This window comes from Mustela lutreola, chromosome 16, assembly GCF_030435805.1.
Source record: "Mustela lutreola isolate mMusLut2 chromosome 16, mMusLut2.pri, whole genome shotgun sequence".
Taxonomy (NCBI): Eukaryota; Metazoa; Chordata; class Mammalia; order Carnivora; family Mustelidae; genus Mustela; species Mustela lutreola.
Window position 1 is genome coordinate 54,363,162 of NC_081305.1, and position 60,948 is coordinate 54,424,109.

At 49.4% G+C, this 60,948-nt stretch overlaps 4 protein-coding genes and 1 non-coding gene across 8 annotated transcripts in view; 4 read left to right on the forward strand and 1 right to left on the reverse strand.

Annotated features, from left to right (window-relative positions):
- The window catches only part of LOC131817557 (sialic acid-binding Ig-like lectin 8), a 13,517-nt gene extending 3,627 nt beyond the window's left edge, over window positions 1–9,890 (reverse strand). The window contains exons 1-7 of one of the 3 annotated variants that reach the window (XM_059151060.1): window positions 9,400–9,890; window positions 8,920–9,198; window positions 8,645–8,692; window positions 7,546–7,803; window positions 6,813–6,909; window positions 6,390–6,486; window positions 1–296 (exon numbers count right to left, since the gene is read on the reverse strand). The exon at window positions 1–296 is cut by the window's left edge and continues 2,717 nt beyond it. In XM_059151060.1, the coding sequence (XP_059007043.1) occupies window positions 120–296; window positions 6,390–6,486; window positions 6,813–6,909; window positions 7,546–7,803; window positions 8,645–8,692; window positions 8,920–9,198; window positions 9,400–9,853 (1,410 nt within the window). In that variant the 5' untranslated portion in view covers window positions 9,854–9,890 and the 3' untranslated portion in view covers window positions 1–119. Of the gene's footprint in view, window positions 297–6,389; window positions 6,487–6,812; window positions 6,910–7,545; window positions 7,804–8,644; window positions 8,693–8,919; window positions 9,199–9,399 lie in introns of those variants that run through there. The other 2 variants (XM_059151061.1, XM_059151062.1) reach the window with 2 other exon arrangements.
- An 8,561-nt stretch (window positions 9,891–18,451) lies between these two features.
- Window positions 18,452–25,180, forward strand: CTU1 (cytosolic thiouridylase subunit 1). The gene is made up of 4 exons (XM_059151097.1): window positions 18,452–18,512; window positions 21,668–22,217; window positions 23,845–24,479; window positions 24,517–25,180. The coding sequence occupies exons 2-3, from the start codon at window positions 21,710–21,712 to the stop codon at window positions 24,417–24,419; spliced, it is 1,083 nt and encodes a 360-aa protein (XP_059007080.1). The 5' UTR covers window positions 18,452–18,512; window positions 21,668–21,709; the 3' UTR covers window positions 24,420–24,479; window positions 24,517–25,180.
- A 10,714-nt stretch (window positions 25,181–35,894) lies between these two features.
- On the forward strand, window positions 35,895–40,334 carry KLK14 (kallikrein related peptidase 14). Its single transcript, XM_059151161.1, has 5 exons — window positions 35,895–35,937; window positions 36,811–36,982; window positions 38,892–39,145; window positions 39,284–39,420; window positions 40,010–40,334. Exons 1-5 carry the CDS (start codon window positions 35,898–35,900, stop codon window positions 40,160–40,162), a joined length of 756 nt encoding a protein of 251 aa, XP_059007144.1. The 5' UTR covers window positions 35,895–35,897; the 3' UTR covers window positions 40,163–40,334.
- Window positions 40,335–49,757: 9,423 nt separating this feature from the next.
- On the forward strand, window positions 49,758–57,822 carry KLK13 (kallikrein related peptidase 13). Of its 2 annotated transcripts, XM_059151110.1 has the most exons (5): window positions 49,758–49,840; window positions 53,754–53,943; window positions 54,147–54,415; window positions 55,480–55,616; window positions 57,092–57,822. In XM_059151110.1, the coding sequence occupies exons 1-5, from the start codon at window positions 49,789–49,791 to the stop codon at window positions 57,278–57,280; spliced, it is 837 nt and encodes a 278-aa protein (XP_059007093.1). In that variant the 5' UTR covers window positions 49,758–49,788; the 3' UTR covers window positions 57,281–57,822. The 2 variants fall into 2 exon arrangements, with proteins under 2 accessions (XP_059007093.1, XP_059007092.1); XM_059151109.1 differs by lacking the exon at window positions 49,758–49,840 and having other exon boundaries at window positions 53,061–53,943.
- A 770-nt stretch (window positions 57,823–58,592) lies between these two features.
- Window positions 58,593–58,733, forward strand: LOC131819048 (U4 spliceosomal RNA). Its single transcript, XR_009349041.1, has one exon. It is a non-coding gene; the product is annotated as a U4 spliceosomal RNA (small nuclear RNA).
- Window positions 58,734–60,948: the final 2,215 nt, after the last annotated feature.

Below are 60,948 nucleotides of genomic sequence, written 5' to 3' on the forward strand. Positions count from 1 at the left end.
GCTGTGTACTTACAGCTCATCGCCTGCAGGCCTTTTAATTCTACAGAAATCAGACTGACTTTTTCTTTGCCCCTCAGGGGCCAAGATCCCCCAAGCCAGGGCTGGGTCTCAGCAGGCTCTCATTTGTAAATCTTGATCTCGGAGTATTCAATACCAGTTGGCACCTGTTCCTGCCGGCCCCAAGTGTCTGTCCCATGAAAGCTGAGGGATGCATAATGGAGCTCTTCTTCCTCCCCCAAGGAGAGGGTAGCAGCATCTGGGGGAAGGCTGCCTACCCAGGATTCAATCAGGGGACCCTGAGTGGAGGGAGAGAAAAAGGAGTCAGAGCAGAATGGTGAGGACAGGATAAGACAGAGAGTACCCAGGAGGGAGACCCATGAATTCTTTCATCCATTCATTCCATGTACATTCTCGCATTGGTGGTATAGTGGTGAGCATAGCTGCCTTCCATGTACATTCTCGTGGAATCTCCTCCAGGCATACTTTCCTCAAATATTTAATACATAGCACTTTATTTGGTGCTTGTGAATCTCATTAACTTCCCATAACAACCCCATATAGAAGGTATTATTGTCCTTATTTTATCACTATGAAAATAGAGGGTAAACCAAGGAAGTAGCTTGTTCAAAATCCCTGGTGAAGCCAGGATCCAGTCCAAGATCTTCCTGACCCCAAAGCCTGGTGTCCTACTGAGGCCCCCCTGTGCATGCAGCCCTGAGCTGGACACTTTAATGCATATACCAGACATAGGCCCTGACCTCTTGCAACTTACTCTTTTTTTCCCCTTGCAGCTTACTTTTTAACCTAGGGAGGAGGCAAGAAGCGAGATAAATAAATAAATATATAACTGTGAACAGGAACTGGGTAAGGGAGAGAGAGTTACAAAGCCTTGATTTGGGTATAGCACCTGTCCTTAGGAAGCTCACAGTTTGGTGGAATGTCAGTCAGTGAAAGAAATCATGTCCCTGTGAAATAGGCAGAAAAACAGCCCCTCCAAAATGCCCACATCTTAATCCCTTGGAATCTATGAATATGTTATCTTATATGGCAAAAGGGACTTTGGGGATGGAATTAAATTAAGCATATTGAGACGGAGAGATTGCCCTGGATTATCTGGATGTGGTCAGTGTAATCACAAGGGTCTTTCTCTTTACAAGTGAAAGAAGGCAGAGGCAGATTTGAAGATGCTTCTGGCCTTGAAGACGAGACCAGGGCCATCCAGTCACCTCCAGAAGCTGGAAAAGGCAAGAAAATGCATTCTCCCCTGGAGCTTCCAGAAGGAACTCAGGCCTTCTTGCCAACACCTTGACTTTAACCCAGTGAAACCCATTTTGGACTTGGGACCTCTGGAATGGTAAGATGATAAAATTATGCTGTTGGAGGCCACTAAATGTATAGCCGTTCATTACTGCAGAGTGACAGGTGCTGACCGGGGTTGGGAGGCACCCATCTCTGCTGCCCCCTCTAGATGAGAACGCTTTAGGGGCACCTGAGTGGCTCAGTGGGTTAAAGCCTCTGCCTTCAGCTCAGGTCATGGTCCCAAGGTCCTGGGATGGAGCCCTGTGATCCCAGGATCCTGGGATCAAGCTCTGCAACAGGCTCTCTGGTCAGGAGGGAGCCTGCTTCCTCCCTCTCTCTCTGCCTGCCTCTCTGCCTGCTTGTGATCTCTGTCTGTCAAATAAATAGATAAAATCTTTTTAAAAAAATCTTGTTATTCAAATTAACACACACACACACTTCCTGACACTCCTGTTATCAAGACCTCTGCTTAGTGAAATCTAAATGTTCCCTTTTCAGTTCCTGCCTCTCTGGACTTTGCAACAGCAGGTGACCCCATTGCATGTCTTCCTTAAATAAAAGCCTTTCTTTTCTTAATCACAAGGTATTCATCAACTGACCTGCCAGACACTTTGCTGGTTGCCCTCCATTTCCCTGAACTCTAAGTAGGAGAGGGGCCCCAGACTCTTTCCTTCTTCAGCTTCACCTTGTAACCTCATCTACTCAGTTGTCTTCATGTAGTAGTCTTTTTTTTTTTTTAAGATTTTATTTATTTATTTGACAGAGAGAGATCACAAGTAGGCAGAGAGGCAGGCAGAAAGGAAGGGAAGCAGGCCCCCTGCTGAGCAGAGAGCCCGATGCAGGACTCGATCCCAGGACTCTGAGATCATGACCTGAGCTGAAGGCAAGCGGCTTAACCCACTGAGCCACCCAGGCGCCCTTCATGTAGTAGTCTTATTTCTTATAGGCTAATGGCTCCCAAAGCCTTACCACCAGTCCATTCCCTCTCTTGAACTGTGGCCTTTGATCTGATGTGTAGTTAAAATCCCATTTCCCTTGTCCAAAACACATATATTCCAACTGAACTCTTTCTCCCCCAAATCTCTTCCTCCTACAATTTTCTCAAGCACAATGATTGATGCCTCCACTCTTCTAGCTACTCAGTGAAAAAATCTAGGAGTCATCCTGGACCCCTTTCAGTCAGTCATATCCCACCCCTAATCCATTAGCAATTCTCATTGGTTTTAATTTCAGACTTCATCAGGATGCAATCATCCCATCTCTCGTGCCATCCTGGTTCTGGTCATCATAATCATCTCATACCTGAATGCTTCTCCAGCCTCCTTTCTAACTCCCCTGCTACGACAGTCTCTTACACATGGTAAGCAGGGGGATCTGTGAAAATGAAAGTCATGTCCTTCTTTTTTTTTTTTTTTTTCAAACATCTCCAGATGCCCACAGCAGACTAGGTGTGCAGACATGATTTACACATACCCTGACTTCTCCAAATTCATTTCCTGCCTGTTGGTACTTGCCTCCCTCTGTCTAATTGCACAGACTTCCTGCTGGTCCTCCACTCACTGGTCTGTATCTTGTTTCTGAGCATTTGCACCTGCTATTTCTTCTGCCCAGAGTGCTCTTTGTGCACAATAGATTGCAAAGTCTTAAGGGTCCTTCATGTCTTTGCTTAATCATCACTAACGAAAACCACAAAACAACCTACATAATGGCACAGAATGTTTGCAAATCATGTATCTGAAAAGATGTTAATATCCAGAATACATGAAGAACTTCCATGACTCAACAACAACAACAAAAAAACAACCCAGTTATTTAAATGGGTAAAAAAAAAACCTTGAATTAGACATTTTGCCAAAGAAGACATAGAAATGGCTAATAAGCCTACGCAAGACATTCACGAGTAATCATTAGAAAAATGCAAATCAAAACTACAAGAGATATCCTCTCACACCCATGAGGATGCCCACTATAAAAAGACAAAAATAGGGACACCTGGGTAGCTCAGTTAGTTAAGCATCTGTCTTTGGCTCAGGTCATGATCTCAGAGTCTTGGGATCAAGCCCCAAGTCAGGCTCAGCTCTCAACAAGGAGTCTACTTCTCTCTCTCTTTCCCTCTGCCCCTCCCCTTCCATTTGTGCTTTCTCTTACTCTCTCTCTCTAATAAATAAATAAAATATTTTTTAAGAGGCAAAAAATAAAAAACAATAAGTGTTGGTAAGGATGTGGAAAAAATGAACTCTGTGTACTGTTGGTGGGAAAGGAAAATGGTGCAGCCAAGAGGCAAGGGAGTATGGTGGTTTCTCAAAAAAGTTAAAATAAAAACTCCCATGATCCAGCAATTCCACTTATGAGTATTTATCCAAAAAAAAAAAAAAAGGAAAGCAGAATCTCAAAAAGATATTTACATTGCCTTGTTCATTGCACATTATTTACAGTAGCTAGAGGTGGAATGATCCTAGTATCCATCAGCAGATGATGGATAAAGAAAATGATAAAGAAAAATGTGATATGTGATATGTGAAATGTGATAAAGAAAATGTGCTATATATATACAACAGGATATTATTCAGTCTTTAGAAAGAAGGACACCTTGCGGCACTTGGGTGGCTCAGTCGGTTGAGTGTCCGACTCTTGATTTCAGCTCAGGTCATGATTTCAGGGTTGTGGGGCTGAACCCCACATTGGGCTCCTTGCTCAGTGGGGAGTCTGCTTAAGATTCTCTTTCTTTCCCTCTCTGTCCCTCCCCCTCACCTCACACTTCTCTCACTCTCTCTCTCTCTCAAATAAAAAATAAATAAACCTTTAGAAAAAGGACATCTTGTCACAGGCTACAGCATGGGTAGACTTAGAGGATAATATGCTAAGTGAAATAAGCCAGTTGCAAAAAGACAAAAGCTGCATGGTTCCACTTACGTGAGGTATGTAAAGTCATCAAACTTGCAGAAACAGAAAATAGAATGGTGGTTTCAGGGCTGGAGCGGCAGGGGAAGTGGGTTGTTGTTGTTCAATGGGTACAACATTTTGTAAGTTTGTTTTGCAAGATGAAAATGTTCTGGAAATCGGTTGCACAACTGTACATTTAAAGATGGCTAGGTGGTAAGTTTATCAAAATAAAATAAAGAATAACAACAACAATAAAACATAAGCCATCTCCCCATCATTCCCAGTTTCTGTGCCCTGCATTGTCCCCAAAGTACAGGTCTGTCCTTTCCATTGTAGTCACTTATTTGTGGTTTGGTTGTTTGATTGATTGGTTATATCCCTATGTCTAGACTAAAACTTACTGAGCCTGAGATGGAATTTTTTTCTTTTCTTTTAAAAAAAAAAATACTTTATTTATTTGACAGAGAGATAGAGCCAGAGCACAAGTGGGGGGAATGGCAAAGGGAGAGGGAGAGGGAGAAGCAGGGAGCCTGATGTGGGACTCGATCCCTACCCTGGAATCATGACCTGAGCCAATACTTAACTGTCTGAGTCACCCAGGTGCCCCCCGCCCCAGATTTTTTTCATAGATGAATCTTTGGCAGATGAAATGCCTGTCAGTTGGCACATGCTCAGTAACATTTCCTGAATGAATTAATGAATGGATGCCTACATGGCACTTTGCTCAAAATCCTGCAAAGGCTTCCAGTCAGGCTCTGAATATAAATGGATGAAAAGTATGATATTTACATTGGAGCCTGAAGGCTGAGCAGGAATGAAGAAGTGGAAATGAGAGGGTAAAGCATCTGAGGAGAAAGGAACAGCCCATGCAAAGATCCAGGGGCACAAATAAATCTTGTTCAGAGAAGTCGATGGAGTAGAAAGTAAGAGTGACTTTCTGAACCATTTGGAGCTTGAGACCAAAGAAGACATGTGTGCCCCTGAAAAATGTTTTTGTATATTTTTAATGGTTATTTTTTCACATTAAAATAATTGAAATATTATTGCAAACTTGAAGATTGTGTGTAATAAAACATTACTTTCGGTTTAAAGATTTTATTTATAACCAAATCAGCATTTTTGATAATTTTGCTTTTCTGGTTTTGCTGAAAGCAAATGTAGAGAGGACATTTTTAAAATCAACTTCTCCCTTCTCTAGTTTTCATTTGAGAATGCTGCCATGTTTGACAATTTCTCTAAACTCAATTATGATCTTATGTAATTTTTAACTAACTTTAGTCTACTGATCCTTTCATTCTTTAGAGTTTTTTGGTATTTTCCTTATTGTGGTTTTTTTGCCTTAATTTTGCTTTTTTAAAAAATAGTAAATTAAGACATTATTCTGGATTACTGATATTTTTCAGCACTACGTTAAGTTTTGCATCTGCAGCAAGTTCTTCCCTCACTTCACCCTAATCCTAGTCCTTCTGGAGACGTGTTTGAGAGGTCGGAATATCCCGGGCTGCAGGGTAAGGATTTTGGACTCTATTCTCTGGGTGAGGGGTCCACAAACTATAGCCAGCCCATAGATCAAATACAGCCCACTGCCTGTGTCTGTAAATAAAGTTATATTGGAACACATCTGTGCTCATTCATTTACATATGGTCTATGGCTGCTTTTACTTGACAACAGCAGAGTTGAATGCTTACAATTGAAGGCAAAGTCTGCAAACCCCAAAATACCTATATGGCCCTAGATTAGGAAAAAGTTGCCAGCCTCTGGTCTAGACAGTGGAGACAAGCAGTTCAAACGCAGAGGAACTGAGTAGTGATGGTTTTTAGATGACTGCTTGGTGTAGAACAAGGATGGTGAGAGGCAAGGAGGTGAGGGGGTCCAGGGAAAAGATTCTGAAGCCTTGGCAATGAAGGGAGTCAAGATAGGAGGTGCTGATGTTAGCTGTCCTTAAGAGGAAAAATAGACAAGACATGGTGAATTTAGGGTTTTAGGAGAAGAAAGGGAGGACAAAGAGAAGGTGACTCCTCCATGCCTGGCCTGAAAGAAAGAGGAGGGGGTGGTTGTGCTGTCACAAAGAAGGGGAATCCTTAAGGAGAAAGAGGAGGAGATAAGGAGAGCAACTTTGGACCATGCTGCGCAACAATCCTGGGGGCCATCCTAGGGGGAGGTGTCCAGGATGGATGCTCAATGGCAAGTCGCCCAGGTCACTCACCTGAGAGACTGACCTTGTGACAGTGTTTACACCTTCCATGCCCATGTTCCTGATGCTCATTGCTGACCTTGTGGCTTTCTTCCTGCAGAACCTCACTCTGAGAGAAGAGACCGGAGAGCCTTTCAGTCTGGTCAGTTCAGCATGCTATAAGCAGACTGACTCCCTCCTCTGTTCTCTCTCAAGGGCTGGAGGGTAATGGAGGTAGGAGAGTGGTGGTCCCTTTCTGGAGACCCCAGTGTTGAGAATGTAGGCTTCCCCATCCGCGACAGTGGGGCCAGAGTTCTGTGACAGACTCACTCAGGTGCCATCGACCTCCTTCCTGCCCTTGCTTCAGGGTCTTGAGCCATCCAAGTCCCTCTATTCTGGGCCCACCTGCCCTTTCCACCCCGGGGCTATCCCTCCACCCCCAGGGTCAATGCTCACGCTATGACGATGATGCAGAGACACAGGAAGAATAAAGCCATAACACCTGCTCCCCCAGCAGCCCCCAGCAGCCTCTCAGAAAAAGGCCATGCTTTTCCTGCAGACAGATTGGATTATTGGTGATTCCTCTCCAAGAACTCGGTACAATCTCCCACTCCCTGTAGGACCCCAGATTCCCATTTTCTAGCCCCTCTGCCAGACTCCAAACAGGGGCACCCGGATCTTGGGGAGGGGATTAGGGCCAGGTGAGAGAAGCAAACAGATGCTGGAGTGCAGTCTGTCTGTATTTAAAATGTGGATATTGGGTTCATGGTAATATTTATTTTGCATTCATTTATATTTTTAAAAACACTGCAATGCAGTATTACTTCTCATTACTGAGATTTCGGAGGCTTCTCCTTGAATTTTGTGCTCTGGTGAGTGCTTCACTTGCCTCACCTTCCTCCCTGTCCCACAAATCAAGGATCTGTGTCCCTGGACACACCTGTGCAGGCCCCAGCCCCTCTCTTTCAAGACCCACTTCCTTCCCCTCCCAGGCTTCACCCTAGCCTACAGCCCTGGTCTGGCAGGAAGAGGACAATGAAACTATAGGTGGCAGGGAAAATCTTGGCCTCACAGGGGAGCACAGACCAGAGTTGAGCTTCCCTGTAAGGCTCAGAGGCTGCTGGAGGTCCTGGGGGCAGTGCGATTGTTCTCCCCCAGCACCCCCTTACACACACACAGGTGCACTCACTCTGCAGGGAGAGCCTCAGGAAGACATGCTGAGAGCCCAGCAGGTTTTGAGCTCGGCAGGTGAATTCCCCTTCATCTTTCTCCTGCACTCGAGGCAGCTCCAGCACCCCAGGGTTCAAGGGATTTGAAGAACACAGGGTCAGGTTCCCCCGGGCCCAGTATAGCCTGGCAGGGGGGTTGCTATTGACAACACAGACCAGGTGCAGGGACTGGTCCTCCAGGACTGAAAAAGACGAGCCGTTTTCCAGGGCTGTGGGTGCTGGAGAAAAAGAGACAGAGAGTCAGAGAGACAAAAAGAGAGAGCGAAAGCAGGATTTGAAAACAGACTGGATGAGGGGACAGAGAAACAGAAGTAGGTTGAGGTGCAGGAAAAGGCATGTTTTTTTCCCCTTGTTGGTGGGAATGCACCCTTGTCAATCCTCCATTCAGGACAACTGGCCACATACCTCAACGTGGAAAGAACATAAAAGCTACATTTTGCTTTTAGGGACTTATCCCCCAGACATACATATACAGAGTTGTGAAAGGAGATTACTCATTGCAGATTACTCATTGCAGCCTTTCAGCTAATAGAATAAAATGGATGCCATGATCTCCCATCGGAAGACTCAGACAGAATCAGAATCCATCCACGGGAAGGAATACCGCACAGTCTCGGAGGAGATCGAGGACAGTCTGTACTACTGATATCAGAGGACCCCTTAGATCGTCCAGGCAAACACAGCAAGACTCAGAGCAGCCTATGGACACTGGTCACTTCCCAGGAGGAGACTGGGCATCTGAGGACAGACTCTGTTGTGCATTTTGAATATTTGTCTGTGTGACTGCTTTACCTGTTCAGAAGTACTTAAATAAACAGTTGCTAGGGAGGATAAAAGATGAAGCAGGAGTCAGGAGATGCATGATAAAGGGCAGATGTGCTGTGTGCACGTTGCCCTGTTCTCCTCTTCTGATAACAGAGCTGGGGTGGGGGGCGGTGCAGAAGTGGGGGAGGAGGCAGCTGAAGGGGACAGTTGCTCACAGCAACACGGAGGCTAGGAAAGGGGATGACCCTGGCCCTGCCCTTGCTCCCCACACCCCAAGAGGAAGCTCTATCCTACCTGTGCCATTTCCCTGGGAGACAGTTACTGTCAAGTTCTGCGGGGAGTCTGGGACAGAAAGACATGGAGGATTCATGTCAATGGGGAGGACTGGTAGACATTGGCCCTCTGTCCCCAACAGCTGCATAAGTGGAGAAAGAATGGAGACAGGTGTCCTCCTGACCCTCTTCCAGTCCAGATTTTGGGAACAGCACCCAACGCCCCAGGCCCTGACCCCCCACCCGCTGCCCTCATGACCCCATCAGGGACCCAGGGATTCCTGGCCTGGCTCTCACAGGACACATTGAGGTGGATGGTCTTCACTGTGGTCACTCTGGCCCCAGGCAAGGTCACCTGACAGGTGAGGGGCATGCCATGGTCCTGGGGCCGTGGGGTGAGAGTGAGCACGGAGGAGAGGAGAGTCCTGGGGCCCAGGGAGGTGAGGGCAGCTGACGTCCAGGAGAAGATGGGCGGCGTGCTCCTCTCACAGGCCCAGGGCACAGAGCAGGTCAGGTTCCTGGGGTGTCCAGACTCCAGGGTCCCCGGGATGAGGATGTCAGGTGTGTGGCTCAGAGCTGTGAGGAGATGGGGAGACATGGGAATCAGGAGGGTCCGAGTGAGACCCTGAGAGAAGCCTCAGGCTTTGGTCCAGCTCCTGCTTCTGAACCTTGACATGTGTTACCTCTAACCCCTCCCAGGAAGGGGGAGTCCCATCCCAGCTCTGACCGAGGAACCCCGTCCTTCCCGGGTGGCCTTTCCTGGGGTCTCCTTCTTACCTGTCACTTGCACGGAAAGCAGTTTCTGTTTATAACTGCAGCTCGCAGAAGACTGTCTCTCCATCCTGAAGAAGTATGTCCCCGAGTCCCTTCTCTGTGCATCTCTGATGTCCAGGGAGCAGTTGTAGGCCCGGGGGTCCCCAAGGAGGCGAAATCGGCCCTGGGTGTCCTCCCGCACTTTACGATCTGGGTTGTTTGTCGCCACTGGAGCATCGTGGTGTACAACAGCCCCTTCCTGGAACCAGTAGCCGAGAGCTGAGGTTAAGTCAGACCTGCAGTTCTCAGGGTTCCAGAAGTTGCAGGGCACAAACACACACAGGCCCTCTTGCACAGTCACCAAGCCATTCACTTGCAGACTGTAAATTTTCTGGACCCCCTTCTCAGGCCACCTCTGGCCATCAGCCCCCTCCCTCCTCCAGAGCAGGGCCAATAGCAGCAGAAGCATGTCCGGCATTGGCAGTGCCAGGGTCCCCAGAGTGTCTGTTTCTCGGGGTTGGTCTCTCAGGAACTAAAAGTTGCAAGAATCAGAGGAAGCCCCAGGAGGAAGATGCAGGTGATGTCAGAACAGTGACCCTCCTCAGAGGAGGAACTTCACACCTAGACACTGTCAGGTCCAGGACAACCGTTGGGAATCAGTCATCCGCCACCACATGTCCACTCCTGGGGACCCTGGGCCAGGAGGCCAAAGAGGGTGAGAGCCCTCAGGGAGCCAAATTCACCCCCTGTGCAGGGCTCGAACCCCATCTCCCGTCTCCCTGCTGATACCCTCTGGGGTTGTTTTCCACAAAGTGAAAATGGGTCCCTTCTGGCCAGATCCCCTGAATCTCAGGCTGTACATATCTGTGGAAGTCAGCCCTGCTGGGGGCAGGACACAGGGACTCAACAGGTGGGGGAGACCAGGCCTGGGGGCGTGAGGAAGCCAACTGTCCTCCCGCCCTTGGCATCCACGCAGGGGGCATCCCCTCCCTGCTCATGAAGTCACAGACTAGCCCCAGCCGCTGCTCTGAGAGTCACTGTCCAATGGGGAGATGATAAGTGTCCGGCACCTGGAGCCCCCTGTCACAGGGGCCAGAGGCAGAGTGAGGGGCTACTGTCCCCCCACATGGGAGGTTGTGTCACAGGAAGCTTGGGCAGAAGGGACACTCGGGCAGTGGAGGTGAAGACTCCAAGAATGTTGAGGGGCGCCTGACTCAGAGGAGGAAGGGGAAGCTGAGGCTGTGGTTGTAAGCAGGGTTGCTGTGGGGAGAAGTGCAGAAGAGAAGGGGAGGATTTTGAAAGGGATAGAAAGTTCCCCTTTCCCCCTTCCTCGTGGCTGTCTGGTGTGAGGACAATTTCTTCACCACTGGTACTTCACGGGGCCATGCTCCTCTTCATTGCTCCACAGCCTACAGGTTCTTCTCCCAGGAGTCGGAAGTGCAAGGGACACGGGGGCGGGGAGGATGCCAGCTAGGTGCCATCCACCCTCAAGATGGTGAGGACTGCGTGAGAGAAGAGATGTGCACTTGAATTCACAGACGGTTAGCTTTGTGTGGCTGGGGACTGGGAGAAGGTGCTGGGAGCCCTAGTAAGTGGCACTCCCTCCCACTGATGTTGGTTTTCTTGATACATTTGGTGGGGAGGGGGGGAATATAAGATACACACAAAGAAGGATGCCCACCGGGCGCCTGGGTGGCTCAGTGGGTTAATGCCTCTGCCTTTGGCTCAGGTCATGATCCCAGGGTCCTGGGATCAAGCCCCACATCGGGCTCTCTGCTCAGCGGGGAGCCTGCTTCCCTTCCTCTCTCTCTGTCTACTTGTGATCTCTGTCTGTCAAATAAATAAATAAAATCTTTAAAAAAAAAAAAAAAAGGAAGGATGCCCACAAAAACAACTCAGTGATTCATCACAAGATAGAAATAGAGCATTGCAGGCACCTTGGACCATTCCCTTGGGTCCCCATCCCTATCGCACACCCCCCTCCCACTTTTTTAAAAAAAGATGTATTTATTTATTTGACTGACAGAGATCGCAAGTAGGCAGAGAGGCAGGTAGAGAAAGAGGAGGAAGCAGGCTCCCCGCTGAGTGGAGAGCCCAACGTGGGGCTCGATCCCAGGATCCCAGGACCCCAGGACCATGACCCGAGCCGAAGGCAGAGGCTTTAACCCACTGAGCCACCCAGGCGCCCTGCTGAGAGTCACTTTAATGCTAATTGTTCCCTGGTTTTCCTTCACAGCTTTATCACCCAAGCATGCTGCCTTTAATACTATGGCCTTACACATGTTTTTCTTAAGACTTTGTATGCAAAGAAAAAATTACAGTCTCTTTTCTTCCATTTAACCTTATGAATCTGCCCATCCCATGTTACACCTTCCCAGAACCAATACCCATAACTAGGGGTATAGTCAGTGCTGGCGTCACTGAGAAGGGAAGGGGCAGGATTTGAGCATGCATATATACTCCCACACCACCAACAATTCCTGCATTTGTAGCTGTGTCTCCCACTGTTGCCCCATCCCTCCACCCTGGCTCCCTGCCCTGGACAACCCATTCTCTCCCAGCAGGGCCAATTGGAGCATCTCTGGGGTCAGAAGGGCTGGGCCATCCCCAGTCTGTTTCCATGGTCCCCAGTTCGCAAAGAAAAACAGAAGGCTGAGGAGGAGAGATACAGGGGAACCACAGAGAATCTAGCTGTATTCAAAAGAGAAACTTAAAAGCCACAGGCCATCAGAGCTGGGAGGCCTTCAAGCCCCACTTCTCTGACTTTCAGAAGACACTGAGGTCCAGAGTGGGCAAATGAATTGCCCAGATCATACCAGTGCCCTGTCTTATGCACCACTGTCTACACAGGGACGCCCCCCCCCCAACCCCGACTTCATCAATCATTGTCAGCCCAGGACCCAGTGACCTGGGAGATGGTTAGCTTATGTTAATCTGATAGGGAAGAATGATCAACTCTTCCCATGAGATGAGAGAGGAAATTTCATTCATTCGTTCAACAACCATCTACATTGTGTCTTCGGGTTTCCAGTAAGGGGGTGAGTATGAGAGATCTAGCCCTTGTCTTTGAGAGGAGCAACATCCCACTGAGAGAACTGATCTGACAATTCCAGTGCCATAGGGTAGATGACTGGGAGGAGAGAGGCACAGACTGGGGATGCATGGGACTCCTGCTTTTCTGAATTCTGCAAGGTGAGTTCTCAGGGACAAGTAGACATGGTAGGAAGTTTGAGGCAATCTCAAGGGATTTGAATTCCACAGATAATCTTAGAACCCTGAGAATTTCTGGACTCCCAGGTATTGTGTTCTCAATCCACTCCAGTTTTTCACTGTGCTGGAAATCCTCCAGCTACCAAGTTTGTGCTGTTTGTGACCAACATCACCTCTGCTCCAATAGAGAGGTGGGGCCACCACTCATAGAGCACGCTTTCTCAGCATAGGACTCATCCGGTTCCCCGGGGGAGGGAGGGGCGGCGCTCTGAATTTGGGGGGTGGTGCTGTCCGTGGTGCTGATTTAGAGGGCTGTGCTGATGTCGGGCATATCCACAGCTCTGTGGAGGGGCCCGATCACACAGAACAGGGATCCTAGGTCTGGAGTCAAGACAGTTAGCATGTTTGATGTGCTGGAGAGGGCTCAGGTCCTCCTGGGAGGAAAAAGTCAAGGGAAGGGAAGACCTGAGTCTCTTCTATGTGTCCTCCTCCACCGGTTCAAGTGCAAGGAAAATGAAGGTTCTGTGTTGTCCTTTTACATACCTGGTTCCATTTCATCCCTGACAGACAGGGGTAATCCCCCTAGAGCAGACATCCAGCACTCAAGACAGATGAGTAGTTGTAGGAACTAGCATCCAAGAGCAGCCCCAAACAACCTCACCCCTCCTTTATACAAACATAGAGCTCCTCTCATTATGAGATAAAAATTGTTATTATCTCCTCTTCTTGAATCAAGGTTGGGCCCACAACCCAACAGATCGAAGGCTTTGATCGACAGAATGTGGAGGACAAGGTGCTCCAAGATTTGTACATTAAGAAAGCCTGGTAGTTTCCACTCCTGCCTTGCAGATTCCTGGACATCTGTGTAAGCAATCTGGGAACACTGATAGAGAGAGAGGCTACATAGAGGAACCTTGGGGGTCAGACACCCAGCCCCAAATCCCAGCCACCATCTCAACCTCAATATGACTGCCTAAAGAGCTAAAAGAAAGCTAGGAGTGCAACTGCCCAGGTGGGCTCTGGCCGATTTATAGCACTGGCACCATGAAACAGAAAGTTCAGGCTACCAGGTTGTAGAGTGGTTTGATATGCAGCAATAGATAACCAAAATAGTAGCCCGCACAACTCATTGCTAATAGGGAAAAGGTAACGGGCCTTATGAGTTTTTCTACATACTGCATTTCAAGGATGGCTCTTAAATGTTTATCTGAGGCCTTCATTTGATCTGAAGAGACATTTCCAAGAAATCCCCTTCCCTGTTTAGTTCCAGGTTTTTTCTTTTTTTTTTTTTTCTAGTTTGACAATGATTTTGTTGCTTGAGTACAGAGTCCAATTTCTGCAACCAGGCCAGGGGCTGTGGGTAATTCAGATTTCCAACTGGGAAGGGAGGACTTGTTTGGTCTCATAATATCAAGCCAACCAGTAAATACAGCTTTCAATCAGAATCATCTCTGATTCTGAAAGGATGATTCTCATCCTCTCTGTTCCTCTCAAGATGCTTTTGAACAGTAACAGCTTTCCTAATCAAATGGTAGAGATCCTTGAGAAGATCAGGAGCAAGTCCTATGGACTTGAGAATTCTCAAGATTGTATTGCCCATGGCAAAGCATACTTGTGCAAACCATGGGCATCACTCAGGATGACACTGATTCATAAGGGAGTCAGGCCCTTCTCAGCAAGTTTGTAGGCTTGCTCCTTCATGTCGTCAGACGTCAACTTCAGCCAGGCAAAGATGCTGCAGAGGGTGGCAAGACAGAGCCAACTGTCCCAGGTCCTTCCTGGGAGCCTGCGTGTGACCCAGGATGGTGGTGGTCAGGCAATGAAAAACAGAGTGAGGGTAGTTACCTCCAGGTGAAATCTGGCCAGAAGAGAAGGGTAAAATGGAAGCAGCAGGCAGGAGGCTCCAGAGGTCAGTGGAGAGGCAGGTCTTGTTGCAGCTCTCACAACCTCTGGCTGCTCTGATGGCTCACCTTGTCAGCAAGACATAACAGTGCACAATTGCTAGGAGGCAAAGAGGATATTGGGGAAACCTGGCTGAATTTCTGGGGGCAAGGACCATTGAGCCCTGGTCCATGAATGAGTGACCCAGGTGGACACAGGTGGTCCAAAGAGAAGTTTACAGTGACATGCAAAGGATCCAGGAAAACAGTGTCTCTAGCATTTCTTGCCTACTAAGATGTTGTCCCAGGATCTCTTTGACCTGACAATTAGGGCCATTTGCCTATTTGCAGGACTCTGTCTTCCCTGAGCAAAGGAGAGGATGTGGCCCACCATCTCAGTTCTCAGAATGACCAATGCCCCGCTGTGTGTGTGTCTGTCTGTCATTCTGTCTGCATGTATATTCTAAACATTGGTTCCTAGGCCAGTGTGGTGATTAATTTTGTGTCATATTTACTGGGCCATGGGATGCCCAGATTAAACATTACCTCTGGGTGTGTCTGTGAGAGTATTTCCACTTGAGATTAGCATTTGGATCAGTGGACTCAGTAAAATAGATAACCCTCCCAAGGCAACGGGCATCATCTAATCCATTGAAGGCCTGAAAAGAGCAAAAGGCAGAGGAAGAGCAAACTCATTCCCTTCCTGCCTGCCCGTGAGCTGCGACATTGGTCTCCTGCCCTTGGACTGGGAAATACAGCATCAGCTCCCCTGATTTTCAGGCCTTGGGACTCAGACTGGAGTCATACCCCTGGCTTTCCTAGTCCCCAGCTTTCAGGTGGCAGATTGTGGGACCTCTCAGCCTCCATAATTGAGCTAGTTCTTCATAGTAAATCTCTGTTTGGTTCTGTTTCTCTGGAGAACTCACCTAATACAGTCAAAAGGGGGACAGACAGACTACGTCAGATCTAATGGGCCATATTTCCTACTTTCTCATTACTTTCATGAGAAATCGAAGCCACTAACGGTGTAAAGCTAGAGTCAGGGAGTGAAATAGAGAGATTTGGGTTCCCAGATGTTCTCTCTGGCTACCCTGGGGAGGGTAGGTTGGAGGGGCAGCTGGAGTGGAGCTGACAGTTTGAGGCCACTGATCATCTACTCCCGCTGTTGATATGAATTCCTTTCACAAAATGCAGGCCCTCAATCACAGGGGCCTTTGCCTGTGGGTGGCTTTGCCCACAGTGGGTGATAAATAAATGCTTGTGGAATGCAGACCATTAAAAGTACAAATTTGGGGGGGGGGGGAAGGCAACAAGTCTGGTATAATATAGGAAGCATATTTTTAGTTTAAAACTGTATAGTGTATAGGGAACTCTTGAATGGTGGGAAGACAAAGCCCCAAAGGCTAGCCCCTCCATCAGAGGACTGACACTGGGACATGAAAAGGATAGTAATTGTATGCATTAGTGCAACTTCAGACCCACAGTTGCCAGAGATGGAGAGCTTCTTGGAGACCAGCCTACTTTCCTGCTCTGCAGGACTCGATGAAGCCTGGAGAAAGCAAAAGACTTCTAAAAGCCATACTGGCTGATGTGTCTTTCCTATTGGAAAGATTTATGAAAAACTGCTATTATTTCTGCCTTGCACATTCAGAACCTGCCAGTGAATTTCTCCCCCCTGGAAAAAGATGTTTCCTACTGAATCAATTCCTTTATGGATACATGGCTATTCGGGGTTTTCATTTCTTCTTGAGACCATTTCAGTAAATTATATTTTTCTTATAATTTTTATATGTCATCTGAATTTTTAAATTAATTTGCATATATTTGAGTGAAATATCCACTTACATTGTTACTAAAAATAACAAAAAATAAAAATTTTTATTAAAAAATATTGATTTATTTTTAGAGAGAGGATGAGAATCTTTCAAGAAGACTCCCTGCTGAGCACAGAGGCCAACATGGTGGGCCTCCATCCCACAGACCCATGGGATCATGACCTGAGCTGAAACCAAGAGTCCCATGCTTAACCCACTGAGCCGTCCAGGCACCCCTTCCCTTATGTTGTTCTTTTTTTTTTTTTTAATATAAGGATTTTATTTATTTATTTGACATACAGAGATCACAAGTAGGCAGAGAGGCAGAGAAAGAGATGGGGGAAGCAGGCTCCCTGCTGAGCAAAGAGCCCGATTCGGGGCTCGATCCCAGGACCCCGAGATCATGACCTGAGCCAAAGGCAGAGGCTTTAACCCACTGATCCACCCAGACACCCCTTCCCTTATGTTGTTCTTGAAGCAAAAGACATTGAAGAGAAACATACATAGAGAAAACCATTCAGATTATAAAGATAAGGTTGATCAATTTTCATATGATGATTACATTCTTGGAACAACCACCTAGATAAAGAAGCCCCACCAACACCCATTCCTAGACACTGCCCCCACCCTAGAAAAGTAACCACTATAATGACTATCATTACTGATTAGTTTTCTCTGTTTTTTATTTTTATGCAGTTGGGCTCTTCCAGTGTCTGGCTTCTGTGCTTAGCATTTATTGTAAGAGTCACTCACACACACAACAGCAATTCATTTATTTTCACTGGTGAAAGAATTTCATTGTGTGCATATGCCATACACTACAGGAACCTCCTACATTAGACGGTATTTGGGTTATTTCCAGTCTGGAAATATTATAAAGAGTGCGGCTACAAACATGTCTTTGATATGAATATGCACTTTTGTTGGGTATAATCTTTAGTGGAATTTCTCAATAGTCACAGTCTAGAGGGTCTGGGTCTCCAGGCCCCTGCGTTAATAGAACTCTTGAGTCTCCATGACTGGCCCTAGGTACTACTGGGTTTCTGGGGTCTGAGCCTTTGAATCCCTCAGTCTCGGAAGTCAGAGTCTCTTGGGTCTCCTGGTCTGGCCAAGTTCTTTCTTATCTGCTCTCCACCCTCAGCTCCACCTCCTCGTGAAAAGAAGTGTGTACTACCCGGTCCACTGGGGGGAATCTGCTCTGTGGATCTCAATTTCACCCACTTTCCAAAGACAGGAACCAAGTCCAGAGACAACCCTCCCCGCCCCAGACACACACATGCACCAATACCACCACCAAATCACTAACACGTTAAGCATGCACACAGACCTCGGCTCACACACACTGCTCCCTCTCCCCATTCGACATGCTTATGCGCACCATTACCACCTGCACAGGGCAAGCAGAGACCCACTGCGAGCCCCCAACCTCGGACTCTGCTCTGCGCATGCGCTACCTCCTCCTTTCACTCTGGTGAGCAGCTACTGAGCTCCCACCTTCAATTCCCTCCTGCAATGCCACCTCAGAGGGTAGAAATCAATGCTCTACAATACCTTTTAAAGCCTATGATTGATTAAATAAATAAACCCCATAGTAAGGGGCGCCTGGGTGGTTCATGCTGTTAAACATCTGCCTTTGGCTCAAGTCATGATCCCCGGGGTCCTGCGATCCACTCGAGCTCTGACTCCTTGCTCAGCAGGGAGCCTGTTTCTCCCTCTCCCTCTTCCTCTCCCTGCCACTGCTCCTGCTTGTGGTCTCTCTCCCTGACAAATAAATCTTTCTAAAAATTTTAATAGAGCCTATAATAATCCCACAAAAGCAGGTAATCCGCAAACCGCTGCTTCGTATTGCGAGTGCCCTGCACGGTGTCAGTAACAGCGCGCTGCTACAGGAAAAAAAAAAAAAAAAAAAAATCCCACAACCAACAGCAACCAGAAAAACCCAAAACCAAAAAACCTCTCAGCGTTGCGGAGTCCCAAGCCCTACGCACGAACATAAAGGAAACCGGGCGGTACTCGCTAGCAAGCGGTAGAAGAGGCCGCAAGAGTTGCTGGGAGTGGTTGGCCCAGCAAGCCCAGTAGCCTCAGGTACGTAGGAGTTGCCGCATGGGGTTCTGGGAGCAGTAGGCAAGACAGCCCCCAAAGCCTTCTGGGAGTCGTAGTCTCCGGAGCCACTTCCGTGAGAGACTTCCGCGTGTGGGGCCGTTTGGACGTCCTGGTACCGCGTTGAGTCCAGGTAAGTTGTTCCTCCTGCAGCGGATGGGCCCATGGGCCCCTGCTCTAAACTGCGATGGCATGTGAAGTTGTGAGGCTCGGGGAGTGGTGACAGTAGCCCCCGTGATTCCCTAACTCCTGTGTCCGTCCCAGAGGCCTTCTGGCCAGGATCCCCATGTTGGACATGGTGGTCCATCCGGTCTCTTATCCACACATCCCTTCCCGCAGGTGGGGTTTCCACCATCTCCCTGCCCATCTCCACAGCATCGGGTACAACCAGGAGGCCCCTAGTGTGTCCTCGAACGTCTGTTCTGGTAGAAAGATGCCACACACTATGATCCGTCTGACAAAGCTGCAGTCCAGAAGCATCCCTGGGGTCCGCGTGTCTTCTTCTGGGGGCATTTATACTCCCATATTCTACATTTATTTATCGAGCGCGGCACTGTGCCAAGCCCAATGTGAGCGAGGGGTTGGGGGAGGACCGAGACGGTGGTGGATGAGGCAGACCTAATCCCTCCCTTCAGTGCCCCAAAGGGTCAGGTCTGCCACAGACAGGTAGAGTCGCGGTCGGGAGGGGATGGAGGCATACTAGGGGCTCTCTGAGCCTGGAGGGGGCGCCTGACCCAGGCTGGATCCATAAAATCTTCCACAGGAAGATGCTTAATGGGCATTTCAAACCTGATACTGCCCGGTTGGAATTCCTGGTGGCCCTCCTGACAAAATGGCCCCATCATCCTCCTGAGGGTTCTGACCAAAACCTCCACATCGTCTCCATTCATCTTTTCTCATCAGCTGAGCCTCCACCATAATCCAGGTCTTGAGCAAGTCCTATGGACTCTACCTTCAAAACAGGTCTGGAGTCCCACCCTTCCTTCCCACTCCCACTGCCACCATGCCCACCGGGCCACCTGTGACTCGCATTGGCTATTACCATAGCCTCCTCCCTGGCCTCCCTGCCTCTGCTCTCGCCCCCTCAAGTATGTTCCCCACACAGCAGTCAATGGCATTCTTCAAAAACTTAGGTCAGATCATATCCCTTTTCTGCTCAAAACCCTCTGTGAATAAAATTCAGATTCCATATCATGGCCTATGAGGCTCTGACAAGCTCCACAGACTCAACACCTGCCATGAGACAGACTCCCAGAACTGGGTAACTGTAGATTTAGTGCAAGAGGAGGGATGAATCCAAGGTGATGTGATGTTCTGTCCTGTGGAGGAGCTGGGTGGGAGGTGATGGTGCTGTCAGGAGCCGGGCAACGGCTGGGCAAGAACAGATTTCTGCCTTGGGGTGGGGGGTATTGGAGTCTGGCCAATGTGGGTACTTGGGATCTGAGAGATAGCCTAACCGGGATCCTCAGTGGGGCATTTGGAGGACCAGACAGATGGACATCAGAAGTCAGAGTCACCTACAGGGAGACTGGGCTGGGAAGGACCTGAGGACCGTGAAGGGGATTCTCCAAAAGAGACTGGAGACTCTGCAGAGAGCAGAGGGAGGATCCAGTCAAAAGTCAAAAGGGAAAAAAAATTGCAAGGGGGCTGTTGCTCAGCTGGGACAGATGCACCTGATGGGCACGGCTGATGGCTCCTGAGGGCTACTTGCTGGCCCAGAGACAGGGAAAAGTACTCCGAGCAGAGGGAAGAGCCAGTGCGAAGACCTTGTGGGAGGTTGTTTCCTGGAGCATTTGAGAATACAGACCAGCGTGAGCGAGGAGGGGGAGATGAGGTCCGAGAAGAAGAGAGCCAGATCCCAGAGAGCCTCAGAGGCCACTGGCTTTTCCCAAAGTGAGAAGAGACAGTGGCTCAGGCTAGGGTGGCCACCACACAGATGACAAGAAGTGTTGGCTTCTGGATCTGTGCGGAAGCTATAGTCAGACGGGACTTACTTGTCTTCCATGTGGGCATTTGGGGTTTGGGGTCTGAGGATGTCTCTGGGGCATCGGTGGGACGTGTGGAGGAACAGCTGTGACTCAACATTGCAATTTGGAGTCACCCACGGGGAAAGTGAGAAGAGTAGTGGAAGAAGAGCAGGCCGGGGTCCCGGATCCGGAGGCTTCTGGCCTGAGGAGGTGAAAGGCTCGGCTGCTCTTTACTGCAGGAGAAGCAAGTGTGGGAGGAAGAATCAGGAATCTGGGTTTTGAGATGCCTATTAGACATCTGAATGGCATGGGCCCTGCCTCAGGAAGTCACAGACAGTAAACAAAGTGTCACATAAGGTCACTCCACATATTGTGGCAAATCCTTGAAGCAGGGGGACCTGCTCGGAGGCTCCTGTACCAGGCCAGGCTGAAGGCAGTGGTGGCTTGGGGAGGGCGTACTGAGCCTGGTGGATATTTATGGGTTTACCAGGCGTGTGGCACCAAGGAGGGTGTGGCTGGAGGATCGGAGTTTCTGCTGGGGAGGGATGAGGTAGGAGGAGGGGGACAGAAGGGGGCCAAGGATGGGCCAGTTCCTGTTTGTAAGTCCACAGAAACTTGTGGGAGATTCTGACACTGGAGCAAAATTGAGTCCAATCCTGGAGGCCCATTCACCCTGCCTAGGAAACAGAATCAGCCCCAGTTGGTGCCCGTGGAGATGTGATCGATGCTGCCTCTGTGTCTCCCTGGAGTTGGTGATCACCCTGCCCTGCATAGGATGCTATGGGGGCTCACTCCTGGAGACAGTATCCCCCCGCCCAAAGTGAAATCCACTTGGTCTTTCCCATTTCTCCCTTGTCCCCCAAAACAGAGCTGCAATCCCCCAACCCTCCTGTATCCTCAGAGTTGCTGACCTCTTCCAGGCTCTCTAAAAAGACCTGGGGGTCCAGGTCAAAGGTCTCCACCCTGTCCCTCTGATTCCTGCTCTAACAGGGATGGCCTCCCTGGAGACTGACACTGCTGCTTAATATACAGACCCCATCCGCCCCAACAGGTCACAACCTAATTCTGAGTGTAACTTGCTTGTCTTCCCCTATCCATCAACCCCACCACCACCACCATTGCCGACCCCATACCAGCTCTTTAAGGCTCCTTCTCCACTTGGTGCACAATGGGGTGCATTAGAAGCCTCCTGAAGCCAGACCCGCACATACCTGGCCCTGGATCAATTTGGGCAGGAGAGCTAGCTGGCAGCCTCCCTGGAGGCAACGACGCTGCAAGCCAGCATCCACATGTAACCCACCTCCCCTGTCTCCCTGACCAGGAGAAGCCAGCTCCTCCCCGCCCACCCGGAACCCGCCCCGCGATGCCCGCCCCGCAGTGCTTCTCTTGCCACGCGGCCCGCGCAGCCCTCCGCCGCCCGCGCTCCGGCCAAGCGCTGTGCGGGCCCTGCTTCTGCACCGCCTTCGAGGCCGAGGTGCTGCACACGGTGCTGGCGGGCAGCCTGCTGCCACCTGGCGCCGTGGTGGCCGTGGGCGCCTCCGGCGGCAAGGACTCCACGGTGCTAGCGCACGTGCTGCGCGAACTAGCGCCGCGCCTGGGCGTCTCGCTGCGCCTGGTGGCGGTGGATGAGGGCATCGGCGGCTACCGGGACGCGGCGCTGGCTGCGGTGCGGCGCCAGGCCGCGCGCTGGGACCTCCCGCTCACCGTCGTGGCCTATGCAGACCTCTTCGAGGGCTGGACGATGGACGCTGTGGCCCGCAGCATGGCCGGAACCGGCCGCAGCCGCGCCTGCTGCACCTTCTGCGGGGTGCTGCGGCGCCGCGCGCTGGAGGAAGGGGCGCGCCTCGTGGGAGCCACACACATCGTCACAGGTGAGCGCAGGCACGGCAGCGGAGGGGCGAGGGCCGGCACCTAAAGGGGGCTGCGCACGGGCCCGAGATCTGGTGGGGAGATGCTGTGGGTGCCCCCGGGTGGAGGATGTCCACAAGGAGAAGCGGATATGCGTGCTCGCTGAAGGCACACGGGCATAGCTCGCGGGCCGGGATAATGTCACGGCAAGCTTTTGAGTTACTGCCGTCACACTGGCAGCTAGAGGGGCGGAGGGGTACTCCCGTGGGCTGTGGTACCCTGCCTTTTAAAAAATGACACTCTTTGTGTCCCCTTTCACAAAAGGAGGCCAGTGAAGTGGTACCGCCCATCAGAAGCCAACTGTATTCTGAAGCGCCCCAGTCCTTGAACTGCTTTTCTCTGTCGGCCTCTCCTCTTTGATAACACTTACCCTCTCCCCGTCATTACTTCCACATGTGATTCTTGACCATTTATTGTGTACCAGGTACACAATAGGCTACAAAGCCAGGTAGCCCAGAGCAATACCTAGCCTCAGTTACCTCCTCTGTAAAATGGGGTTATTAATAATATCCAGGTCCCAGGGTTGTTGGGCATTAGATGACTTACGTGTGAGGCGCTTAGACCAGAGACTGGAAAATAGTAGACCTTACGCAAATGTCACACAAGACAGTCTCTGTGCCTGCTCTTCTCTCACATGCATATTTAAAACCTGAGAAGCTCTACTAAGGAAAATCGCACAGACTTTGCCAGTTTATAGCAGGAACACCCTGTGGAAGGAGAAAAGTAGGGGTTAGAAAGCATTTCCAGAGTGAGGCAAGACCTGAAGGCCATTCAAGTAAGCAGTGGAGGGTGGACAGAGGGGTTGGGTTCTGAGCAGAGGAAACAGCTTATGCAAAGGCCCTGAGGAGGGTTAGTATGGCCTATTGGAAAAGCCCTGAGAAGACCAGTGTTTTACTATCTGTGTTATACAGACTCACATTTAAGATAACAAGATGCAAATTAGTAGAGATTTAGCTTGTGTTTTTTATGGCGATTGTTGTGTAAATCTTCCCTTACCTCCTTCCTGGTCTTTCTAAATGCAGTAATCTGCATTCCCAGAGGCTCAAGACTCACTTGAGAATCTCTGCTGTTTAATGTCATTTTGACTTCTGTGCAATGGGAAACACACTTCTGAGACTGAAATAATATTTGTAGCACAAAGCACTTTTACTACCTTCGTGAAAAGGCAACTAGCACAGGGCCTGGTTGGTAATAAGTGGGTGGCTAATGGCACCCCAAGTTGCCCCCTGGGAGTCCGTGTGTGTTCCCCTCTTGTTTCTCACAGTGACCACCTCCAGCCTCCACCTGGCTGGCCCATGGAGCCCAGGGGCCTCCGTGGTCCTGTCTGGCCCTTCCCTGCTGCTCCCCACACCCCTTCTGCATCTCTCTGAGTCCTGGCTGCCGCATAGTGTCTTGGGTGTGAGGTCTCCATGGCCCGGTCACCCACTCTGCCACTTTCCACATCACCGTCTCTCTCTGGGTCCTTGGGATGGGGTCTCCATGGCCCGATCGCACACGCCGCGCAGCTCTCCAGGCCCCTCCCCGTCTGGCTGGGTCACCGCTGCCCCACGGTGGCGCCTCCGCCTCACCTGCTCCCCCTCTCTCCCCCAGGCCACAACGCCGACGACATGGCCGAGACCGTGCTCATGAACTTCCTGCGGGGCGACGCGGGGCGGCTGGCCCGGGGCGGGGGCCTGGGCTCGCGCGGCGAGGGGGGCGCCCTGCCGCGCTGCCGCCCCCTGCAGCTGGCCTCGCAGAAGGAGGTGGTGCTGTACGCGCACTTCCGCCGCCTCGACTACTTCTCCGAGGAGTGCGTCTACGCGCCCGAGGCCTTCCGCGGCCACGCGCGCGACCTGCTGAAGCTCCTGGAGGCGGCGCGGCCGTCGGTGGCGCTGGACCTGGTGCACTCGGCGGAGCGCCTGGCCCTGGCCCCGGCCGCGCGGCCCCCGCCGCCCGGCGCCTGCTCCCGCTGCGGGGCGCTGGCCAGCCGCTCGCTCTGCCAGGCCTGCGCCCTCCTGGACGGCCTGCAGCGCGGCCGGCCCCGCCTGGCCATCGGCAAGGGCCGCGGGGGGCGCGACGAGGAGGGACCGCCAGGGCCGCCGCCCCCGCCGCCCAGCGACCCCCGGTCTGCGCCGTGCCCCGCCGCCGGGGAGTGCGGGGCAGCCTGTAAGGAGCGCTGCGAATAAACCCTCTCCGCCTGGGCCCTGCCACCGGTGACCCTGCAGAAGGGAGGAGAGGCTAGAGGCCTGGACTCCTGGGTCTGAGGGAGGAGGATTTCGGGGCCTGGACTCCTGGGTCTGAGGGAGGAGGGCCTGGGGGGCTGGGGGCCAGGACTCGGAGGTCTGAGGGAGGAGCGCTGGGGGTGGGGGGTGCTGGAGAAGGTGGAACTGAGGCAAGAACTCTAGGGTCTGAGGGAGGAGGGGCTGGAGACCAGGAGAGAATTCAACAACTTTCCTTTCTGGAGCCAATAGGAATAGGGGGATTGCTTGCCTAGTACTCTGCCCGGTTCTGGGCATGCTCAGGAGAGTCCTAACCCTTCTTCAGAACCTACTATGTGACATATTTGCCGGTATCGGGATAAGCAAAACCGCTTCTCTCCATGGGCTCTCTCCTGCCTGGAAATCAGGATGCTTCTCTGAGCGCTCTACACACTGCGGGCGCTGCCCCGTCTGATTTCATCCACACCACAGTCTCGGGGACTGCAGCCTGGGGCTGGGTGACTGGCCTGAGGTCGCCGCGCTGGAGTTTGTCCCTCCACACCAGGTGGTCGGTGGGTGTTTAGATTTTGCCTGTGGTTCAGCACTACGCTACAGAAATATAATGTGCGTCAAATGTTAACTTTAAGTTTTCTAAGAGCCATATTTTTTAAAGGGCAGGGGAACAGGTGATCTTTTAATAATATATTTTACTTGACCCAAATAAACATATTTGACCTAAATATCCCAGATATTAGTTTTATCTTGTTATTTTAAAACTGTGATATTTTACAGTATTTTTTTTTTGTACTAAGCCTTTGAAATACAGTGTGTGTGTTACACTTAAGCCGGTCTCCATTCAGATTCAACCACTGTTCAGACCTCACTTGAGACCTGGGGCCCCACATAGGAGCTGGGAAGATACTATCCTAGGCTTTGGCCACAAGAGGTCACTGTACCCACACCTGTACATCAGGTGGCCATTGTTGGCAAAGGTCTCTCTCCGCTGTCCAGGTGGGAGCTCTGCTCTCCGCCGCCACCGACTCCCTGGTCTGAACCAGGGGCCAAGGGCGAGAGGTACGATCTAGCAGAAATATTAAGGCCCCACTGGAAACCTTCCTTGACCTCAAGACCTATGCGTTCATGCATTTCTTCACTCCGGAAATATTTATTGAGCACTTTAGCCGTGACCGCAGTGAACAATCACCTGCCCAAATGGGAGAGGCCAAAAAAGCGAGGAGAAAAATAAGTTGAATACACAGTATGTCAGATGGTAATAAATCAGGGGATGGAAACAGGCCAACCTTTAAGTAGGTGTAGTGTAAGCCCTGACGGTTGGGTTTTCTCTTTTTTGTAATGCAAGTGCTTGACATAGGCTTTGCTTGCCAAGGCATCCACTTCAAAGATGGCTATCTCAGCAAACAGACTGCCAGCCACACGACTAGATTAAAGAGCCAGGCCGCCTTCCCCGTCCCCCAGGCTTCTTTGTTTTAGAGATCTTAGTTGATTCCTATAAATCAAAATCACCCTGCAGCTTGTTTTTACTCTTCCCACGCTTTAAATTCCCCACTCATGTTTTAAATTTATGAAGAGTAATCCTGTGAAACCCTAGGTAACCCCCCAGACCCTAATAAAAGCAGAACCCCAGAGACTCGTGCACCCACCCTCCATTGTGACGTTGCTGTATGGCCTCCAGTTTAAAAAAAAAGAAAAAAACTTTTTTTTTTTTTTTCAAGTTTCCTGATGGTTATTGTTGAGGGCATCTTGCAAACCTGAGAACTGCAAGGGCTGGTCCAGACACAGCATCGGTAATCGATAGGCTGAGAGGCACAAAGCTGAGGGCTGGATAGGAAGGCCTTGAGGAGAAGGTGATAACTGAGCAAAGACCTATTCAAGGTTAGGCAGCGAGCTCTGCAGATTTGTGGGAAGAGCCTTGCTCGCTGAGGAATGGGAGAGTGGTGGAGGGGGAATGGAGGAGAGAGCTAAAAGGGACCAGACGGTTTAGGCTCAGCTTCGGTTTTGAGACAGAAGCCAGAGTTTTGAGCAGAGGAGTGATAATGATCATCCCTTTATTCACACAGCAAACATTTTGCAGGTGCCTCCCAGAGGCCAGGCCCTGCGTGGAGCAGTGGGGAAACAGCTGAGTCAGCTCCAGTCCCTGCCCTCAATGGGCTCCCCATCTGGTGGGGAAGGCAAGCATGGACACAGAGGGATACATGCCACACTAGGGAGTTAGCAAGGACACAGGGAAGCCCAGAGGTGGGGTGCCCAGCTCAGCATGGGGCGTCATAGAATGCCTTCTGAAGGACATAGTGTTTCAACCGGGCCCCAGAAGGTGAGTAAGAATGAGCACAAGGTGGGGCACCTGGATGGCTCAGTGGGTTAAGTGTCTGCCTTTGACTCAAGTCATGATCCCAGAGTCTCGGGATCAACTGAGGTCATGATCCCGGAGTCCTGGGATGGAGCCCCACACTGGGCTCCCTGCTCAGCAGGGAGTCTGCTCCTCCCTCTGCTCTTTCTCTTTCTTACTCTCTCAAATAAATAAAATCTTAAGGGGGGGGGGGGGAGAGCACCAGAAAGCAATGAGAGGGAGACAAGGCTGAGAGAACAGCAGGTACAGAGGTCTGCAGGTAAGGAAGCACCTAGAACCTGTGTGGAATGGCTGCTCCCAGGGTAAGATGGCTGGTGGGGAGCTAGCCCAGGAGTCTGGGCTCCTGAGAAGAGTGAAAAGCTGCTGCACACTGAGGGCTGTCTGCTGGGGCTAACACCAGCCCTAGGAAGGGTTCGGAGCAGACAGGACTAGCTCCGAGTACCAGAAAACTCTTTCTGGGGCCATGTCCAGGAAGACTGCAGGGAGAAGCCAAAACAGAGCAGCAGCAAGGGAGTGGGATGGTGGGAATGGATATGAGGGCTATTTAGGAAGCACTCACCAAGGGCTGGGAATCCTACTAAACTCTAGGCTGTGTTTTGTAAGCGTAAGAGCTCCCACATGAACCCCAGTACAAGAGAAGTCCGTCCTAAACAGACTGAACAGAAATAAAGATGTTTGCCACTCAGGCAGATGGCCATAGTAAACACGGGACAGTCTTTTGCTGAGGGAGAAAGCCATAGTAAGCACGGAGGGTGGAGTAGGGATGTTGCTGAGACGGGAGCCCTAGTCATCATCATGGAGTGGGACTTTCGCTGTGGTCTTCGGCCTTGCAAACTGCAGCCCCCACATAAACACAAGGGATCCTTCAGTCTTGTTGCATATGGCTGTGGATCTGGTGAAAGGATCAAGGCTGATGATGCGGAAACCTCATCCCCCAGAGTTGGAAGCTTTCTTTCCCTTAGGGATTCAAAGCCCAGTCTCAGAAAGATGGGCTTTCCCATTTCCCCCTGTGTGTGCTCTCCCAAGCCTGGGTAATTGGAGTCTAGGGTCAGGTCTGAAGAGGTAGAAGCATTGGGTACAGAGATTCTGGAAGGAAGCAGATATCTGGAGGGAGTCGGGAATTCTGGAGGCAAGTGGATTTTTTGGTAGAAGCAGAGATCCTGGAGAAGAGGAGGCTTTGAGATAATCTCACTCCTTGGGCCTGTTTATAGAGCACCTCACTGCATGTCAGGTAGCAGACTCGTCTCAGGGGATTCAGCAGTGAACCTGCAAGACAAGGTTCCAGCCCTCATGAAGCCTCAGTTTCAAGTGAGAGAGATGTTACTTCATTCCACAAATGTTTACTGTGTACCTGCTTTGTGCCAGGGCACAGATCAGATAAGGAAGCCAAAACCCCCTGCCCTGTCAGAGATGACACTCAAGTTATGGAAGACAGAATCCAAAAGAAAGCAAGTAAATAAGATGTGAGGGACATCTGATGGTAATAAATGCCATAGAGAGAGAAAACAAAAAAGACAATAAACAAGGAAGCAAACACATAAAGCAATTATAGATTGAAATAAAGCATACAAAGGAAACCAAGAAGGGGCTGAGGTAGAAACTAAAGGGTAATGTCTGTTCCAGACAAGGTGATCATAGGCACAGTGGCAGGAAGGGTGTCTCAGGCAAAGGAAACAGCAAAGACAAAGACCCTATTTTGGGAAAACGACTACCATGCGGAGAAAATCAAGGACGTCCAAGGGAGCTGAGGCATGGTGCATGATGGAGTGATGAGCTTGGAGAGATGGACAAGCCAGACAGAATGCCTTGGAGGCATTTGGATTTTATTCCATTTGCAGTAGGGAATCATAGATGGGTTTTAAGCAAGTTGTAACATGATGCTGTTTTATACTTTAGGAACATGTTGGCTGCTTGGACTTGGACTTGGCAGGGTGGGGGGAAAGTGGGAACAGGGGTCAAATGTGGAAGCAGTGAGACTAGTTAGGCTGCTGTACTTGTCCGGGTGAGAGATCAATGTGGCTTGGTAAGACAGGAGGGAAGAGGGTGGATTCCACGACTATTTTGGCGCTAAGGTGACAGGAATTGCCAAAGTGGGAGGTGGGAGTGAGGGAGGGATCCAGGACCACTCCCGGCTTTTGACCTGAGCAACAGGGAAAAGGATAGTGTCATCTACCAACAAGGGGAAGACCAGGGGGATGGTGGGGGTGGACCCATCTTCTCCCACTTTTTAAACAGAAATAAGTGGGAGATAATAAAGATGGAGGGAGGTGGGGCAGAAATGTTTGCTGCCTGTTGACCTGGCATCAAGGGTGCCCAGGTGTGCATACAGAGGCTGCCTGGCACGTAGCAGATACAGGTGCTGAGTCAGAGACATCTGAGAGATTACCCAGAAAGTTTGGGTAATCAGACATGTGAGATCAGCAGCAGAGGGGCATCGAGTCAGACTGGCTGAGGTTTGAATCCCAGCTGCGCCCCTTGCTCACCATGCAAAGTTGGGCAACTAACCTCATTTCTCTGGGTTTTCTCCATCTATAGAATGGGAGCGATTATGTGTGCACTACACAAGGCCAATGGGGGGATGAAGAGAGATGTGGCACATGGAGGTACTAGAAAAATTGCCAAGAGCTGGTCAGGGGCCCAACAAGGCGGAGGTGAGGGTCTGTGTGCTCATTCCACAAGCATTCATTGTATGCTGGGCTGTCCCAGGGGCTGGGGATCCAGCAGAGGACTTCCTGCCCTCAATGGCACACAACCAGATCTGAAGGCAGAGCAGCATGGCGTTTAACAGTTGGATGAGCCAGGTCCCAAGCCTCGCTATGCCATTGCACGAGTGACTTTTGTCTGAGATCCCACTTCCTCCCCTGTAACACGGTGCTAGTAAGAGTATCTAAGCTTCATAAAGCTGCTGTGGGGATTAAACATGATGATGTTTACGTGGTCTTTGGCAACCTGCCTGATGTTTATTTTTAGTGAAGACGGAGACGGGCATTCCCTGACAACAAGGTCAGGAGTGTTGAAGAGAGAGAACCCCCTGGTTTTGCAGCAACCGCACCCCACCCCCAGCCTAAATGTGGTCTGGGACAACTTCCCCCGTCACCCATTCCCAGGGCAGCACCCTGGCCTCTATCTCCATCCAGAAAGTCTCCACCTCTGAAGCCACAAAACCCACATCCCACTCCCTGACCACAGCCTCCCGTGCTCCCAGAGCTGTGGGTGGCTCTGCTGTACCTGTTCTTCCGGCTCAAAGGCACCCTGACCCCCTCATGCAGCCTCTGCCAAGCCCCTCTGTCTGCACTTCCTACACCCCACAGTCCACCCCTTCCCCAACCTAGAGTCCTCAACTCCCTTGTCTTAGCATTCCTCCCACCATCACTCAGTCCTACACGTGCCTCTTTGCTGGAGAAAAACAACAAAATCGTCCAACTGCTCAAATGATGCCCCTTTAAATTCTTGACCGCCAGCTTCACCCGGGCACCTTCTCCGCCGCCCTCACCACCCCAACCCCACCTGCCCAGATGCCCCTTGAGGTGAGCTGGCATCAATCTTCCCGGAGGAAACAGAAGCCAACCCAAGGGCCCTCCCTCCTCTTCCTGCCACAGGACCCACACCCCACCTGAAACCTCACCCGCCCTTTCCTCCTTCCTTCCTGGAACAATGGAAGAGGCGTCTTTCCTCCTGTCTGGAGCTAATCCCACCACTCTGGCAGTTGCACCATCTGCCCCTTTGTTCTTGGGCATCTCATTCCCTGTGGTTTTTAAGAGCTCTCCGCCTGGGTTCAAATCATAGAATCACGGGGCCACCACTCAGCGTTGTGTAAACTTGGGCGGGCAACTTCTCTTCCTCATCTGTACATTGATGATAATAAGAGCGTCCTTCTCACGAAACCATGGGAAGGGTTTGGTGAGTTAATTTATGAAAAATGTGCTAAAACTATGTTGGATACCCAAATCCGTGTATAAATGGAATTGACTCTCAAATCACCTTGGAAGACAATAGAAGATTCTGGTAGTGGATTGGAGATTCCTATAGTCCTGGAGTTTGCATACTTCCTCTTACACTGACCAGCTGGCTGACCCTGGACCAGCCACCTCCTCTCAGCCTCAGTTTCTCCATCTGTAAAATGGGGACAAGATAGCACCTATCCCATAGGGTCCACAATTTCCATGACTCACTCTGCTCCAGCCATGCTGGCCTCCTCACTGGTCCCCAGACACACCTCAGGACCTTTGCACTGTTGCTCCTTCTGTCTGGAATAGTCTTCCCCTGGAGATCCCCAAGTACCTTTTTATCTTTGCCCAAAGTTCACCTCAGTTGGGCCTTCCTTGACCCTACTCCACTCCCTACTTTCTTACTATTTTTCATAGCACTGATAAATTGAAATATTATGTGTCGTACTTATTTAACTTTCTCTTGGTTGCCCCCACTTCCAGGATGTAAGCTTCAGCAGGGCAGGGATTTCTGTCTGGTTCAAGGTTATATCCTCAGGGCTCGGAACTGTGACTCCTGCACAGTAGGTACTCTGTGTTGTTGAATGGAAGAAAGGAGAGTTAAGGAAGGCAGGAGGGAGAGGGAGACAGGGAGGGAGGAAGAAGGAAAGACGTGAACCCCCACGAGAGCATTCTTGGTAAAACAAAATGTTCAATGAAAGATGATTCCATCTTAGAAAGGAAGGAAATTCTAACACACGCGACAACATGAACTTTGAGGACGTTGTGCTCAGGGAAATAAACCAGTCACAGAGTGATTCCACTTCCGTAAGGGAATGCCAGTGGTCACATCCATGGAGGTGGAAAGCAGATGGAGGTGGGGGCGTGGAGGGCAGGGCTGGGTGAGGGGATGGGGCTGGGGTGAGGGGATGGGGAGGAAGTGCTGAACAGGGACAGAGCTCTGGCTGGGGAAGACAGAAGCTTTCAGAGATGGATGCGGTCTCAGGCCACTGAACTGTCCACTTAGAAATTATTTAAGTGGTGAATTTTATGTTCTGTAAATTTTACCACAATAAAAAAGAAAATCAAATTTTTAAAAATTTTTGTATTTCTTTTAAAAGTGTATTTATTTGAGAGAGAGAGCGAGCAGGGGAGGCACAGAGGGAGAGGGAGAGACAGAATCCTCAAGCAGACTCCCTGCTGAGCACAGAGCCGGGTCCGTGGGGCTCATCCCAGGACCCTGAGATCATGACCTGAGCTGAAATCAAGAGCCAGCTGCTTAACGGACTGAGCCACCCAGGCAGCCCTCAATTTTTTTTTATTTTTAAAGATTTTATTTTTAATTAATCTCTACACCCAACATGGGGCTCAAAACTCACTACCCAGAGATCAAGAGTCGCATACTCCACCAACCGAGCTAGACAGGCATCCCGCAAATCAATTTTTTAAAAGCTCTGAGCATTAAAGGACAAAAACAAAAGAACATAGCACAGCGCTTGGCTGTGCCAAGTCCTCAGTAAATGGGAGCTATTTATGTCCTTCCCCTCTCCTCACCAACCTGGGATGGTTACACACCTCTTGCACCTGCCCCATCTAAGGGCTGTCTTCACTCACCACCTCCTCCCCAACCCCCCAACCCCCCTTCCAGTCCCACCAGCCATGAAAACCTTCCAGTCTCCCCAATGACCAACTGGGTCCCACTCCCAAGTCTCTTCCTTCCTGGAAAACTATCTCAACGTTCCCAACACCACCCTTTCCTGGCCTTCTTTCTAGCTCTCCCCTTGCTCCTTCTCAGCACCCTGCCCCCTAAACCGGGGTCTTCCTTAGGGTCCTGGGCAGATGTCCCTGGTCCTCTCGCTCGATACAGTCTCCCTACATGGGCTGCAGGCACTCTGGCTTCCATTGCCACTTGAGCTAATAACGCCCCGCCGCTGTCTCTAACCAAACAGCCTTCCTGAGCTCCAGAAATAGGTCTCCACCAAGGATCCTAAGGGTTCTTCTCTCCCCTGCTCAGAATCGCCCTTGAGCTTCTGCTTCTCCTGGCCACTTTTCCCTCCAACCCTCTGAGCTCTGTCACCATCCTCCTGCCGGGAGGTCTTTACTCAAGCCCTTCCCCTCTCCCCCACCCCACCACTACCCTACACTCCCTCCAACCCCCTGGCGAACTCCTACTCATCCACCACAGGCCCCAGCTGAGACAGCCCGCCCTTCGGGAACCCTTCCCCACTCCTGGGGTTTCATCAGGCCCTTCCATATTCCTTTTCACGGGCACATCACCCTGGACCAAGTTTCCTATTGCTCCATTGGCCTTTCCCACCAGACCATGAGCAACTTGAAGGCAAGGACTCCGGACATCTGTTTGTTCATTCGTTCATTCACTCATTGAATATCTTTTGCACACCCATGTCAGAGCCAACAACACTGCTAAGGTGGTGGGTGGAGTGGTGAGCAGGCGGCCCAGGTTTTGGATTCTGGCAGGAGGGTGCTGAGTAACCTGGTGGAGCATGCAAGGACGGGGGCTGGGCTGGGGAGTGAGAAGGAGGGGAGCATACTTGGGGTGCATGGGCCAGCCTTTCACTAGGGCTCTCTTGGGTTCACTAAAGGCTTCTGCTTAAGCAGAGCCTTCTTTTTATTCTACTTAAAAATTTTTAAAGATTTTATTTATTATTTGAGAGAGAGAGAGATCCTGAACAGGCAGAGGGGCAAAGGGAGTGTCAAGAGACACCTGGGGTGTCAGTAGATGGAGAGCACAAACAGGAGAGGGTTTGCAAACTGCAGACCACACCGAGAACGGAGCCCGACCCAGGGCTCCATCCCAGGACCCCCAGGATCATGACCTGAGCTGAAGACAGGTGCGCAGCCTACCGAGCCACCCAGGTGCCCCTCAGAGCCTTCTTTTTAGGCAGAGGGAGACCTCATGCTTACCAGAGCCTCTCAATTCAGCAGAGGATCCCCCTGAGTCCATCAAATCAAAGTTTATGCTCAGATGGAGGGGGTGAGCTCCCTTTACCCAGAAATTCTGTTTTGTTGATGTTTATTTTGAAATAAATTATGGAGAGAAAAATAAAAAGAAATACTTACAGACTGTAAGAAATTGTTCAAATGATAGAATCCCATGGACTCCTCTCAGCTTCCCCCAGTGGCGATGTTGTCATAGATAAATTCCTGCAGGCTGTATCAGTCCCAGGAAATCCCCGAGGGCCAGTAGCCAGACTCTTAAGGTCTAGTTCCAGGTCTCTGTGCATAAGTTTGCCTATGTGCATGTGTGCATGGGTCTTTCTTTCTTTCTTTCTTTCTTTCTTTCTTTCTTTCTTTCTTTCTTTCTTTTTTAAGGATTTTTATTTATTTATTTGATGGAGAGAGAGAGTACAAGCAGGGCAAGCAGCAGGCAGAGGGAGAGGGAGAAGCAGGCTCCCTGTGGTCCTGGGGTCATGATCTGAGCCCTGAGCCAAAGGCAGTTGAACCGAGCCACCCAGGTGCCCCTGCATGGTGTTTCCATGGAAGATTATGTCATGCGTACATCCGTGTCACCATGAGGGTCCCCAGGTGCAGACAGCCCCTCCCAGGCCCCCTGTGCCCTAGGGGGTGTCTTCCCTTCTGTTTAGCATCCTACCCTTCTGGTTTGCCAGAGCCAGAACTGACACCTTCAGTTCCTCAGACCAGATCACAGGAAACAATAAAATGCACACAGGGAGGTGAGCGTGTGGGTTCAAATGCTCGGAGTGAGTCCCCAGGGACAGAGACAGGGGCTAAGCAGCAGACCAGGCAGAGAGGAAGGAAAGTGGTTTGGGAGCCAGTCTGGGTGGGGGATGGGGGGGGTGGTGCTGGGGTGTCAGGAGAGGGAGAGTGCAGAGGTTGCCTCCTGAGTCACCGTGCCCTGCTCAGGCCCAGGGACAAACTGCAGTCATTAAGGAATTTAAGAGGCTGGGAGGTGCTGAGGGGAGTGGGCCTTGCCCCAAGTTAGGAGGGGTCCCTGGAACTCAGAGCCCCTCCTTGGCCACCTGGAGCCCCTTCCACCTCACCATTGTCTCTCTTCCTCTCTCTGGGTCTCCTTCTCTGTCTCTGTCCCCCAATCTGCCCCTGCCCCTCTGCAGAGCTTCAGCTGGAGGACCCCAGTTCTGTACTGAACCCCTCCTCCCTGCTGGGTCCCCTGCTCCCCAAACTCCCAAGACTGTGAGAACCACAAAAGCCTAGGGGAACAAGGCAGTCCCAGGTGCCTCCTGCCCGTCCTGTCTCCTGCCAGTTCCCAGCCCCACCTCTCCCTCCCTCCTCATGGCAACTGTCACCTTCCATGTTTGCCTGTCTCCTCTGTCTGTGTCCCCATCACCTGTGTTACCTTTCATTCCCTGTCTCCCCCTCCTCTGCCTTGTCCTTCATCTTCCTCTTCCTCCTCTACAGTGTATCAGCACTTGTCTGCACCATTCCTGTCATCCTCCCGCCCCCCACCCCCCAGCCTCTTTCCTCTGTTCCCCCCCCACCCCAACCACCCTCTGCTTTCCCACTCTGCCCTCTCCATGAATCTGTTTCTGGGCTTCCCCTGTTCCCTTGTCTTTCCCCGAATCTGCCTCCTCTGTCCCTGTTTCTACATTCATCTTCCTTCCCCTTCCCCATCTTTCCCTAGTCTCTCTCCCTCTGACTCCTCTCTCTGGCCTGTGTTTCTCTGACCCTATCTCTGGGTCATATGTGACTTCTCTTTCATTTCCCAGACTTCTCTGTGTCTCTGTCCCCCACCCCACCCCTCCCAGCACCTTCCCGTGAGACCCCCATCCTGTCCACCTTGCCCTGGGGTCCCCCCTCCTGAGGTTCCTCCCAGATTAAACACCATCACTGGGCGGGTTCTCATTAATGTTGTGGCTGCTTCTCTGGCCAGAGAGGGGAGGGAGGAGATAGGACAGGGAGCCCTGGAATAGGAACCGGGCTATAAAAAAAAATGTCAGGAGAAGGGCAGGAGGCAGGGCCAGTTGCCCAGACCAGGATAAAAGGCCTCCACGGAGTGACAGGGAGGCAAGACACCACCGCCACGTCCTCCACACACAGAGGTACATCCATGTCTCCAAAGGTCTTGGTCTCTGTGTAAGGTCCTCTCTGTCCCTCAAACTCTGGCTTTCTTGCAGCCTGCTTCTTTCTCACTTCTTCTCTGCATTTGCCAGAACCCAACCCCCAGCCCCCAGAATGTTCTTCCTGCTGACAGCATTCCAGATCGTGGCTCTAGGTAAGACAGCGGTGGGGTCTGAGGTAAGGACAGTCTCCTGGAGATGTTGAGAAGAGATGGGGAGGGTTCTCAGGGACCCAGTGTACTCAGGGGTGACCTGGTGAGAAGGTATGGGTGTGGTTTTGGGGGTCTTGACTGAGGAGCCTTTAGGAGGGGGTCTGGGTTCTGAGTTGTGGAGATATCAGGAGATATGAGGGTACCGGAGTTGAAGGAGATGGGAAGAAATAAATGAGGACTGCTGGAGAACTGTTCAGTCCTGTCTGGGTTTTATTTAAAAGGAGGCTGCAATAAATAAATAAATAAATAAATAAATAAATAAATAAATATAAAAGGAGGCTGCAAAACTAACGGAAAGATGGCATGTTGTTGGTGGTGATGGGAGTAAGGGTGATGGTAGGGGGTTGGAGGGTGGGGCGGGGTGAGGATTGGCAGATGGAGTGGGTGTGGGGCAAGACAGTGGGAAGACGGTGGGTCCTGGGGAGGGCCATATAGAGTGTGAAGGCTGGAAAAAGGACAGGGAGCTCCTTGAGTGTGTTCAAGAAAGGTTAATGGGGGGAACTGTGACACGTTATGAGAAGTGATGATATAAACTACTTATGGGAGAATAAAATCATAGTAGATATGTCAGAGCCCTGGATGAGGTGGCCATGGGATCAAGGGCTGTACTGTGGAGATGAAGGGGGGAGGTGTTGGCCGATAACGGCCGACATTTGGCATATCTCACAGATCTCATACTGCGTGGGCAGATAGAGATGGGTGGTTTAGGGTGTAGGTTGTAAAAAGGGATTTGTGGGTCCCAGACGTCCTAGAGAGTTGGGAGGTGAAGAGCATTTGGTCATCTGCTTTCCCCACCCCACCCCTGCCTGTTCCTAGCCATGGCACAGAGCCAAAGGGATGAGAACAAGATAATTGGTGGTTACACATGCGTCCAGAACTCCCAGCCATGGCAGGCAGCACTACTGGCAGGTCCCTTTCGTCGTTTCCTCTGTGGAGGGGCCCTCCTGTCAGGCAAGTGGGCCATCACTGCTGCTCACTGTGCACGCCCGTGAGTAATCCCCTCCCCCACTCTTGTGCCAAGTGAATTCCAGAGTCTAGAGCCCCAGAGCCCAGCTAAGAAACCCAAGCATTGTGTTGCACCTAATGTAGTAGCTGGGGCCTGGTTTGGGTCTGGATAAGAGCCTAGAATTACCAACACAGCTCAGAATATGGAATCCAGCCATAAATCTTGAACTCGGTTTAGATTCTTTTTTTCTTTTTTAAGATTTTATTTGTTTATTTATTTATTTAGAGAGAGAGAGAGAGCAAGCAGGGGGAAAGGCAGAGGGAGAGACAGAATCTCTAGCAGACTCTAAACTGAGAGCAGGACTGAAGGCGGAGCTCAATCCCACCACCCTGAGGTCACAATCCCAGCCAAACCACAAGTCTGACACTCAACTGAATGAGACACCCAGGTGCCCCTCGGTTTAGATTCTGAAAGCAGATTGACAGTTTAGAACCCAAAGGCCAGTGTAGAGTCCCACACAGAAAGTAGTACTTAATATAATCTGGAGATCTATCTAGAGGCCAAGCTCTACGTAGAGACTAAGATTAGGAGCCCATTCCAGATTGGTGGTTCAGTCTAGGGCATGGTCTACATTTAGTAACTCAGGACACCTCTCAAAACTTAGAATTCAAAGTCTAGTCCAGACCTGCAGTCTAGCCATAAATCTAGAACCTTGTTTACAGCTAGAACATTAGCTCAGAATGTAGAACACACAGACCCAGAACCTATTCTAAAGGCAATTTTTAATTCAGAATCTAGTCTACAGCTTCTTTTTTAGCAGCTGGAACCCAAACTTCAACCTAGTGTCCAACTGAAGACCATAATCTGAAGCCCCATACAGAACTCAGAGCCCTTCCAAGAGTCTAGACCTAAACATAGAACCCAGATCCAAGAAAGAGCCCACCCAGTGCCTATAAACCAGATCTAATGCCATAAACTAAAGTCTGATGTAGAACCCAGAGCCCCAAACCTAGTGCAGAATCTAGAATGCAAAGCTCAGAATGCAAGGCAACATCTAGAAACTTGGATCCAAAGTTTCTGGAGCTCCATCTAGAAGCCAGAGCTCAACCTGAGGTCAAGGGCTCGGACTAGAGTCTAGAAGCGAGAGTCCAGACCATAACTGTAATTCCATCTGAAACAAAGCCTAGCCAAGAATCAAGAACTCAGACTGATGTTTAGGACCCTAAGCTCAAACACAGAGCTCAAGCCATTGCCTAAAACCCAGGTCAAAAACCAAAACTTAAGCAGGAACCCAGAACTCAACCTAGCAACTTAGAAACTGAAGCTTGTATCCATGTCCAGAATCCATTGCTAAATCTAGAATTGAGACTACCTAAGACTAAGAGCTCAAATCAACATTCTAGAATCCAGACTCAAACCATAATGCAGAGCTCAAAATAGAACCCACAGCCTATCCTAACACCAGAAGCTCACACCCATATCTAGGAAGTATGCCATGATCCATTAGCAATCTAGAAAGCCCAGATTCTAGCTTAGACTCAAACGTTCAAAATATCTAGAACCCAGGGGCCAGGCTGGGACCAGGATGGAGCCTCCCTGGAGCCTAGTCCAGCATTTCAATCCTGATTTAGAGCCTAGAGCCATAGCCCAGACTCTCACTTGGAATTCAGAGCCTAGAACCCAACACTGAGCCAAGAACTCACAATTATCACCTTATACCCAAGCCAGAAAGCAGAGCATAGCTCAAAAGAGGAAAAGGTGTATGGTAGGATTGGCCCAAGAGAGAATGCACAGTTTGTGGGAAAGAAGAGCACAGCAGTCCATCAAATGCTCCATAAGCAGTTGAGACTTGTGGAAAATTCATCACCAGGGAAGAGTATGGGGCCAGAGGATGGGGAGGGGTCTCCAGGTCAGATCCTGAGCAGTGCAACTTTTGGGGTTTATGGACTAGGATCCTTCACGTAGCCCTGGGCAAGCATAACCTGAAGAACTGGGAGGCCACCCAGCAGGTGCTACGTGTGGTTCGTCAGGTGCCACACCCCCAATACAACTCCCGGACTCACAATAACGACCTGATGCTGCTGCAGCTGGAGCGGCCCGTTCGGCTGGGGAGGGCAGTGAGGCCCATCACCATAACCAGCTCCTGCGCAAGCCCAGGAACCCCCTGCCATGTGTCAGGCTGGGGCACCACATCTAGCCCCATTGGTGAGTACTCCCACATCCTGGGAAGGAAGGACTGGGGGGCCTGGACTCCTTGGTCTGAGGGAGGAGGAGGTCAGTCCCCAGACTCCTGGTCCTGCTGGAAGGTAGAACCCTCACTTGTAACCTTTCTGTGCCCCCCAGTCAGTTACCCCAACTCCCTGCAGTGTGTGAACATCAACATCTCCTCGGATCAGGAGTGTCGGCGGGCTTATTCCCAAGCCATCACTGCTGGCATGGTCTGTGCAGGTGTCCCCCAAGGTGGGAAGGACTCCTGTCAGGTGAGGCCCAGGAGGAGAGCTGGGGGAGGGGGATTGTTTGGGGCTGGGACTTGGGTTTCAAAGGATCTCAGGAGCATGAAAATCAGCAGGGGCCTCCCATAGACTGAGAGAGATAGTAACAGCTGGGCTGCCTGATAGTTTTACACCCTTGGATAATAGACCTAATCCCCTGTGCCTGAGTTTACTAATCTGTCAGGTGGGGGTAGCACCTCTTAGGGGAGATGGTGGAATGAGGTGGTAGTGCATGGAAAGCAGTGGTGCTCTCATTGTTGTTATTTCATGTGGGCACTGGGAAATCTGTGCTCAGGGACTCTAGAGACCTTAGCCCATCCCTGAGAGGTGGCTCCAGAGACGGGGAGATAAAGAAGCATACGGTTTTCTAGAGCAGCATAGTGAGCCCCAAGAGGCAGAGGCAGCAGGAACCAGGGAAGAGGGAAGGCAGTGACCCCAACGCTTCCGGCTGATATCTCCTGAGCCCTGCCAGGGCTCTCAGCCCACCTCCTTCCTCACCTTTGCCTCTTGGGTTTTCCACACCCATGCCTCTGACCATCTGTCCATGGGTGTCTCCATTTCGGCCTCTCCCCTTTAGGGTGATTCGGGGGGACCCCTGGTGTGCAAAGGACAGCTCCAGGGCCTTGTGTCCTGGGGGATGGAACGTTGCGCCCTTCCCGGCTATCCTGGAGTCTACACCAACCTGTGCAAGTACCAAACTTGGATCCGGAAAACCATATGGGGCAAATGATTGCTGGTGTAACTGAACACCAGCGCATCTGCTTCCCCAGATATTGCTCTCTCTACGCCAAGACACCGGGGTCCCAGCCCCCAGCCCCCTCCTCCCTCAGACCCAGAGTCCTAGCCCCCTTCTCTCAGACCCAGGGTCCTAGTCCCCAGCCCCTCCTCCCTCAGACCCAAGAGTCCTGACCCCCAGTCCCCTCCTCCCTCAGACCCAGGAGTCCTGGCCTCCAGCCTCTTGATCTGGACTCCTGACCCAGAACTCTCCTTTCCAGAGACGTTCCTTCAGGATTTCTCTCCACACCCCCACAATATCATCATTCAAGGACCCTTAGGTACAGATATAGGAACATGAAAGCACAAAACTTGCACCATACCCCAAAGAACACATTTTTCAAAACTCTTAGTGTATCTAAAAACCAGATAAACAGGGGCGCCTGGGTGGCTCAGTTGGTTAGGCATCTGCCTTTGGCTCAGGTCACATCCCAGGGTCCTGGGACAGGGCCCCACATCAGGCTCGCTGCTCAACAGGTCTACTTCTCCCTCCCTCTGCCACTCCCCCTGCTTGTCCTCTCTCTCTCACTCTCTCTCTGTCAATAGATAAATAAAATCTATAAAAAGAAATAAATAAATTAAATAAAAATAAAACCAGATAACTAATAATAAAAACTGAAGAATCCTAAATTTCATTCATTGGTTCATTTACTTCATCCTATGAATATGCCTACAGTGGCTTCATGGTGCCCAGCCAGGAACTGTGTTCCTGACGAAGGCTGAGTGGGGTGCGTGTTGCTCTCTGAGGGCATTCCCCAGCCACAGTGTCTGGTGTGGTAGAAGGAAACACCCAGTCTTACAGCCTGACCCTGAGCAAGACTGCCCTCCCTGAGCCTCAGCTCTGGGTCCTGTGAGCAGGGACTGCTGATGTCCATGGTAGGGAGGGCAAAGATTCACTCCATTTCTTGGAAAACCCTATGCATATAAAAAGGTTCTCTTTTTTCCAATCAGATCTCAGGTGAAGAGAGTTGAGTTAATCACCCTCTGGAGTTCAAGTCCTGGCAGAGACCTGCTCTCATTTTATTTCTTTATTTCATCTGTCATCCCTGACTCCAGTACCCTCCCTCCCCACAGGCACCAACACATATGGCCCTGAATACCATGCATCATTGCAAAACATGCCTCATCACAAGCTATTGCTTCTAATTTACATGAAGCCATTGTGTTAGGGATCTCATTCTCTTTCTTATATTCACCAAAGACGATTTTTTGGGCCCCTACAGTACACCAGCCATTGTTCTAAGTTCTGGAATTTGAGCTCTGAACAAGCCAGATGAATATAAATGCTTCCCCTCACTGAGCTTAGACTCCAGCAGGAGGTGACAGACAAGAAACAACAAACATAATTTAAGAGTAAAGTACAGGGGCACCTGGCTGGCTCAGTCTATGGAGCATACAACTCTTGATCTGGGGGTTGTAGGTTCAAGCCCCCATGCTGGGTGTAGAGATTACTTAAAAAAAATAAAACCTTTAAAAAATAAAATAAAAGTAAAGTAAAGAAGAGAGTGCCAGGACCAGCTCATACCAGCCCCCATAAGAGCCAATTGGCCAATCTTTAGGAATTTTGAGAGCCAGGTGGTAAACACAACCATTATTAAAAATTAAATTGGGACGCCTGGGTGGCTCAGTTGGTTAAGCAGCTGCCTTCGGCTCAGGTCATGATCCCAGCGTCCTGGGATCGAGTCCCACATCGGGCTCCTTGCTCCGCAGGGAGCCTGCTTCTCCCTCTGACTCTTCCTTCCACTCTGTCTGCCTGTGCTCACTCTCACTCACTCTCTCTGACAAATAAATAAATAAAATCTTTAAAAAAAAAATTAAAATTAAAATTAAATTATATGAACTTACAGTTAAATATGAATATTAAAAAGAAGGTCCATAAATACTCAACATTCATCAATTCCTAATTATTTTCACTAATATTTATTCTTTGAAGTTATATTTGTCTATTGTATTACATCTGTAACAGTGAGCTCTCCACATCTCTTTCCAATGCTGTGCCTAGTGACATTGCACTGGTAGGTTGGTATCAGCCCAAGGATGAGTATTTACACCACATAAAATGGTAAAAACTTTTTTGGTTAAATCCTTACCAGCACAGCACAGGACAGGTCTGCCTAGGAATGACCCAATGATCCTAGCATCTGTTTCCTCATGGTTCTGCGCTGGGATACTGCAGAGCTCAGCTGGAGTAGAAGCCAGTGTGGTCTTACCAGTGTTCACTTGTTCTCTTGTGGGGGGCAGCACAGGACCCGAGAGTTCTCAGGTGATGGATCTGGGACCCACGTGGTTACAGCAGCTCCAACAATTGTTGGGACATGGAGGCTGTACCTTCTGTCCCAGGGATGCAGACACACCTTGGCTCTCATATGTAGCAGGCATACAAGCTCTGTGGTGGAAACGGGACAAGAGCAGCTGTGTCCTGGGATAGATGTGGGCCCTAGTGAGGTGAAGACACAGCCTATGCTGTGATTCTTAGCTTACATCCAAAAAGCTAAATAAGAATAGTTTCAATCAAAGATTACTTTAACCTGATTTCCCAACTGTCCCCCCCAATGTGATGGTTGAGTACCACACTTTATTGCTTCTCATATGCATGCTGCTTCACATTTTTCACAGTTCTGAAATCAGGAGGCATCTTAGTATCTTAGCTTTATATCATAATTTAATTGACAGCTTCTTTCTCTGTCTCAGAGGTATGCAAAATAATAGTGCAAATACAATCACCAATGTCTTAAGTTTGATTATATGGGGTACATGGAAGGCAGGTGTCAGTGAGGAGTCAGGTTGAGGTATTTCTTTTTAAGTTGTCTCTATGCCCAACATGGGGCTCAAACTCACAACCTTGAGATCAAGAGTCACATGCTCTACTGACTAAGCCAGCCAGGTGCCCCAAGGTTGAGGTATAAAATATAAGATCTTATTCCACCAAACACTGTGTTAACAACCTCTCCATGTTGCCATTTGCTCATTTAATTTATTGCTTTTCATTGCTAGAGTGTTCTCCATCTGCACTGCCCAATATGGTAGCCACTGGCCACATACGCTCCTTTAATTTTTAAATTAAAATTGGCTAAATTTAATATATGTTAAGATTCCATTCCTTAGCTGTTCTTGCCACATTCCCAGTGCTCAGTAACTGTATGTGGCTAGTGGCTGCCATTTTGGACAGTACCGATAAATGGAGCATTTCCACCATCACACAAACTTCCATTGGTGAGCACTACTCTAGTTTATACCATTGCTTTTCAAAGTAGGGTCTAGGGAACATCAGCACCAGAATTACCTGGAGCATGTAGAGGTCAGAGTCTTGGGCCCCACCCCAGTCCAAATGAACCAGAACCTGCATTTTAATAGGATCCTCAGGGACACAAAGCATATTAAAGTTTGAGAAGGACCAACTCACTATAGACGTCCACCACATTTAACTACCCAGTTCTTTAAGGATGGACACTTGGGTTCCCTTCACTACCCAAGCCATAGTGCAATGACTATTTGGGGATATGCCCCTTACGTCCCTATTGAAGACTTCTCTGGAATATACACAGAAGTGGGATCATTGGACCAGAAGGCCCACTCTTGATTAATTGCACCAAAAACTGGCAGGTTTTTGTCTAGATTAGAAGGATTCTTGTCTGCCCACACCCTCAGCAATGCTTTCAATTCATTCTGCAAATGTAAGTCACATCCGCATGTAACATACATGAATATTCATTGAATTTTATTGACTATTTGGCTTTGTTCAATATTTTTTGAATATTCACCCAGCAAATAGTCATTGCATTTTATGACAGATAAGCAAAACAGATAAGCACTTCTGCCCCAAGGAAACTCACTTTGAAAGGAGAGGCGCACAGGAAATACATAAATGAATAAGTAAAAAACGAAGTATTATAGATGGGAGTGCCTTGGATAAAAGTCAAGCAGAATAAGGGGGATAGAGAATGTCAGAGGAGGAATTTTAAGTAGGTGGTTGTGAGTTAACTCGGCAGGCCTGGGTTGTCCAAAAGCTGTACAGAAAGAAAGGTTTGGCCCTTGCCAGTTCTTCTGCCCGTAACAGTGTCTTTGTTGACCCGCCTTCCTCATGCCTGATTGTCTCTCCTAATAAAAATGACATGGTAGAAGCCTTGGGGCATGTTGTATCTGTTTGGCCTCTGGAGGCGCTAGAGAATAACGTCAGCCATGCAAGGGGACAGCCATGTGCCTGACCCCCAGTGAAAACCCCGAACACAAAGGCTCAGGGGATCTTCCCCCGTTGGCGGTACCCTGCATGTGTTAGCACACATCGCTGCTGGGAAAAGAAGCAATGCGGGAGTGAGTTATTCTGAATCTCATGGCTGGGCTCTCCCACACTCTGCCCTGTGCACCATTTTCCTCTGCTTCTTTGATGCTGTATTTGTACGTGTAATAAACTGAAACCACCAGTATAGCAGCTTCTCTGGGTTCTGTGAGTCCTTCTAGTGATCCGCTGAACCTGTCTAGGGAATTCCCAGCTACAGTGGTCATGAAACTCTTCAGAGAGAGGAGGACAAGAAGGGAAGAAACTATGCAGACATGTGGCTTGGACGAGGCTCTGAGAGGGTGCTTGGCATGAGAAGGGCTGGCAGGAAGAGACGGTGGATGATGTCTAGAGACTTGTAGCCACCATCAGGAAATGGGACATTCACTTCGAGCAATGTGGGAGGTAGGATTTTGAGAAGAGGACTGACCTGCCCTGACACACATTCTCTTAAAAGGTCACTCTGGCTGCTGTGTCAAAAATAGGGTGTAGGTGGACAGGCCAGAAACATGGAGCCCAGATAGGAAATTTGCAAAAATCCAGGTGGGAGATGACGGTGGCTGGGAGGGCGCAGGTGGCAAAGGTGGAGGGTGAGTTGAAAAATGGTTTGATTTGGGATCTATTTTGAAGGCAGAGCTGACGAGGTTCAATAATAAGATGGATGTGTGAGAAAAGGAATCCAAAGGAGAGACGAAGGTTTTCACTTCTGAGGACTGGAACAATGGAGAGACCACCGATGGAGAAGATCAAGACTGCTAGAGGAGCCTGCTTGGGTTTGGACCTGCAGATGTGAAGCAGACAGTTGTATGTCAAGTTGAGAGTTCAGGAGCAAGGTCTGGCTGGAGACTTAAATTTGGGAGTCGTCAGCATGTAGATGGTATTTAAAACCACCAGGCCTGATGAGATCACCGAGGGAGTGAGTGTAGACAGAGGAGAGAAGAGGACCAAGTGCCGTGCCCTGCGATACTCCGCCATGTAGAGACAGGACAGGAGAAAGCAGCACCAGACGCGGGTGAGGAACAGCCACTGAGCTATGAGGAAGACCAGGAGGAGGGTGAAGTGTCCCAGAAGCCGAGGAAAAATCTCTCTGAAGGAACAGGGAGTGATCCACTTGTTAAACGCTGCTGATAACTCAAGTAAGATGGGTTCAGCAACACCAAAGTTACTGGCACCCTTGACATGGGTCTGGCTGGTGGAGTCGTGGGGGAGAAAGCCTGCATGGAGTGGGCTCAAGAGAGAGCAGGAGGACAGGAGTTGCAGACAGTGAGTGTAGCCAACTTTTTAGAAAAGAATTGTATTCATGGGGAAAACAAAATGCAGCCAAAAAAAAAAAAAATGCTGAAGGAGAGCCTGAAGGTTGAGAGGTTTCCTTTCTTGTTCTTAATTCCTTTCATGAAACATGGGAGCAATTGCAGCATGTTCCTATGTTAATGAGACTGCTGGCTGGGGAAGAACAAAAGGGATGCAGACAAGGGAGCTCAGAAGAGCTGGCTGGAACAGTGTTCCCAGGAAGGTGAGGGGGAAGGGAGATCAGGCACAAGTGGACAAGTAGAGGGCTCGGTCTATAGGAGAGGAGGCAGAGGATGTGGGCACAGACACAGGTAGGTGGCAAGACTGACCTTTCTAGTTTTTGCTATTCTGATGGGTGAAAAGTGGTTTGCTGTTGCTACACAGGAAAGATGGTGACTAGGGTGACATCCTTCCCAGCATGGACCCAGCTCTAGAGAAGAATTCATAGGTTTCCACTCCGTGTGCACCTTTCGCTCCAAGAGCGCAACTCCAGTTTCTCGCTAGACTTCTCCATCTTCATGCCTCTCTCTCCCTCTGCATTCCCTCTGCCCTCTCCCACCCACCCTTTCTTTCTGTCTCTCTGTTTTTATCCCTTAGTGTCTTTCTCTGTCTCCCCCTCCCTTCAGGTTTGCATCGGGGCCTCTCCTCTGAGCCTGGGTGTGGGACCAACTTTCTCATCCCAGCCAGCACTTCCAACCAGAACTTCCAGTCCTTGCTTGACAAAGAACCCCATTTTGAAGCCAAGCAAGGGTGGGGCCTCCAGAAACCTCAGGCTACCTCCATTTCCAGCTTTACTTAACAAGCACATTTGTGGCCCTTGGTCTGTGTCAGGCTCTCATCTAAGCACCTTCAAATATTAACTCATTTAACCCTCCTCATGAGGCATGGAGATCCTATACTGTTGATAGCGCCATTTTGCAAATGGGGACACTGAGGCACAGAGTGGCCATGTCACTTTAATTCATGCCACTTAAACAGTCTTGCTCCAGTCTCAGTTCTGAACCACTAGGGACACTGCCTCTTTTTCTAGTCCTTTCTCCAGCTCTGCCCTCTGTTGGGGGAAAGACCCTGATCTATGAGCCAGTACACCTGCATTTGGTCTAGTTGTGTGATTTGGGCAGCTCATTGCCCTCCGTGGACTCCAGCTGCCTTACTGATCCAGTGAGGGGGTGGAATGCAGCCAACTCTTGGTGGACCAATGACTTCACTTCAATGTGAGTCAGCCAACCTAAGTCCAGGCCTAATGTCATCACTGACCTCATACTCATCCCAAAGCAAACGCCAAAGCCAGCCACCCCCACTCCAGGTTTCCAGCCCTTCCCAGCACGAAAGGCTTTTCTGAAGTGTGGACACAGGCCACAAGAGGGCCTAAGTACCCTAACTTCCCACACAAGCTTGTCAGTCACCTCACTTAACCCACATCCTCTCCTCCTGCATCTTCCCTCCACCCAACCTGAACTCAACACTACTCAAAAAGAGTGAATTCAGTGCCCACTCTGGGGCCAACCTTGTGAGGTGGGGGGAATTTCAAGGTGGGGAAAGACAATGCTCTTTCTGTCACCTTGAAAGGAACTCATAGCTATGAACCAGCCCACTCCCACCAAAACCCACAGACACTCAACCTCACATCTAGTCCTCATTATTACCATCTCCCCCCTCCACAGTTCAGTCATATTTCAACACTTCCCTTCCAAATCCTCATTCTTGGCTCCATCTCTAACCCCAACCCAATAGGACTTCATCAACATTTTTATCCTCAGATCCTTCCCATCCAGAACTCCTATCCTCAAAACCAACTCCTTACCCCATCCTCTCCCTGTGCCTCTTCTCCCCAAGCCCATCTGCATTCCAAATGCTACCATCAGACCCATCCTAAACCTGTCCATAAACTTTTGTTCCTAATGTAGGGAAAAACATGAAAGACTTTGAGATGGACCCAACAGATGTCTGTGATGGAAAATTAAATGGGTTATCTGATTTTATGGGGTCTCTGCTTCTATTATTGTCTTTGAGCTACTTTACAACTCCATAAATCATAGACAGCTGATAGCAATGCAAATCATGCTTGTCCATACTGTGCAAATGAGTTTTGGCAGGTGGAAGTATAATCAATTTCCCTCCCCCCACCAATGTAGAATAAACGAGTTTTGTATCTATTTATAAATTCATTTCGGCATTCCTTATTGCCTCTACCTATGTGGTTCTTTGTAATATCTTAACAGCTCCATTGTTTATTAATAAATCAAAATATTTGATGTTTATCATATATATATATGCATATGAGAATCATGGTTAGATGCTTTTTAAAAGTTTATCTTTAAAAAAAACAAAACAAAACAAAAACAAAAACTTACTTTTGACACTAGATTTGGTCCCTAAATCCAAACTTAAATTCCTCCAGTATGGACTATACCAATTTTGATATGAACCCTCTCTCTGCCCATCTTAATCCCTTATCCTTATGACACCACAGCTCTCTCTCCAAACTTCATCTGATCCCCATCCCTGGCTTTCTTCCAAATTCTGACCCCACCTCTGCCCTCCTTAATCTTTAATCCTGCCCCCTCCACCCCCTAGGATTAATTCATGGCCCCACCCAGTCACAGTTCCAGGAGGCACCTACTCATTCCCAAAGCGCCACCTCTTCCTCCTTCCTCTTTCCCATCATCCTGACCCCTACAGCTTTCCGATTCCTGCTTCCTGTCCACCTACATCCCCATGGACTCCCTTACCCCAACTGGCCTGTTCCTAAAAGACCATTCACCCAAAATATTGCTTTCCCCAGGCCCCATCTAGGTCCAAGTACAGTTGACGTTCTAACCACATATCTGAAAGATTCCCTTCTTGCCCCTGATGGTGGTAGGGGTGGGGTAGGGGAAGGGGAATAGTGGGAGTAAATTGAGGCATCCCTGAGTTTTTTCAGAAGGGCTGCAACATGGCTTTGGTGCTGGAGATGAATCTGGGAACTGCAATTTGGATGTGTTGGATTTGATGTCTGGATAAACTTGAGATAAGTCTATTGATGGTCTTGAGTTTGGGGAACAGGTTGACCGCAGGGAATATGGTTAAAATGAGGGAGATAGGAAAACGGCCATCTGGGAGCTGATGGGTATAAGGACACGCACAGGGGTTGGATAGAAAGTGGGATGAAAAAACTGATGTTAGGGAGAGTCATGGGAATTTCGGGTGGGTTTGAAGAAGGAAATAGCTTTTCCCTTTCCTCTGGGTGGGTTCTACTGCCCCCAAGTTCACAGTGGGTTCAACTGGGGCCTGGGCGGGGCCAGATCTGGGTCCTAGCTCGTCCTGGAAGCTCCGCCCCAAGCGGAAGGGCCAAGCCCAGGCTTGGGGGGTGTCTGGCGGCAGCCTGCTGAGCCATTGGGGGTGGAGAGGGGGAGGCCAGCAACAGGGAAATGCTGAGGGCGCTGGGGGAGGGAATTCAGGGGTTAAAAGCCATGGGTCCGGGTGAAGTTGGAGGCAGCTGGCGGCGAAGCTCCGCACCCGGGCCTCTTACCGAGGTAGGGTCCGCCTGGGGCAGGGGCGGGAGCGTCAAAGGGGAGGAGTGGGGAGAGGAAGGAGAGGTGAGGAGGGAAAGGAGAAGAGGGAGAACAGCTGAGTCAGAGATGGAGAGGGAAGCCAGAGGTTCAGTTACAGAAATCTGCAGAGCTGGCGAGGGTGAACAGCGCTGAAAGATAAGCTGTTTGAGGCCAGGTGCGCGGGACGACCCTAAGAGGGTAGCGAGGGGGCGGAAAGCTGCGGGAGAGGGTACTGAGGCACCCGCTCGCTGGAGGGCACCGGTGAACGCGGGCGCACGCTACGCCAGCCCCTCCTACCTCCCTACTGGGGCTCCCCACGGAGGATGGAAATTAGAGAAGGGGTGCAGATTCCAGGGCCAAGGTTCTTAGTGAAGGAGAGATTACAGGAGCAGAGGTGGGGCAGAGATGGGGGTTCAGCCAGCCCTTAACCACCCCCCCAACTTCTCAGGCCCCGCCCGCCCTGCTCCCCACCCCGGAGCTGCCATGTGGCCCCTGGCCGCGGTGATCGCCTTCTTGATGGTGGCCTTGTCAGGCGGTAAGAATGCGCGGGGGTGGAGGCGGGGTGGCCGCCGGAACAATGGTAGGAGGGGTCTGGCCAGATGGAGGGGGCGTGGGAGCCCGGAGCTCCGCCTACCGCCCACTCGGGGCCGGGTCCTGTGGGGACAGCCCCCGAGAGCTTCCTGCTTGTCCCTGCGTGACCTGGTTTTCCCGCCGGGGTGAGCCCACCATCCCTGGCTCCTTCCTGGGGCGTCCCAGCTCTGCAGGGGGGGGGGGGGCTGCTCTATGTTTAAGTCTCCTGGATCTTCCCTACCAGCCCCTTTCCTGATTGCCCGCCTCTGCACTGGGAAGCCCACTCCCACCCGCATCCCTTGGTCCCTCAGCAGCCTCCCTCACATTCAAGGCCTTCCTGAGAGCATGAAAAGAGTGAGATTCAGGTACAAATTAGCAATGAGCAAGTAAGTTAGCTTCTCTGTTTATTTCATCTGTGAAATGAGAACATAGACGTCCCTACTACAAAAGGTTGTAGTGAATATGAAAATAAGCTAGTGCACAGCATATAGAAGGGGCTGGCAAGTTAGCCTTGTTACTTTATTAGAAGTATTCACTCTTTCATTTTCAGCCCCTTCCAGAACCTTCCAGTTTGTCCTTCCTTTAAACATCCATGTGACCCCATACCTGATTCTACCCTAAGTCAGTCCCAAAGATTTCTCCTGCCTTTTTGCAGGTATATTCTCTGGAAACCCCATTCAGGCATCATCAACCGTCCATCCATCCAACCAACCAACCAGCCACTTAACCAACAGCTGTTGAACTAGGCACTGTGCTGGGTGTTATACAAGCACACACAGTTCCTGCTCTTAATACCCAGAGCCTAGCGGGGAAGGATGCACACATTATTCAAACAATTACCCAAATAATTAGTTAATAATTAGTTACAACTGTGACAGGAGGTGATGGCTTCAAGGAGCCAAGCCAGGAGCCTAGAGATACAATAAGCTCCTGGTCTGAAAGGCCCCAGCCCAAAGAACTAGACCCCTGAACTGAGACCTGAAGGAGGGAGGAGTCCCCGGGCATCTGGCACTGGGCACGGGGCACCACCCTTGGCCTGAAGGTGGGGTGGTTTCTCTCCTTTGGCACCACTCCCAGGACTTGTGCCCAGTGTCCCAAGCCCCTCCTGGGTACCACGCCCTGGGCTAGGAGCTCCACATGCATCTTCTGGAGCCCTCAACAGCCTTATGAGGTAGGAGTACTATAATTAACTTCAGTTTCACACCTAAAAACCTGGGACTCTGAGACACCAAGTCCTGCCCCAAAGACACTGGTGACGCCTGAGTCAGGATGGGCTCCATATTGCCTGCCCTGTCTCCAGCATCCTAGACCAGGTTCTGGCAACCGTCTTCATTATTTTAGATCTAATGGTCTGTTTAGAATCAACTTTTTTTTTAACTTACAGTATATTTAAGATTTTATTTATTTATTTATTTATTTGAGAGAGCAAGAACAAGCAGTAGGGAGGGGCAGAGAGAAAGAGAGAGAGAGAGAGAAGCAGACTCCCTGCTGAGCAAAGAACCCTATGTGGGCTCAATCCTAGGACCTGGAGATCATGACCTGAGCTAAAGACAGATGCTTAACCGACTGAGCCACCTAGGTGCCCCACATAACTTACAGTATACTGTAAGTAAAAATTTTATCATGGAGAAGAACCTCCTTTGCTATAAGTAAAAGGTAAGAGGAAAAAAATGCATGCTGCACAATTTAACAAAAACCATGTTTCTTGGGTTGGACCATCTGACATTTCCAGTCGTCAGTAGTGTCCCCTTTGGGACCTCCCCCAAAACAGTGACTATAGATGGTTCAACTTAATAAATTTTAGGTTGCTAGGTAAAGGCTTCTGCTTCCTGGTTTTAGAGAGTTCAGGGGACGCCTGGGTGGCTCAGTCAGTTAAGCCTCTGCCTTCAGCTCAACTTATGATCCAGGGTCCTGGGATCGAGTTCCACATTGGGCTCCTTGCTTGGCAGGGAATCTGCATCTCTCTCTGCCTCTGCCTGCCACTCTGCCTGCTTGGGCGCATACTCTCACTCTCTCTCTCTCCAACAAATAAATGAATGAATGAAATCTTAAAAAAAAAAAAAGAAGAAGAAGAAAAGAAAAGAAAGAAGGAAAGAAAGTGAGCTCAGCAAGGATTAGAGAGGTGGTAAAAGCAGAGTAGCCCCATCATGAGACTTTCTCAACAGACTCATACTGGAGGAGAACTGGACAGTGACTCTTATTCCCAAGGCTGCAATTTGATGTCACTCAGCCTCATCTCTCTACCCCCTAAAATGACCTCGTGCCCACCAATGACTCTTGTCCCCAGTTGTGAGAACCACTGAGCTAATCCTTATGCAGGTGGGGCAGCTGGCCCAGAGAGGAGGAGAACCTGCTAGTCACTGAGCTGGAGACCTCCTGTTGTAGCTAATAATTAATAACAGTCCCTGCTTACTGAGTGTTTGCTTTATGCCAGGTACTGTGCCCAATAAGAGATGTTTTCTTTTCCTTTTTTTTTTTTAAATTTTATTTATTTATTTATTTAAGAGAGATCACAAGCAGAGGGAAAGGGAGAAGTAGGCTCCCCGCTGAGCAGGAAGCCCGATGTAGGGCTCAATCCCAGGACCCTGGGATCATGACCTGAGCCCAAGGCAGACATTTAACCAACCGTGCCAACCAGGTGCTCTGAGAGATGTTTTCCTATTTTACAGCTGAGGAAGCTAAGGCTGGTGGTTTGTACAGGAGCACCCAGCCAGAAAATGGTACCTTTAGGATTGGGCTTTCTCTCTGGTTGTCAACTTCTGTGTCTCCTCCAATGCCAGACACTGTGCTTGGTCCTGGGGATATAGCTCTGAATAAAGCAGATAAGGTGCCTGTTGCTGATGGAGCTTACAGTCAAGCTGGGGAGATTTTTAAAAAAGTAAAGAGCCACATGAATTGTAAACAAATATAAAGAGAAATGAAATGGATAGTGACCATGGCTCTGATGAAAATCAGCTTGGGGGGATATAACAGGGAGTGACTAGTGGGCTGGGGAGGCCAATATTAGACCAGGTGGCCAGGAATCTGGGATGGCTTCTGTCTGAGCTGAGCTGAGCTCTCAGAGTCAAGAGGGACACAGACATGTAACCTGTCGATTCTGAGTGCCATCAAGTAGAATATTTCCCGTGTATGATGTCTTATGTCTACCCTGTCCAATATGGTAGCCTCTGGCCACATGGGACTCTGCTGAGCATGTCCAGTGTAACCGGTGTGGTTGAAGAACTGAATTTATTTCATTTGCATTAATTTAAATTTAAATATCCACATGGAGCTAGTGGCTGTCATATTGAGCAGCACAGAACTAGATGAAGAACTGTGTCTGGAGAATGGGTCCATGAATCTGGAACACGGTGTGTGAAGGGGAGAGGTCGGAGATGGGGGCAAGGGGGCTCTTAAGGGTCAGATGATAAGAGTCCTGCAAAGTTTGAATTTGAGCGGTTAGGTTATGGGTTGTGTTTAAAGCCATAGAGCTACCCAGTAAATACATACTGAAAGGATGGATGGATGGATGGAAGGATGGATACATACTTAGTGCCTACGTAGATGTGTAGGTCAGCCTCATTCTTATCTCCTGAAATCCATACCCATGGTGGGATGAAGAAATGCAGGTGAGGAGAAAGGCTTCTGCTTACCCATCAGAAGCTTCCTTGTTCAGGGAACTCTGAACCCCCAAAGGAGTTAGCACCTACCTGGAAAAGGAAATCATCACCTCTCTGCCCTGACTCATCTCCATTACATGGAAGACAGCAACTTCCAGAGGCCGACAAATGAATCATCAGTTCCTGGTCATCCAGAGCAAAATTCTGACCCTCTCCCCAAGCCCAGCTCCTCCTTTCCCTCTGGATCCCAATTCCCTAACATTTTCTCTTCTTTACTAGGCATCTCACAGGAATATCCCAAGATTCTCAACGGCACCAATGGGACCAGCGGGTTTCTCCCGGGTGGCTACACCTGCCGTCCCCACTCTCAGCCCTGGCAGGCAGCCCTGCTAGTGCAGGGGCGCCTGTTCTGTGGGGGAGTCCTGGTCCACCCCAAATGGATTCTCACTGCCGCACACTGTCTGAAGGAGTATGTGGGGGTCAAGGCAGCATGAGGGTTGGGGCGAGAACGGGACTGGGGTGGTGGGGGAGTGGATCTGGATAGAGGATGAGGTCAGAGTTAATGCTGGGGTTGGGAATGGGATTGGAGTTGAGGTGTGGAAGATGTCTGGAGAGGAGAAAGGTGGTGGAGATGGGCTTATCCTCTCTAATCACCCCTTCCTGCACCCACAGAGGGTACAGAGTTTACCTGGGCAAGCATGCCCTGGGGCGTGTGGAGGCCGGAGAGCAGGTGAGGGAGGTAGTCCGCTCTATCCCCCACCCTCAATACCAGATCAGCCCCACCCACCTGAACCATGACCACGACATCATGCTTCTGGAGCTGCAGTCCCCGGTCCAGCTCACGAGCCACATCCGTGTCCTGCCTCTCTCCCACAACGACTGTCTCCCCGCTGGTACCTGCTGTCGGGTGTCTGGCTGGGGCACCACCACCAGCCCCCAGGGTAGGCAGCCTTACAGGTGGCCTGAGGGGTCAGTGGGACAGAAATGGGAGGGAAGGCTGGAGGAGGATTCCTTTATAAATATAAATAACAACAGATAGACAGTTATATGTTATATATCACATATATGTGTTATCTATCTCCATATAAATATAAATTTATAAATATAGTTATGTTACATATATCCTTTTAACAAATGTCTATAAAGTTATATGTATAGATTACACAGTTCTATATCCTTTGTAAATATGTATAAAGTTACATTATATATCCCTTATATAAATGTACATAGAGTTGTAAAGTCATAGATTATATATGTCATAGATCAACTATCATATAAACCTATATATCCTTTATCTAAATATATAAATTAATAAAAACAAATATGGCAATATATGCCATATTTTACATGTATATATAAATATATATCACTATGCATTTGTATATACAGATTATACAGATTTTCTAAATCATAAATTCTATTATTTGTGTATTTATTTAAATATGTTTGCATATAAATTTTGTATTATATAAATTATACATAAATATATTTAAATAAATATGTGACTTGCAAATTTGAAATATCGGCAGGTATTGATCTGTTAAATGTAAGGAAATGTAGGTTTATCCTTTGTGTAAAAAGGACACATGCATGAATAGAAGGTTGATCCTTATAGCAACAAGGGCCCTTTGCATCTCCTTCTTTGTGCCCAGGCTTCCTCCTGTCTCATTCCCTCTTCCTCCCTGACTGGTCATCTTTCTCCCCTGTTCTTCCCATCCCCGGCCCTCTGTCTCACCATCTCCCACCGTCCCTCTCCTCGGCTCCCGACTTTCTATGGCTTTTCCTTCCCAGTCTGCATGCATTCTTTCCATCTTCCCTTCCACTTCCCTCCTGTTTCTCTCCATACCTGCCTCCTCCATCACTTTACCCAGACACATGCTCCATCTCTCTACCTCTTCAACACCATCCCCTTTGCATCCGTTTTCTACAGACTCTCCTGTTTAACTCCCACCTCATAGTCTGTCCTAGACAGACACCCTTAGACCCTCCTCTCTCTCCTCCCCAGTGACTTACCCCCAAACCTTACAATGTGCCAACATCCAGCTACGCTCAGATGAGGAGTGTCGTCAAGTCTACCCAGGGAAGATCACACCCAACATGCTGTGTGCCGGCTCAAAGGAGGGCGGCAAGGACTCCTGCGAGGTGAGAACAAGGGGGTAGTGGGTTGCCGTGGGCCAGGAGGATGGAGGTGGGGACAGATGCTGAGGGGAAAGGACTTGCTTCTAGCCTTAGGGGAAGCAATCTTTTTATTATTTTAATTTTTTTAAGATTCTATTTATTTATTTGACAGAGAGACAGCAAGAGAGGGAACACAAGCAGGGAAAGTGGGAGAGGGAGAAGCAGGCTTCCCACTGAGCAGAGATCCCAGTGTGGGGCTCAGTCCTAGGACCCTGGGATCATGACCTGAGCCAAAGGCAGACACTTAATGACTGAGCCACCCAGATGCCCAGGCAGCAATCTTTTAAAATGGCATTTCCTCTAGTACTGAGGGTCAAGATAAAAAGAGAGTACCTGTGGCGGGAGAATATAATTCACTGTAAGCCTCAGCTTTTGGTGGACAGTGGCTGTCCAGATTCCTGTGTTGAGATTCATAAAGGTTGGCATTCTTTCAGTTACAAGTGACAGAAACCCATCCAACTAGCTTAAGCAAGACACGCTGGCTTTTGTAACGGAAAACTCCAGGTGTGTCTTGTTTCAGGTACAGATGGATCCAGGTGCACAAATAATGTGTTTAGGACTCTGTCTCTTTTCAACTCTGCTCTTTTGTTTTTGTCTTCATTCTCAAATAAGCTTTTCCCATACAATAGCAAGATGGCCCCAGCAGCTTTGGGCTTACATCCCACCCTCCTACGCTACTTGACTAAAAAGAATTTTCCAATGGTTTACATGAGCATTTTGAGTATGAGTCTCACTAGTCTGACTCAGGTCATGTGTCCTGAACCGTCACTCTAACCAGGACTGTGCGATTCTCTGATGGACCAAGTCTGTCATGGGACTATGTGGGTCAGGAAGGGGCAGGGACAAACAAGTATTGAGGTAAAGGGAGGGGCCTTTCCCCAAAACAGAAAATCAGGAGGCAGTTCCCAAAATAAGGGGAAATGATACTATATGGCTGAAAACCTCCACAAACACAAGAAACAAAAACCTATGTCCAATAGAGGAGGCTCCTGAGATTGAGTTTTCGGTCAGTAGGAAAGAATGATGAATGAATTAATGATGTGTGCCTTGACTAATCGATGATGTCTGTCTTGGGTCCAGGGCAGAGAAGTGGAAGTACAGGAAGTACATGTGTCACATACAGACCTGGATGAGTTTACTCAGTAGTAAGATGGCGCCAGGGAACCATAAAGCCACAGCAGGGTGGGGGTGGGGTGGGGTAGGAGTGCCAGAGAGCCAGGAGTGGGTATTAAAGTGACGTGTCACCACTCTAACAGACTGAGGAGCAGAGAAAAACATGGAGAGAGAAGCCTCTTAATCTTGGTCTCCATGCACATCCAGCTCCATTTTTCTTTGTTTCTCTTTCGGTGTTAATCTGTTCCTCCGCGTTTGTCGTCTTGTCTTCCCTGTTTCTCTCTCACTCCACCAAGGACCCCACCTCTCTCTCTTCCCCGACTCAGGGCGACTCCGGGGGCCCCCTGATCTGTAACGGAACACTCCATGGCATCATCTCCTGGGGAGACTTCCCATGCGGGCAGCCCAACCGGCCTGGTGTCTACACTCGAGTCTCTCAGTATGTTCTATGGATCCGAGACACAATTCGAAAACATAGAACTCAGGAGCAGAAATGGACGAAGAGCCCACAATAAAAGCCAGGTTGGCTCACCTGTCTCCTTCCTCCCTGCGTGCCTTCCTCACTCCTTTGCCCCATTAGCCCAGCCCTTCTCGGCCCCTCCCAAAGTTTCACTTAACCAGTGATCCGTGTTCTCAATGTGTCCGATCCCAGTGGATGTTTCGTGTTTCAGAAGCATCCAGTCACTCCCGGTATCATGGTGTCCCAGGTACTGCATCCGGAAACGCCTCGGTGTCCTCAACATTCCAACCTGGACAATGTTCCACGACTCCTGCTGTCAGCATAACCCCAGATGGCCATCTGAATGTTCTGTCTGTGGGACACCCTTAATGCATGCATTGGCCCATTTCAACCATATTTCATGTCCTGTGAATGGAACGTCCTTGACAACATTCTACACCCCTTCAAATATTCATTTATTGCCAACATTCTAGACACTTCTCTGTTTGGTGCTCAAGAAGGTTCTAAACTTCCGTGATAGTTCATACTGAAAATATTCTCTTGTGTCCAGAATCTGCCCCAACAATATTCTAGGTGCATCTGAATGATTAATCACATCACAGCTAATATTAAATCCTCATAGAAGTTCATTCTCACATAGTTTGGGGTCTTCCACATGTCCTATCCCCCACTTTGCCAGTATTCCCTGTCCCTGAATCCCTATGCCTACAAAAAATAGTACACAAGATTGGTGTTTTAGGGTTCAGTACCCAGGGGGCCTCCATGTCTAGACCCTATTAGCTGCCAAGTACCCTGTCCTTTTCTCTCCCCCACCAAGCACCTTTGTTCAGTGACCCCAAATGCAGTGACTAAATGCTCAAGTCACCAAGTCCCTGCTTTGAACAAAACAGAACTCAGCGCCCCTCTATATTTTTTCATCTGTAAAAGGAGCACATCATTTCTCCTCACAACACTGTTATGATGAATGTCAAGCATTTCCACCCTTATTATTACTTGCATGGTTCTCTATAGAATATCACCTTAGGGTATCAACAACAACCCCTCAAATTTTCAGTGTCTAAAAAGTGTTACCTTTGGGGTGCCTGGGTGGCGCAGCTGGTAGAGCATATGACTCTTGATCTCGGGGTCCTGAGTTCAAACCCCATGCTGGGCACAAAACTTACTTAAAACAACAACAACAACAAAAGTTACTTTTTTCAGCATTTGTTCTGTGGTGACCATCTGTAGGCACCCTCCTGGGTGTTGGTAATACTTTATTTGTTGTATTGGTGCTGGTAAATACTTTATTTACCAAATACCAGCACTTATCACCAGGCACTGTTGCAGACACAGCTGCTAAACAGTTAATTAGATAAAACTTCTGCCTCAGCTTTGCGCAGTGGCAGTATCGTAGCCAATGAGGTTTATCCGAGGCGCGATTATTGCTAATTAAAACTTCTGCCTCATAGAGCTCATGTTCTTTGAAAGGAAACACAATTAAAACAAAAAACAAGGAGATAGACTGAAGTGGCAATGTAAACCATGGCAAAAAAAGCAGAGATAAAGGATAAGGAATGTTGGGTTGGGAGAGTGAGTGGAGTTATTTTATTTTTTATGTAAGTTCCATGCCCACATGATGCTTGCAATCACAAACCTGAGATCAAGTCACATGCTCTACCAACTGAGTCAGCCAGATGCCCCAGAATTGCTATTTTAAATAGGTTGGTCTGGGGAAGAGACCTTAGGTGGTAACATTAAAAAGCAAAAAATAAAACAAACAAAAACACGAAAGGATGAAGGGAGAGAGGCAAGTGCACATCTGGGAAGCAGTACCCCATGCAGAGAACACCCATGCAAAGGCCCTGAGGCAGGAGCCAGCCTGGCACATCTGATTTGGGAAAATGGTGAAAAGGTTGGTGTGGAGGTGACTGCGCTTCAGGAGCTCAGGCAGGAGGTGAAGTTTCTTGGACCAGGTGATGTTCTAAGAGAAGTTAAGGGGGGGGGGGCAGATTCTGGATCTGCTTGAAGAGATTGTTGGACAGTGCTGACATCAGATGAGGAATGTGAGAGAAAAGACAGCCAAGGAAACCTCAATGCTTCAGCCTGAGCAACCGCATACTAAACGAAGCTGCTGTTTACTAAAACTGGGGAAATTTTGTTAGGAAGAGATGCAGAGAAATACTGGGAGTTTTTGTTTTGAACTGTTTATCAGTCAAGTGACAATAAACTCTGCCCTCGAGGCACCTGGGTGGCTCAGTCCTTAAACGGCTGCCATTGGTTCAGGTCATGATCCTGGGGTCCTGGGATGGAGCCCCACAAAGGGCTGCCTGCTCCCGGGAAGCCTGCTTCTCCCTCTCCTACTCCCCCTGCTTGTGTTCCCTCTCTTGCTGTGCCTGTCTCTGTCAAATAAATAAATAAAATCTTATAAATAAATAAATAAATAAGCAAACAAACAAACTCTGCCCTCAGGGGATTTACAGAAAATCAACAACTAAACTAAATAACTGAATTGTGAGTATTTCTATGTGATAATAAATGTTATCCATGAAGGATCTAAAGGGGTTTCGAGTTAGACAATTAAGAGGGTAGGCTGTTTCCCACAGGCAGTCAGCAAGGGCTTCTCGGAGGAGGGGGCATTTGGCTGAAGACCTAAAAAGTCAGAGGGACCCACTTGTGCAAAGAACAAGTAATCTCTCCGAAGGAGGAAGCCATCATCCTTTGGTGTCCACGGTCCTCGGTTCCTATAGGGGAGACTGTAGTTTAGTGTTTAAAAGCACACACACAGGCTGGGGACTCCTGGCTGGCTCAGTTGGTTGAGCATAAGATTCTTGATGTTGGGGTTGTGAGTTCAAGGCCCACACTGGATATAGAGATTACTTAAAAATAAATTAAAAATAAATAAATAAAAGCACAGAGAGTGGAGTCTGAAGGATCTGGTTTTGGATGGGAAGAAACTAGCTTTTGGGGAGTCTCTGTTTCCTTCTCTGGTACTAACAGGACCTACTGCTCTGGGTTGTTAGGAGAATGATTGGCATTTAAAGCCTGCCCACATCAACTTCTCATTCTGTGGGAAAGCAGCATGAAGTAGCAGCTGAGAACAGAGTTTCTGAGGCCAGGCTGCCTGGATGTGAACTCCAGCTCTGCCACTTACTTAACCCTATGACTTACTTTCTCCGTGCCTCAGTTTTCCCATCACTCAAATGGGTATAACACTGGTACTTAACACCACATTGCATAAAGACCCAAAAGCTAAGGGTCAAACCATAAAGCTAATGGAAGATAATGGAAGAGAACATTTCTGTGCCTCAGGGGTGAAGAAAGACTTTAAAACTTCAGATGGACTAATCATAAGGCAAAAATTGTTTAATTTGATGAAGGATTTTCTGTTCAACAAAAGACAACAAGGACAAAGTAAATCAATGGATGGAGATACTTGCAAAGTGTAATACTGACCTGGCATTGGCATCTAAAATGTGCAAGGACAGTGCCTGGGTAGCTCAGTTGGTTAAGCGACTGTCTTCAGCACAGGTCATAATACTGGAGTTCCAGGATCCAGTCCTGCATCAGGCTCCCTGCTCAGTGGGGAGTCTGATGCTCCCTCTGACCCTCCCTCCTATCATGCTCTTTCTATCTCTCTCATTCTCTCTCTCAAATAAATAAATAAAATCTTTAAATAAAATAAAAAGTACAAGGAAATCCTGCACATAAACAAGAAGGACACTCAAGGCTGTGAATAGATTTGCA

What these genes read in the sequence shown, in the direction of transcription:
- CTU1 (XM_059151097.1), top strand. Translation starts at nt 21,710, where the DNA reads ATGCCCGCCCCGCAGTGCTTCTCTTGCCACGCGGCCCGCGCAGCCCTC. An exon ending in AGCCACACACATCGTCACAG is followed by an intron (nt 22,218 to 23,844) that starts GTGAGCGCAGGC and finishes TCTCTCCCCCAG; the next exon opens with GCCACAACGCCGACGACATG.
- KLK13 (XM_059151109.1), top strand. Translation starts at nt 53,612, where the DNA reads ATGGAAGACAGCAACTTCCAGAGGCCGACAAATGAATCATCAGTTCCT. An exon ending in GCCGCACACTGTCTGAAGGA is followed by an intron (nt 53,944 to 54,146) that starts GTATGTGGGGGT and finishes CTGCACCCACAG; the next exon opens with AGGGTACAGAGTTTACCTGG. An exon ending in CACCACCACCAGCCCCCAGG is followed by an intron (nt 54,416 to 55,479) that starts GTAGGCAGCCTT and finishes TCTCCTCCCCAG; the next exon opens with TGACTTACCCCCAAACCTTA.
- KLK14 (XM_059151161.1), top strand. Translation starts at nt 35,898, where the DNA reads ATGTTCTTCCTGCTGACAGCATTCCAGATCGTGGCTCTAG. An exon ending in ATTCCAGATCGTGGCTCTAG is followed by an intron (nt 35,938 to 36,810) that starts GTAAGACAGCGG and finishes GCCTGTTCCTAG; the next exon opens with CCATGGCACAGAGCCAAAGG. An exon ending in GTGGGAAGGACTCCTGTCAG is followed by an intron (nt 39,421 to 40,009) that starts GTGAGGCCCAGG and finishes TCTCCCCTTTAG; the next exon opens with GGTGATTCGGGGGGACCCCT.